The 72,089-nt window shown below is 33.6% G+C and overlaps 5 protein-coding genes and 1 non-coding gene across 7 annotated transcripts; 4 read left to right on the forward strand and 2 right to left on the reverse strand.

Annotated features, from left to right (window-relative positions):
• Positions 1 to 4,692: 4,692 nt before the first annotated feature.
• LOC146903734 (S-adenosyl-L-methionine-dependent methyltransferases superfamily protein) lies at positions 4,693 to 9,129 on the reverse strand. The gene is made up of 6 exons (XM_085725170.1): positions 8,531 to 9,129; positions 7,569 to 7,779; positions 6,721 to 7,018; positions 6,098 to 6,487; positions 5,266 to 5,343; positions 4,693 to 5,139 (listed from the first exon to the last, which is right to left on the reverse strand). Exons 1-6 carry the CDS (start codon positions 9,065 to 9,067, stop codon positions 4,929 to 4,931), a joined length of 1,725 nt encoding a protein of 574 aa, XP_085581296.1. The 5' UTR covers positions 9,068 to 9,129; the 3' UTR covers positions 4,693 to 4,928.
• Positions 9,130 to 14,764: 5,635 nt separating this feature from the next.
• On the forward strand, positions 14,765 to 19,568 carry LOC146903735 (uncharacterized). Its single transcript, XM_085724700.1, has 11 exons — positions 14,765 to 15,149; positions 15,348 to 15,442; positions 16,185 to 16,242; positions 16,621 to 16,815; positions 17,003 to 17,079; positions 17,643 to 17,725; positions 17,815 to 17,866; positions 18,261 to 18,329; positions 18,460 to 18,546; positions 18,658 to 18,719; positions 19,136 to 19,568. Exons 1-11 carry the CDS (start codon positions 15,035 to 15,037, stop codon positions 19,269 to 19,271), a joined length of 1,029 nt encoding a protein of 342 aa, XP_085580826.1. The 5' UTR covers positions 14,765 to 15,034; the 3' UTR covers positions 19,272 to 19,568.
• A 5,161-nt stretch (positions 19,569 to 24,729) lies between these two features.
• Positions 24,730 to 27,938, forward strand: LOC146903736 (uncharacterized). The gene is made up of 4 exons (XM_085724701.1): positions 24,730 to 25,129; positions 26,333 to 26,614; positions 27,062 to 27,184; positions 27,596 to 27,938. Exons 1-4 carry the CDS (start codon positions 24,776 to 24,778, stop codon positions 27,737 to 27,739), a joined length of 903 nt encoding a protein of 300 aa, XP_085580827.1. The 5' UTR covers positions 24,730 to 24,775; the 3' UTR covers positions 27,740 to 27,938.
• A 4,844-nt stretch (positions 27,939 to 32,782) lies between these two features.
• LOC146903737 (small nucleolar RNA R71) lies at positions 32,783 to 32,889 on the reverse strand. Its single transcript, XR_015020763.1, has one exon. It is a non-coding gene; the product is annotated as a small nucleolar RNA R71 (small nucleolar RNA).
• A 27,756-nt stretch (positions 32,890 to 60,645) lies between these two features.
• LOC146903738 (uncharacterized) lies at positions 60,646 to 63,899 on the forward strand. Its single transcript, XM_085722960.1, has 5 exons — positions 60,646 to 60,807; positions 61,504 to 61,588; positions 61,671 to 61,725; positions 62,954 to 63,092; positions 63,294 to 63,899. Exons 1-5 carry the CDS (start codon positions 60,646 to 60,648, stop codon positions 63,387 to 63,389), a joined length of 537 nt encoding a protein of 178 aa, XP_085579086.1. The 3' UTR covers positions 63,390 to 63,899.
• Positions 63,900 to 64,988: 1,089 nt separating this feature from the next.
• LOC146903739 (Phosphoenolpyruvate carboxylase family protein) lies at positions 64,989 to 70,916 on the forward strand. Of its 2 annotated transcripts, none has more exons than XM_085722961.1 (8): positions 64,989 to 65,535; positions 66,878 to 67,159; positions 67,246 to 67,368; positions 68,163 to 68,313; positions 68,828 to 69,048; positions 69,516 to 69,552; positions 69,640 to 69,782; positions 70,461 to 70,916. In XM_085722961.1, exons 1-7 carry the CDS (start codon positions 65,038 to 65,040, stop codon positions 69,753 to 69,755), a joined length of 1,428 nt encoding a protein of 475 aa, XP_085579087.1. In that variant the 5' UTR covers positions 64,989 to 65,037; the 3' UTR covers positions 69,756 to 69,782; positions 70,461 to 70,916. The 2 variants fall into 2 exon arrangements, with proteins under 2 accessions (XP_085579087.1, XP_085579088.1); XM_085722962.1 differs by having other exon boundaries at positions 68,951 to 69,048.
• Positions 70,917 to 72,089: the final 1,173 nt, after the last annotated feature.

A 72,089-nucleotide genomic window follows, 5' to 3' on the forward strand; every position in this document is an offset into this window, starting at 1 on the left:
ATGTTTTTGTTGAATTTGCCAATGTCTTGTGTAGAAATTGTGAGTCAAGACTTTGTGGTGCATTGTGGTCTCAACCTGCACACTAGTTATCATACCATAATTTCAAATTCTAAGTTGATGTATTGGGAAATCTCCGGTGGACATAGTGTTGAGTTTTACATGGTGTTTTTAAAAATAAATGAAGTGTTTTTGAAGTATTATATAATCATTTATCATGTTGTTAATTCAATTTTCTAAAAATTATTTTATGATGTCCGTAATTTAAAAAAGAAAAACAAACCCTCCCCTTCCTTCCCCTCCTAAACCCTCAATCCAAACACACCATTATAGACCCAACTCTATTCGAGCAGGGCTCAAAAAAGTTTAAATTTTTTGTCCAAACATGATTTTTTTTCTTTGGATTTTAAAAATTATTTTTTCAACCCATTGTATCTCTAAAATTATTTCTACAAATCTAAATCTTGTATATCTTTTACATACTCTTATTATACAAGATTTAATTCTCTTATCTATAAGAGTATATAAAAGATATACAAGATTTCTTTTCAGTTGAATTTTCATTATTTCAGTTATACCTTTAAATAAATTAATATTGTTAAAAAAAAATCAGATTTTTGTATTATATTTGTTATATTGTTGATAAATAATAAGCGAGTTAACAACCTAAAAAAAATACTAAAATATAGACATAACTTTCTATATGCGTTAACACACTAAAAAAGATAAGATAAGCAGAATGTTAAATAGTGCCCTCATGACATTGGTTAAACAACCAAAATATATAATTTTTATAAAAAAGTGATGTAATTATTACTTAACCAAAAATCAAGATTTATAATTTCATTAATCATTGCCCCGAGGGGCACTGGTTCAACAAAAATTGAACTGCATTTGAGAGAGCAGATCTTTATTATTAATAGAACAGTCAACTCCCAAATATTATAGGTGGCCCATAAAGTGAGTTATTCTCTCCCAACCTAATTTTCTCCATAACCCCAGCATCAATTTAAGGTGTCTTAACTCGACCATGGTTTGGACTTGGAATTGAGCTAAAAGTTTGTTTTAATAACCCCTTTGATATATTAAGAATTAATCTGGAGAGTGTGAATACTTATCATGAGACTCCAAAGTTTGAAAACAACCATTTGCATTTGCACCTATATGCAAAAGTTTAGAAGATTGTTAACAAACATTGGGAATCTCATAAATGAACTCACACCAAGCTTATACTGAAGCTAAGTTATGCTGGCAACTGCGCTCTTTATTTATATAGTTAAACTTTTACTCATTTTTCTTCAAACTTCTGATGTGGGACATAATAACAATGAGAAAATAGACTAAACTTTCTCTCTAAGTGTTGAACCCCTTTAACAACATTTGTTGGAAGCAAAAAGTTGCATCTCATTGAAAACATAATAATTAAACTAGAGAGGGAGCAAATCTTCTTCGTATACAAGGCAACAAACGATATCTTCTTCGTTACAAGGACGTGAAGCACTACCTCATCGCTTTCATGGTTGAGATTCATATCTCGTTTACATTCATTTTTTCCTATGATACTATAATCCCCTCAACGACAACTTCCTTCCCACACTCTCATTCTTAATGCTCATGGATACCTTCCTTTTATATGACGACACTTCTCGTCCCCTGTCTCAAGATCTTGGAAAAGAAGGAAATTGCTGAGAAAGCCAACCCCCGTCGCTGCCGCTGTTCAACATCGTTTAACCCCTTCACCCATGGCATTGTTAACTTTCTCTCTCTCACTCTCTCTCTCTTCTATCTGTGTCATTAGCCTTTTGTCTTGTTGGAGGAGGAGGAGGAGGAGGAGGAGGACGAGGAGGAGGACGAAGAAGAAGAAGAAGAAGAAGAAGAAGAAGAAGAAGAAGAAGAAGAAGAAGAAGAAGAAGAAGAAGAAGAAGAAGAAGAAGAAGAAGAAGAAGAAGAAGAAGAAGAAGAAGAAGAAGAAGAAGAAGAAGAAGAAGAAGAAGAAGAAGAAGAAGAGGAAGAAGAAGAAGAAGAAGAAGAAGAAGAAGAAGTTGTTTCAACATCAATTTACATATGTTTTTCAGGATAACAATTGCGATAAAAAAAAGTGCTTGTTAGAGAATTTTACAACTACGGATGTGTAGAAACTTTAACAAAATATAAAATAGAAAAAGTGACAAGATGAAAATAAAACTTCAAATGTGCAATTAAATGCTAGTAATGGTATGAACTGGAGTTAGTAATTACCGTGCATTCAAGCTGAAGTTTGCCAACTCTCCGAGTAGCGCCTTGTTTGTGCATAGAGAAGATTCAAGTACTTCCCAAGGTTTGGCAGCGTCATTGATTTTTTCTCACCAGACAAAACAATACAGAAGAGAAACCATCTCCTCCACCTTTATGTCCCTGAAGACCCATTGAACATGAGGTATGTTAATGTCAATTCAACTGCACCACTAATTCCACACGAAACCATCCTTTTCAAGTCCACCACATTGTGACTTGTAGCATATCTGCATACGAAGATATCACATTGTCACATGATGGAAAAAAGCATGTATAAAACCATAAAAAAATTCATACATCCATAAATTGGATTTGGACATAAATAAATTAGCGATAGGAGATTAAGATCTATTGGATAGTTTGAAGTACAACATAAGAGTATTCTCCCCCAAAATACATATGGAAACTTTTAGATCTAAAGATCACTTGGTTTCTTAATGCTCTGGAAGCAAGAGAAAACAATAACAAACGCGTAAAAAGACTGAACACGCAAATCATTATGTACGGTACGGTGAAGATTAAAGCAGTAGGCATTCTGCTGCATTTCTTCATAAAGCAAACAATAGAAAGAAAGGTAATACAACAAGAGAAGACACTGAAATTACAAAAGAAGGTAAAAAAGAAGTCATTATATTGCATTTATGTATAATCAGGAGGTATTATTATTTCATGGAAGCACTTAATTCCATTCAGGACTAGGCAAATATAAACATTTTAGTATAAAGAAGCACATAACTATCTTGAACAAATACTTCATGCCAAAACTTCAAGGTCTTGCATAAAAATTAAATATGAAAGGAATAAGGAAAATAACAAAAATACTTCACAATTTTCATTACCCTAGCCTCCAAAGAACCCTCTTTCTTGCAATTTCATGCTTTCAATTCAAATAGGCTCTTCTATTCTACGACATGCTTTTTTGTACTAGCTACTTCTAAAATGAAGTGTAAACTACAGTTATGGGGTTAGAAATTAATTATAAAGATGAGGGTTTTCTAAACTACAGGAGAAAAGGAAGAACATGGTCAGTAATACAATATACAAGGACCACTTCCTCTTTCAGAGCCAGATGCTCCTTCTGAAACAACTTATAGACATGTCATATGTTGTTTCGATAAGCTCTCTGAAAGATAATCAAAAGTGTTTATGCCACTAAATAAACTCATCCAAAGTTGTCTTATAGCATCATTTATTATGTCACAACTCACCAGTCTAGATATTGATCCCAGTGCCATAATTTAAGAACAAAATTACTGAGCAAAAAAAAGAGAAGCCTAAAAATACAAAGAGGAAAAGAAAGGCTGTATTCATGCTGCAAGAGGAAGACTCTCCTTTTCCCATGCGCTGAGGTGACCAAAATTAGTTGTGGTCTTAAAAGCTCAAAGTGACAAGTTTCAAATACAAAATTAATGGGCTCAAATCAAATCAATGGGTTGTGTAAATCCAAAATCCCAACCCTTTGTTCTTTTTTTATTATTTTAAGAAACGAACTCGAGCAAATTACCTACTAGTATAAGAAAGAAGTGCCATGGAAACTCACTTAAAGTTTACAGGAACACAACAAAAGACCACGCTAACAAAAACTAGAAAATTACACAATGTAGTTAAACCCTGTATAACAACTGTTGTTATGCACTAAATTGTAGGGATAATATATATAGTGGAAGGATGCATGAGATATATGAAAGAATGGTCTTGAGTAGGGAGCACAACAAGCAGCAAGTCAATATAATTGTAGGTTATGGAAGCAGTTTCAGTAGTAGATTGAACAAATCATTCATGCACTAAATTTATTTGATGCATTATAATTAAATCCTAAAGTTGATGAGGTGCAGTGGTGACTGTGGCATGAATTATTGCAATAGAGTATGTGGTTGGGACATTTTATGCATGAGTCACTGTTGGTTGATGTTTGGAGGTTGATTTGTAAGGTGCATTATAATGTCTTGGCTTTTTTTAATTAATATATAATTTACTTGAACTCCCAAAATGCTATCCAAATTGGAAACTGTGGATAGGCGTGTTAAGGTGCATATTTATGAGGACAACATGCACTTAGTAAATAAAGCTAACAAATCAACATGTACTTGAGAGTTTTACATGTACTAGTTAATTATATGAAGTATATCTTATGTTTCCTGTGTGTAATCAAATTCATGCTTATTAAAAAAAAAAAAAAAAAATCATGTTTGATTGGAGCTAGATTTCTTTTCTGATAACTTCATACTGCCTCTCATTGTCTCCAAACAAACCATTATCTATTTGTTAAATGCTTAACTTCAAAAGTCTATTATCTATTTGTTATCAAGTAAAATTAACACAAATTTTAGATAATAAAAATAGAACATGTTTTCACAAAATAAATGTGCCCTAAAATTTACAATATTTATTTCAAAAATACTCTTATTATATGCCAAAATCTTCTTGCAAGTTATTTTGATTTATATATTAAGAACAAAACAAATATCTATTTTCTCCATACAAAAATGTTCCATTGAACAATTAGACATCATATTGCCAACGCCATGGGCTTTCAAATAACAGCATCTTAATGCATTGCAATGCAAACAACACTGATTCTCAAATCTAATCTGTAATGAATTGAATTATATATGACCAAGCATGTTGTCGTACAAAGATTAAGCAAAATCAATTTACTACTTTGTATTATTGTTGAGAACCATAATCATTTCTGGGTGAGAAGATTCATTATGATCATCAGCAACTACTACTATTCCTCCTTCCCATCTCATTCTATCTGTTATTTCTTTTACTTTCAAAATTACATCTCTACTGTCTCTAATAATAACAGTTCCTTCTGGACGAAGAATCCGATGCATCTCAATAACAATATCAGTAATGTCACACCTGCAACAAACATTCATATTGTTGTTACATCATCAAAAGTAAATTTTTATTGTTATTGAGTGACAGATATGTTACCATTATTGGTAATATTAGTAAACATGGTCAAATCATATGTTATATGCTTACTTGTCAATATACATACTGAATAGGCCATAAGCATGTATCAAGTCATATGTTCTTGGGTAAGTTGAAAAGGGCTCACACCTGCAAACAAAACAATGTTGTTTCCTTCGTTATTTCGACTTCAAAGGGTCATACTAGGGTGTAGAGAGTGAGTTAAAAATGAAGCATGTATCAAGATGTCCAAAATAGGAGAAATTAAAGGACTCAAAAGAAAATACAAGATACTTTTTGATTGAGAAAAACAGGACAAAGGATAATAAGAAGAAAGAAAAAAAACAGAACAGAAAAAAGCATATAGTATTAAGAAAGTAATTAAAAAAAAACAAGAATCTCTAGAAAATTAGTAATTTTTTTATTTAAAAATCATTTGATTGATCTTAAATAAACAGACCCTTAATTTATTTTTTTTAAGACCCTTAATCTGATGTGTCAGAATTCTACTATTAAGTAACGTGCCATTGTCATTTGTGAATGAATGGTAAATTATGTTTTAATGATACTGATTCAATTAATGCACTATAAGGCTAAGTACATGTGCAAGTTTGTATGACATCCAAGTTCCAACAGCAACATATATTTGATATAGATTTTGAAGCCAAGCATAAGAAAAAATATTTTATAACCAAGTTTGAAGTTAAACAAAAACTCACTGCAAAATGATAAGTGCAGCACATGTAGTGATTCTTTGAAGTTAAATAGACACAATTTACTTCCAAAATGCTAAATTATTTGCTCGCAACAGAAACTTTAATGTTAAACACATGTCACAAGTCAGAACCTTAAGAAAGGAGCTTAAAAAGTCAACAAGGTTGTAAAGATGAAAAGTTGTAAATACCAATCCATGTAAGTTCCTATGAGGCCTCTTTCATAAATAATGCCAAGATTGTTGCTTTTTGAATCAAACGGAACAACATTCATAACCCAAACTGGATATTCCACCATTGCAGCTGCAAATCCACCAAAGCCAGCATTCATATCCATAACATTTCTATATTTACCAGATGAGAGTGATTTGAGCATGACTTCATAGTAAGATACTCTCTTTTTCCATATCCTATTATCTTCACTATAGGTTTTAAGTGTGAAACCATCATCATTCTCTTTTCTCAACCTTGGTGGTGAATCATTCAATCTTATAGGCCATTTCTCAAGAACACCGCCGGCGATTTCATCGATGTCTTTCACTTCTGGAAGAGGAAAAATGCATGCAGTCATTTTTGTATACCTGTTCAATGGTTCATATATAGCTTTGAAGTTTGAATATAAAACATTGGAAAATGATGATCTAGAAAATAAACTAAACTAATAAAAATTATGTTAACAAAAACCATAGCAGAACAGAAAAATGCATGCAGTCATACAAGTTTTTTGAGAACATAAATAATAGTAAAATACAGGTTTAAGATTTACATCTAGATCTAGTGTCACTAAACAATATCAATTAAAAAATAAGCTTACCATCCAGCATCAGAATCAGATGAATTGCAAAACTTTGGAGAACTCAAAGTATTCAATTTTTGCATGCATTTTATATGATTTATTGGTTTTTGCCATATAGCAATTTGTCCTCCCTCAGCAACTTTTTTCCAACACATTTGCATTGCAAGTTCCTCTAAACTGTTCTGTTCCTTTTCCAACACTGTTGGCTCTGTTTGCCATGCTTTATAGTTAACCCTCCAGTTTATAGGTGGTCCAGAAAGTACCCAAAATCCACCAGGACGCAATATCCTGTCAATCTCTTTTAGGTATAGTCCATCTTTGACAAATTAAAATGAAGAATATCAGATAGTAGCATCATAAATTGAAAAACCAAATTCTCTATATTAAATATGATATATAAATTTAAGAATTGCTTCTCAATTTCTCATATGAAATGTGAACATTTTTCATTTGAAAACTTGATTCTAGATGGCTAGTAATATGTAGCATCTACACCGTGGTACAAATACCAGACACGATATATCGACAATGGTAATAATTTGAGAAAATAGAACAATTGAATGCAACATGTGTCAATGTCGAACAATGACATATTTCCGACTTCGGACATTCCTTCAATATGACGTATCTGGAGGTGCCAATGCTTCAAGTTGAAGGTGTGTCTGGTATCCGACACATGTTGGTATTCGACACCAAACACCGACACATGTTGAAGGTGTGTCGGTATGTCAATATCAGTGTTGCGTCTGTGTTAGTGGTTGTTAACTACGAAACAGAAACATTAAAAGACATTTTTGTACAATAATAATGAATAAGATATATAAAAGTTAAGTGTTATCTAAGTAACAAAAAGATTGAAAAATTACCATTAGCAGTCCAAGGGACAAGGCATCTAGAGCAATGAGCCATATCAAATGATTTTGAAGGGAATGTTAGCCTATGAGTGCTGAATACTCCAAGCATAGCAGGAAGTCCTCTTTCAAGTGCAAACATCACTTGAGCATCATGTTCATCACTTGGTGCTATTGACATTGTCAATATATCATAGTCCATCATAGCTGATCCAAAGCTTGCTACCTTCAATTATACACATTCAAAACACAGATTCTTTATAGGTTATCAAAAAACCAACAAATATCAAATTCAAACTCATTTAAAAAATTAGAAGCATAAGATATATCATATGGTTTAAAAATGTATGCTGCCTCAAGGTATATATCTCTGCTACAGTGATTGAGGCTGCATCCATGATTCTTATGTGTAGCGCAGTCGCGGCTACAATTAGACCTTGAATCTTAATATCACAGCAAAATACGGATAAATGAGACTGATGCGGTTACTATTGCAGATTGGTGGTTGCGGAGACATCTAAAACAATGTTTTGAAAACTAGACAAAATCGATCCGGTAAAAACTTTTGATCATGGTTCAATTGGTTCAACCATTGTAGAACAAAATGACAAATAAATAACTAAAAATATATTTAAAAAGTAAATATAAAACTACAAAAAATAAGCATGTGTTGAACCAACTCTGGCTCAATCCCGGTTCAACTAAAACTATACTAAGGTACAACCGGAAACAAACCAATCAGTGAATTAGTCGTTTCTTGTTCAACAGGTTAAATGGCCGGTTCGGTCCAGTTTTAATAGCATTATCTAAAACCTTTATATTTGCAACATCGACGTTGCAGACCACGACCACAATTTAGAACTATAGCCGCATCAATCACTGTCACATCAGACTACAATTCTCTTTGATATCAAAACTCGCGGCGCGAGCACAGTTCAAAATTCAATAACATAATTAAACTAAACATATAAACTTACCCCACATCCAACATCAAGAACAGTTCTAATCCTCCCAGACTCCAAATTCACAGGAAGAAGCTTCTTTAAATCATCAACATAACCCTTTACACCATCAGGAAAAGAAGTACCACCACCAGGAAACACAAAACGGTCACCAACCAACCTTATCCAATTCTGTGACTTTTTATATTCCACAAGCTTAGTAAAAGGAACATTACTAAACCATGCATTGTCCTTACTCTTAGGCCAAGGAAAAGGCTTCTTGTACCCTATTGGTTTAGGAATAAGACATGTTAATCTTTCATTGTTTCGCGGACAGTGACGTTCTTTGCGAAAATAGTTTTTTTTTGGAAATTTTTTCTGTCTTTTGGGGTCTTCACATGGACAATAGTTTGTGTAGTTAGTTGAACAAAATTCAAAGTGGGATTGTTTTGTTGTTGTTGGAGAATTTTGTTGATGAAGGGTAAGTGGTGAAGTGAAAAAAGAGGAAGTGGCTATGTATAAGAAAATGAAGAGAGTAGTGATGAAGAAGATGTTGAGATATTTTGAGAACATGTTGAAGTGAAGTGATAATGTAACAGTATCAACCTCTTTTTCTGTTTTTGTTGTGTTGTGTTGTGTTAGTGAAGAGTCTTAGTAGTGTTTTTTAATGTTAAAAAATTTGGATGAGACAGAGAGATGGAGGAAAAAAGAAAGAGAGAAAGTGAATTATTGGTTGGATTAAGGGTAAATAAAATATGTGGTTGGCATTTGATTATGTAATGTCAGATACCAATAAGGGCATTATTTTTGGTAGAATACCAATAGGGGCATTTGATTATTGGAATTTAGAATTCATTTATTTTTTGTTACAAATTAATGGAATTCTTATTCAAAAAAATATTGAATTCTTTTTCCTGCAAAAAAATTGCAAGTATATCAAATATCTATATTTTTGTGCTAATAGTATATCAAATACATCTACTCCCTCCCGTCATATTTACAACAAACAATTAACTTTTTAAATTCATTAAAAAATTGATGTATTTGGTCTATATTCTAGGCCGAGTACATAAATTATTCAATGAATCTAAAAAAAATCAATTGTTTCTTGTAAATAGGACCGGGTGCAGTATTTAATTGTAGTATCTCGTGTATTTTAGTGTCACAATTATTTATTCAAATTAAATTACTCACTCCGTCCCTATATCTAACCACCCATTTTACTTTATTTTTGTCCCTATATCTAAACCCCTTTTCAAATTACTAGATGCATTTATTATTTTTTTCCTAAACATACCCCTAATTAATACTACTAACTTATCTTGAAATTTAAAAAGTCAAATTTAATACATATACAAACAAAGGACAATATAGTAATATTAACACACAAAACAGACATAATAATTACACTGACAACTTTTCTTAAGAAATGTGAAAAAAGCAAAGGGAGGTTACATTAAGGGACGGAGGGAGTACTACATAAGGAAACCGTGAATGAATGAATGAATGGGAATAATAAATACAGTCCTCTCTCAAATAAAATTCTTCTTGAGTCCAAAGTAAAGTATTGATATATGGAAAATGTTAGTCTTATCCACAATGGTATTAACTAATAATGATTATTTTAATGGGTCTCACTTGTACATGTTATTTATTTATATTTTTTAAAGTATTTATTAAAGACTCAATGACACCAATAGTACTGTACTAAAAAACAGTTCTTAAATAGGTCAACTAATAAGTATTTTACCATGTGCATTTAAAAAAATTGAAAAGAGAAAAAATCATGTGAATGTGTGATGTGAGACCAATTTTTATATACTTGATTTTCTATTTTAATCGTAGAATCCTTTAGTTGCTCAAAAGAAAGAGACTCATTATATAGTTGTCGGTAACTAATATATACTCACTTTTATTCTTCCTTCAATAGGGATCTTTAATAGGTTGAGATTTTTATTAAATAAATGACTCTTCATTTGAGATGCTCTTAGAATTCAATAGGGATCTTTAATAGGTTGAGATTTTTATTAAATAAATGACTCTTCATTTGAGATGCTCTTAGAATATTGTTTAAGAACATGAATATAATAGAAATTTTGTGTTGAAAGTTGATGTTGAACTTACTAGAAGTCAAATATTATTGTTTTCGATGCAAGATTTCAACTTTTGACTTTTATGTGTACTAAGAGTACTTTATTTTTTTTGACTTAATGTACTAAGAGTACTTGTTAACCAACCTTTGATATATTTATGATTATCGTACATAAAAAGTGAAAAATATTTCAAAAGTGATAAACATGGTATTTATTAGATAACACAAGTTTTTTTTAATAAGTAAAAAAAAAAAAAGTTTAGTTGTAAGACCATTTTGATTAAATTGAGGAAATTAAGAAAATTAGTACTGGTATTAAAAAAAACATAAATTTTGATTAATTGTATCCTTCAAGAGAGAATAAATATAAGACCATTTTGTAAACTTCTTAATTTCCTCTCTTAATTTAGAGACTATATAGTTACAACTAAACTTCTTAATTTCCTCTCTTGAAGGATACAATTATTATCAAGTTTTTTTTACAAGTCATTTTATAAAACTATTCTTAATTAATGGTATAGAAAACATAAATTAAATATTAAAAGAAGAGAGAATAATAAATAGTTGAAGATATAATTGGAAAAAATAGCATTTAATGATACATTCGTATTGTAAAACAACTTATAGTTTGAAACAAAAAATTTCTCCAAAACGACTTGTAACAAAATATTTCTCCAAAACGACTTGTAATTTAGAACCGAGGAAGTATTCACTATTTCCAACACACTTTTTTCCCTCTCTCATTTCTCTATAGGAAATCCTTCGTAAGAGTTCTTAGAGTTATTCGATTGTGTAGACCCCGAGTGTATATACATTCCCTTGTGATTCTTAGAACTAGTAATTAGAAGGTTGATTAGTCCCTAAGTGCCTTAATCTTAAGAAAATCTCATTTTCTGCTTATGTCATGGGAGCGACTTGTGCATTCACATGCACATATTCTTTTTGTCTCCCCTTGCGTAGTAACAAGTTTTACTTTTTGAATTTTGTGAAGGCGCAATTAGCGTGTTTTGATATCTTGTGTTAAGTTGCTTCGCGCATGCGAAATCAAAAACTTGCATACGCGGAACAATGAAACCTCATAATTAGTTGGGACATATTATTTTATATCTTCATTCTTCCCATTTTCTAAATGAAATCTCTCCTCAAAACCTTAGCATTTTACTCTCCCATATGTGAGGTTTGTGAAACTCATCATTTGTATTTAAGTTCACCTGCAAAAAATTAACCTCGAAAAACCCTAACACTAATTACCTATCTCTCATAGAATTCGCCATTGATGCTCATCAAACCCTTGATCATGAACAACTCCCTAATGATCAAGAACATTGTCACAACCTCGACACACTTAAGATAACCTTAAAAAACTTGAGTTAAATAGCTCTCACAAAATCATAGCAAAGAACCACGAAATGTACTTAATATATCATTTCATTTCCAACCAATTAAGTGTTTAGCTCATGACGAGGTTCAACAAAAATATGGTAAGATGAAAGAATAGTAAGAACAAATCCATATTACAAATCAAAGAAGAAAATTATATCAAATTTGAGAGCATAAAATGTTACAAAACAAATTTAGGCTGATTTCCTGGGTCTCACAATTTGACACTGATCTGATGCCTTCGAGGTTGCTAACAGTCCATGCAGCAACTATGTCAGATTTTTTAATTCAGTTCAATACCTGCACAAATTCAACATAACCCACAAAAGAATGTCAAACTTAAATAGGCAAAAATTCAAGCTTGCTTGGGATTAACAATAACTGTTTTGGAGAGTTGTCTTGAGTGTATTATAATTATCAAGTTGTGAATTACTTATGTGTTGCCTTTTACTCGACTCTAACATGACATCCTATCCACATTATCTAGTCCCACCACTTATTATATGATACATCGTTGTTTAAACTCTCTTATTATTAATGAAATGTTATAAACATACTTTTTAGAAGGAAAAAAATGATATCCTATGCCTACCTATTAATACGTCTCTCATGTATTTATATCTTATAAATTGATTCATTCTTAAAAAAAAAAAAAAAAAATCGTATAAATTGATTCATGTCCATATGTTTTATATGTTAACATGTCTTTAGATATTCTCTATAGTCATATTTGTAGTTATATATATTTTCGGTTTTATGTTGTTAACATGAATGTGGTGAGTTTGTTCCCAAACTCATCACTGTTTTTTAGCAACTTTGAATTTGTATTATATTAATGCACTATATCACTTTAAATGAATGAATATCATTTATTTATTTTTAAAAAAATTGTCTTTTCAATATTTTCATGTGCTTCCTACTTTCCTCACATGCTAATTTCCTAAGTGCCAACATGTACTAACATGCTTCTAAATCTCATATTAGGACGAGTCGTTAATATGTAATTATGCATCAACATGTCTCTAAGTCTCTAACGGTTCCATGTCATCAATGTTTCACATGTATATCATGATAAACATGTATCTCCATTACTAAATTATTTCACACAATTCATTTGAGTCGAATTTCCTTAGAATGTATGTTAAGAGTTCAACGATGCATCCAGTATACGATCAAGTAACTCTGTTATAGGTCCATAGATCCTTAGATAACGACTTTCACTAAATAGTTCTTTAGCAATTTAATCCACTAAAGCTCGATATTGTTTTAATAATGTAAATTACCTTTCGTGTTTTATGTAAAAGTGTAAAATGTGTTGTGTCTAAGCTTTACATTTGAAATACGGTTAAATCATTTTCTATTCACCTTGAATTTCAAAAGTGTATTTATACTTAAAAATCTTGTATTTTAGTAGTATGTGTTTTGAATTGGAGTTTGGAGTGTCACACTCTTTCTTAGATGGTTACTTAAAATGTGTATGACGAAATGCCTCTTTTCTTCCCTCAACTAAATGCTTTACATCTTGGCGACACGTTTTTCTCTACTTTTTTTTGTCCTCTTTCTAATTTTAGATAGGAACTTTATATAAAAAAGCACTTAGAGGAAAAGGCATGCAACAAATCCGGATATAAAAGACTTTATATTACACGTTATTCGAATAATTTTTTTAAGGACGTTATTCGAATATTTTTATGAGTTGTTTGTTTCTCTACTCATATTATTATTCGTTTATATTAATAGGATTATTTTTCCATTTCTTTTTTAAAAAAAAGTATTATTTTTCCTTTAAAAGGTAATTATTTTTTAAATGTATGCTTAGTGACTGAGTGAGAATGTTTTTGTTTTACTAAGCCTTCTATACTCACAAGTCACAACCTTAAAGTTAAAAATATTTGAATACACACATGACCAAATGAGAATGTTTTTTACCAACTAATTGATTAAAAAAAATTGAGTGGCAGGGCGGGGAACGAGGAAATACACCCCGCATCAGCCCATGTCCATTGACATCTCTAACGACACTCCATGATTTTCTATATTGAACTTGAAACCAATTAAGTTCCAACTTTTATTGACGCATTTATGACTAGTTTGGGGACCTGGCAGTTGAGAAAGATTCGACTATGCTGACTTTGGTAGTCTTTTTTTTTTTTTTGAACATCTGACTTTGGTTGTCTTTAAATTAGGTCTTAAGTGTTCAAGTGCCTTGATTGTAGGATGCATAAAATAGTTTTTGGTGTAAACAAATGTCATATGCATCACTTTAACAATTCATTTATTAGAGAATTTATACTTTTTAATTTCAAGCAAATTTGATGAATTAAATATTGTTCGACAAAAATGTGAATTTAATTTGTATACATCGATATTGGATAAAAAAAATTTTACACATATATCCAATTAAAATCACTTCATAATAAACAAAAAAAAAAAAATAAACTCTTCATAATACTACTTTACGGTAGGGCTAGTTTCTTTTGTTGGTCAATTAGCCTAGTAGTCGAAGTTCACACATTTTAAATGTGGAGAAGTGGGATGTATAAGGTTCAAACTCTCTTGCTTATATTATACATTTATTCTTACTAACCGAGTTAAGCTCACAAGAACGGTAGAGCTAGTTCTACAATATCTGGACGGTAAAGAAAAATAAAATGAAAAACACATGTTAAATAAATGAATATTGGAAAGAAAATAAGGATTAAAGGAGTTGAAAATCGTCCGTCCCAGCTGGCAATGCGAAAAAAAGTTTTGACCAAATCACTAAAGTTATGATGATGATTACGATTATGAAATAATAATAATAATTGACGGCCGAAATAAAGTGTTGTGACAAACACAACTATCCAATATGCTGATTCTGTTTCGGCTCAAAGTTCCTTTCGTTTCACTTTCTCTTCTCAGACACACTTTCTTCAAATTCACTTACATTTCAATCACTTGTCTCTGTCACTTCCCTCTCTTCTCAGAAAAACAACCTCATTAATTATTGATTACACTCATTAATTGATTAATAATAATAATTCTGATTTCGTGTGTGTCTCTGGGAAGTGAGAAGAACAACAAGGGTGATGGATATTAAGAAATATTGGACGAAGAACACGTTAATTGGTCTTGGTTTAGGTCAATTTCTTTCTCTTCTCATCACTGCTACTGGTTTCGCTTCTTCTGATTTAGCTAAAAAAGGTCTTAATTCTCTCTCTCTCTCTCTCTCTCTTTCACTTCCTTTTAATTACTTTGGTCATGACATTAAAGTGAATTTTTGTTTTGTTTTGTTTTGTTTTGATTTTAAACTAAAAATTTTCATTAAAAAATAAAATAAAATTTCTATGCTTATTTGTTTTTAATAGCTAATACAATATTATTTTTTTTGTCTTATGGTAGGAATTAATGCTCCAACATCACAGTCCTTTCTAAATTATGTGTTTTTGATGATTGTCTATGGAACTATTCTACTCTACAGAAGAAAGCCTCTAAAGGTGCTTGCTTATTCTTATGTACTCTGTTTGGAAAAACAGCTTAATTTGCTGCTTATGTATAAGCCATTTCTATTCTAAAAAAGTTAAATTATTTTTGTACAAGCTATAATCTGTTTTCATAGAGCTTGCGAAACTAAGCTGAAAACAGCTTATGAACATGTCGTATGTTTTCTTCATAAGTTCTCTCAAGTAGCCGCAAAAATGTTTATGCTAGCAGTAGATAAGCTCAAATAAGTCAATCCAAACGGACCCTTAATTAAGTGCTTATGCCATACAGCACAAACACTTCTGTATAAACTATTTTTGTAACAGTACGTAAAATTAAGTCAAACTGTTTTTTATAAGCTATCCAGGAGAGGTAATGAAAATAAGTTGTTACCAAAAGCTTTGCCAATTAGTCTCAACTGCTTATGTTAATATATAAGCTCAAATAAGTCACTCCTAACAGACCCTAATTCTGAATGGGGTTTTATTATTTGCTAAAGAGGCCAATGTTGAGATGCTAGTTTTTACAATATTTATTGCAAGTGTATGTAGCAAACCCTTCAATCATGGGCCATTTTCTTTATGGGAACTGCTTATGGGAAGTATAAGAGATGGTTTTCTTTTATATCTGCAATGAAAATTGTTTGGAGTTCTGTCTTTCAAAATGATCAACCGTTATGTTATTTCTGCCCTTTTTTCCTCTCACTGTCAACCGTTTAAAGACATTTTTGTTAACTTCATATTGTTTCTAATACAGGCGAAATGGTACTATTATATACTTCTTGGATTGGTTGATGTGGAAGCAAATTTTCTTGGTAAGTATCTTTGATGGTAGCGATATGATCGATATTTAGAAAGCATTGGTCATATCGATACATTTATATTTGTAGTCTGCTTAAACAATACCCCACTAGTTTGGATTATCTTCCAGATTATGGGATCTTCTCAGTTGAAATAAGTCTTTAGGTTCTAATTTATGAGGACAAAAAACCTAATAAGTTTATAGGTGTTTATGGAAAAGTTGAAGTGCATAAGTTGTTTTCAACTACTGAGAGACGCATTCAGTTATAACACTCAAAATCATTTGAAATTGTCAAAAAGTTTAACCAAACTAGCTTTATGTTGACTTTTTTTTTTTTTTTTTTGTCTTAGTTTCAATGACACTAACAGAACAATTTTCACCTTATGAACAGTTGTGAAGGCATATCAATACACCTCACTAACAAGTGTGATGCTACTTGACTGCTGGTCCATTCCATGCGTCATGCTGCTTACATGGATTTTCTTGAAAACAAAATATAGATTCAAGAAGATAACTGGTGTAATTGTTTGCATAGCCGGCCTTGTCCTAGTTGTATTTTCGGATGTTCATGCTGGTGACCGTGCAGGTAGGTGGCTTTATATCTTATGACTATACCTAAAAACTTATGCACACACGTCTGCTCAACTGCATTCTCCATATATTTTTTCTTGGAAGTCATGCAGTGAGTAAAATTTGATCCTATCTTTTATTATGATCAGTAGCATGCATCATTCCATTTATCATGTTTGTCTGATGATATTATCATATCATAGGTGGAAGTAATCCTCGTTTAGGAGACGTTCTTGTTATCGCTGGCGCTACCTTGTATGCATTCAGTAATGTCAGTGAGGTAAGCTGATTGCACTTGTGCTTTTATGCATTTTGCAACACTTTGGCAATCAACAATGCAGAAAAACAACACAATAAATACATATACTCACTAGTTATTAGTATTGAAAAGGTTGGTTACTAAAAAAAGATTGCACTTTTCTGTCATCTTAATGTTCGTTTTCATTAGGCGGTATGTTTTGAAACGTCGTTTAAACTCACTGCAAGTGTTTCAGGAGCCATCTTTTTATGTATCAGGGCACTTAGTTCAACCATGCTCATTATTATATTCAGAATAAACTTTTTAATTATTAAAATGTTAGTAGTAATAGAAAATTTGATTAATCTAAAACAACACACATGTCTTTCCATGATTGCCTGTGGCCTACTTATGGGCTTGCATTTACTGTCCATAGTTTCTTGTCAAACTGAATTTCATTCAAACGGAAAAAATTGTTATGTTGAATTTGGGGAAAATATTTAAGTTCTTTCACATCACACCTTTTATGCACTTGCGTCACTTCATATTATTGTTTCATTGTGTATAATCTCTCCCGTGTTATTGTTATTTTGTTTCCATTGCAGGAGTTTTTAGTAAAAAATGCTGATAGAGAAGAGCTCATGGCAATGTTAGGTCTCTTTGGTGGCATCATCAGTGCCATTCAAATGTATCCTTGAAAGTTGATTATATATTGAGGACTATTGGCGCTTTTTGTTACTTTTGTTTTCATTTTGAAGCCTTAATGGTCATTTACAGAGCTATACTTGAGCGCAATGAGCTTAAATCTATTCACTGGTCGGCTGGGGCAGTAAGCGCTCTCTCTCTCTCTCTCTCTCTCTCTCTCTCTCTCTCTCTCTCTCTATATATATATATATATATATATATATATATATATATGAATTCAAAAGTTTATGATTTTATAACAAAAGATGAGAAGAAGCTAAGGAAGTTTAAACTCAGGATAAGCCTCTTGGATTGATGAAGAGTAAACATCAACAAATTATAGCGGAAATAGTTTAGAGGATTCTGTTTATCTTCATTTCATGTTTATTTTCTCTAACCTAAAGTTTTTTATGTGAGACCTTTTATTACTCTATATTCATAATATGAAGTTGCATTTTTTGTCACAATATGCCAATTAGTTTGATATATGAACTGTAAGTATTGTTATTTATGTTAATATCTTCCAATGTTTGTTACAGGCATTTCCTTTTTTTGGATTTTCTGTGGCTATGTTTTTGTTTTACTCTCTAGTCCCTGTTCTGCTTAAGGTACGAATTTAAACATAAGGATTCTAAAGATTTTGGTTTAGCTTAGAAAAAATATTGTCTCTGTTATAAATATTGAGCTTTTTACGGGAAACTTATATTTTTAAATGTGCTCTGTTATTTCGTCTCACAGCTCAACGGTTCTACTATGCTAAATCTGTCTCTTCTGACCTCAGACATGTGGTCTGTCTTAATTCGCATCTTCGCTTACCATGAGAAGGTCTGTCAGTAACCTTACTTCCTTTTTATCTATCTCACAGAAAAATTCCTACTAATTATGAGTCACAAATTTTAGTTTGCTAACATCTCTAGAACTAATTATGCTTTCCAGGTTGATTGGATGTACTACTTGGCGTTTGGTGCTGTTGTCATTGGCATTGTTATCTACTCTATGTACGTATTGTTGCACTTTCATTTCTTGTTCTGTTGGGATTCTTTTTTTCTGGTATTTTTTCAAAATGAATGATTTCAAAACTGATTTAGCTAGTTCTTCAATGTTATTACAAAACTGATTTAGCTAGTTCTTCAATGTTATTATGTAAGTTAATGTCTGCAATAAATAACAATGATCAACTAAAAGCACAGTCTCAGCATTGTCAATCGTGTTGGGGATTTATGTTTATTATCAAAGTGTGGCTTTTGCTAAAATCACGGTGGTCTCACTGTGATTCCACCAAACTCATCGTCTATTCAGACATGCATGAAACTTATTTAGGGAATTAGAGACGTGTGTGTGTGTGTGTGAGAGATATCCTTTGGTCTGTAATGGACCAAATATTTTTTTCTTATGATGTTTCGTCGTATTGCAGAGGTTTTGGAGACGAGGATCAACACCCTGCTAATCCTGTTGAAGAACCTGTTGCAATCAGACAGGATGAGGAAGCCAGTTCAGCAACTCATATCAAAGGAAATGTGTCTGGGAGCTCAAAAACCTGGGTAGCTTAAGAAAGTATAAACCTGGAGATCCATGCAAGGAAAAACCATGAAGAAGAGCCTCTTTCAGAAATGGGCTATTCTAAATTTGTATTCAATGCTCCTCCAAGAGTGCAATGCAAGAAGCACTCATTTTGCTTAGAGAAGTGTTAGCAATATATTATTTTTTTAGTATAGTTCTTATTATTTGTTGAAATTTAGGTTGGTCTCGTCATTCTGAAAATAAGTCCCACCAAATAGAATACGAAATCTATTTGATTTAGCGAGACTCACGTGAGTTTCAGCAATAATAGTGTGTTATTGGCATTACTCTTTTGAATATGCTTATTTAGTTAGATGTTGTATGTGTTTGTATGTGCAGTGAGGCAGTGTTAAACGCACATTCAGTTTAACGCTACAATTTGTAGCTTCGGTAAACGCACGATAAAAAGACATTGGGATGCGATAAATCAAAGGCAAACGCAGATCCAATCATAGCAGTTATCTTGTTTGCATGTCTTATCATTTGAAGGCTCGGTATTTTCTCTCGATGGAATTTGTCATGTGGAAATCAGTGATAAACTTTTTTGTGATGTTACTAATTATCTAAAGGAGAATGTTAACCGGTGCCCCAAGGGCACGGGTTAAGCATATAAAACAAGGGTCTTGCTAACAAGTGCCCTAAGGGCATTGTTTAAGGAACCCACAAAAAGAAACTATGTCTTGAAAATACAAGTCCAACACATGTTAAAGTCATAACCGTACAATTTTCAATGCAAAAGTTGCTACTTTTAGATGCTTAAACAATGCCCTTAGGGCACTTGTTAGCATTTTCCATAAAACAAGTAAGTTTTTATGATAAAGTTGTGTAATTATTACTTTATCAAAAGTAGCATTTTATATTTTCAAAACAAAATTTTTATTTATAGATTGCTTAAACATTGCTCTGAGGGCACTGGTTAACAAGACCATTGTCTAAATTTCGTTGAACTATAGTATTTTTCTTTTCTTAAATTATGTTTAGTTTCTTAAAGAAGAGTCTTTTTTTTTTATGTTACTCTTAAAGAAGAGTCTAAGACTATCTATATCCTACAATTATGGAAACAAAACAATACCACAGTTATAGGCAAATTCTTGATCTATTCCCAAATATCAGATTTAGAACCTTGAGTGTAATCATAAAACAAAATCCCTTTTACCTTTGAAATAAAAAATCATCACAATAGAATAGTTTGTACAAGGATTGTTGTAAAATATCTATAAAAGTATATTTTCTAACCAAATTACATATTAAGTGTTAATGTGCATGTTAGGAGAATATCTTCAAGAAAAGTCACAAACCCTATCACAAACATTATGTCATTGGGATAGGGTCCTCAATCACTATCACAGTAGGTCTTCAAGTCAATTACGTTATTGAAGGGGTAAAATATTCCATGGGTTAGATCATCACTCAAATATTTAACCACCGCTCAATTTATTTCCTTGTTCATGAATCCTCACAGCATCTCCAAGGCTAGTCTCGTAAGTGGTTCCCATATGCTCTATCTCATTTTAGCAATACTTGATTAATTTACTCAAATGATTGATTCCTTGAAATGAATCTTAAGTGACTTCACATGTCACACTTTTTCCGACTAGTTGTCTAAAGACGAAATTCATCATCTAAGATGAATAGGTAAGGAATTTTGAGTTTAAATTTGAGCCCCTATATATTGCAACGTTGCTGCAATTGATATATGTTTATACTGACTCACATGTCACACTTTAATATTTTAATATTCACACTTAGATTTATTATTTTTTACGATAAAATATAAAAAAATTAATATAATTCTTTTTTTATAGCAAAAATATGACTCTTATAAACAATGGAATAGTCGTTTTTTTTTATAAAATGATATTTTTTTAAAATATAAAAATCAACAAGTAACTCTTAATTTCATAAAAATAAGTGTTAATTGATTGATTTAAGAAGCAAGTGTCATTTGAACTTAATTTCATAAAAATAATTGTAGAATCTCCCGTGTTTCTGTTTGTGATAATGTTTTTCTCTTATGTCATTTGAACTTGCACATGTCATTAAAATATATTTTACCATTCACATATTACAATGACACGACTGATCGTGTTAGAGAGTGTGTTGTAAACATTTCTCTTTCAATATGATTGCTTAAATATGATCATCTTGTGCAGTTTACACATTTGACAGGTGGTGGTAAAGCTAAAACTTCGTTCATGCAGCTTATTTGGCTTTTGTGTTCTTGGGTAGTGTAGACTGAACGTAATAATCGGTTGTTCAATAATATTGTTACTATAATTCATCGCCTGTTAGATAAGGTAAAATTGTTATCTTTAGGGTGGCTGAAAGCTAAAAAAGTTGTGTTTGTCTATGGTACACAGAGGTGGTGGTCAAGTCCTTTAGAATGTCTGGGTATTGGCTAACTTCTGTAATCTATGACCTTTGTGATTCTGAACTCTTGTAATTCTTAGTGGTTTCTTAGGCACGTCGTGTGCTTAGGATCTGCTATTTGGTGTGTTATATAATTCCATTTTGATTTCTTCAAAAAAATATGATTGCTTAAAAGTCATTAAATTCGTTTTTTTAAAAGAAGTCATTAAGTTCGTTAAAATCATATAAATCCATGAAGTCCTTTTAAATCCTTTAAAATTCCAAGATATAAATTCTTTGAAATGTAAATTACAAATATTAATAATTTTTTATAAATTCTTCTGCATCATTAGAGATTTTTTTTCTTTTACAAAGTTATCATTAGAGTTGCTCCAATACTATTATATCCCTCTTTGTCACTTCACTTTCATCGTACTGTTTATATAATTTTTTACTTTATCATCTTTGTATCAAGTATCAACAATGTAACGTCTCACTCAATCTCTCCGTAACTCATCTCTCTCACTTCACTTTCAACGTACTCTTATAGTACCAATAATTATGATGATCGGAGAGTGGTGGCGTACAATGATCATGTCGAAATCCAATAATCTTGGTAGAAGGAGTCCAAAATTTTGGAACTGCCTTTTAAAAAACATGTTTCTTTATGATTCAAAAAACAAATTTCATCTGAGTTTATGTTTTGGTTCTACGACTACAATAATTGTTTTTTTACTGAATTGATTAATTAAAAAGTGAGTTGAAAATAAGATGATTAAGTTTGGATGAAAGATAAAAATGAGTTAAACTATAAATTTATGTATAAAAATCAATTTTAGAATAAAAACATTCAAATTTTAGTTGGAAGTATAATCAAATATGAACACAAAATCAATTCTGATAGAAAACAACCAAGGATCAATTCTATACTTCCATAATCAATTTTGCCACCTCTAGATATAGAGTCAAATATACACTAATTTACTTCTACGCAAATCATATCAATATGTGAATGGTGGCCACCCTTTTTCAAGGACACAAAGTATGTTTGGTTATGCGATGATAAAAATTATTTTCTACTTTAAAGTGAGTTGAAATGTAAAGTTTAATAATGTTTGAATATATTCAGGTAAAAGTGAGTTGAATAATAAATTTGAGTGTAAAAATTGAATTTACCTCCAACATTGATTCAATTTGAGTTTTTTATTCTAAAAGTGAGTTTTTTGTTCCCTGGTAAATTAATTTTTTTTTTGACAAAAGGTAAATTAATTTTTATTATGGTAAAATTGATGTGATAGGTCAAATATTCAATTAATGTGGTAAATTACAGTCTTTATGGTTAAAGTTTATCGAGGAATAATTTTGACCGACATTTAACAATTGAGGATGTACTTGTCAACGAGTTAAGATCATCTCCATTTATTATTCTCTCTATTTCATCCATTTGGAGAGATATTTTTTTCCAAAAACTTAAAAGTAATTAATGATGGTGGGACCCACTTAATAGTAGGACCCACTATCTATTTTATGTGTATATCTCTCTCCAAATTGCATACTCCGTTTATTATACCAAATGGAGAGGATCTTTACAAATGATCAATTTGTTTGTTCACTCCTTCTTTCTCTAAATCAAACATTTATATTCCTGTACATCAATGTCGACATATAAACTATCGATCATCGTTATAAAAAAGGCAGAATGTCATTTTCATCTTTGAATGTGTAACAGGTAGTATAAACTATCGATCATCGTTATAAAAAAGGCAAATTGTCATTTTCATCTTTGAACGTGCAACGAGTAGTTTTATTAGTCTCTTGATATATCGAAACTCCAAAATAGTCTATGACATTAAAATGTTGTGTTAATACTCTCGCATCAGTCCTTCAATATACTTAATAATTGTCATATCAGTTCATATAAGTACAAACTATCATAGTAATCCTTATAAAAAAAGAGAGTTTTGACAGCACTAAGAGACTATTTTAACATCAAAGACTATTTTGACTAATGAATCATACAATCAAATACTAATTTGAAATTTCTATACGTTGATAGACTATTATGACTATTCGTTACCTGTTCAAAAACGAAAATGACTAATTTCCCTTCCTTCATACAAACTAGCACATACGACTCATGTATTAGTGACTTAACTACAAATGCAATTACTACATCGAATGCAATGCAACCTAACATCAATTATCCCAACTCATGAATCCAAATAACTTCATGTTGCCTAGCAAGCTAGTAAAGGTAACTGAATAGACCACAAACAATTTCCGTTAAGACAATATCACTCTCTTACTTGATATGATTCGATATATTTGGCAAAATTGTTCATCAGAATCATCACTTTTCTTTTGGCACATGTTTTCATTTTATTGTTAACCTATACATTCCGTTTTTTAAGAGTAAATAATCATTTTCGTTTGAATGTGTAACGATTAATCACAATAGTCTTTTAATACATCAAAATTTAAAAATAGTCCTTAATCATGCACTCTATTAATCAAAATAGTCTCTGACGTTAAACTAATCTTATAATTAGTCTTTTTTTGCAATGTCCTTATAATTAGTCTTATGATAAGTACTCCCTCCGTTTCAAAATGAGTGTCGCTTTAGCAAAAAAAAAATTTCAAAATGAGTGTCGCTTTCAGTTTCCAATGCAATAATAACTTTTTCTTTTCAATTGTACCCTCCAATTAATATTCTGCACACTACTTCCAAAGTATTACTTTTAAAACTAACCAATAGTTAATAAGGATAATTTGGTAAAATAATCATTCTCTTTCTCTTAATCATTGCATTTCTTAATATGTGTGTAAACACCTAAAACGACACTCATTTTGAAACGGAAGGAGTAGATGATTTTATATTTTTCAAACACTTTTTTGATAAATATCCATATAATTATTTTGAGGGAAAGACACTGGTGAAGAGAACTAATATAAAAATTTTGTATTAAAAAATGTGAAAAAGTTATCCACTCAACTTTTAAAAATCAAGAATGTACTGTTTCCAATAAAAAAAAAAAAATCTGTTTTTAACATCGTTTACTCACATGTATAAAGTAGGAGTGGGTAAGACCCACTCTCAGAAGCCACATAAAGTTATCAAACCAAAACCAAAAAGATTGATTCATCAATGGCGAACCCAAGAGAGTCACCAGCAACCGTACTTCGCAGAATCATATCCACACCAGGCTGCCATCAAGGTCCCGCCTGTTTCGACGCACTCAGTGCCAAACTCATCGAATCAGCTGGATTCTCTTACTGCATTACAAGCGGATTCTCAATCTCAGCCACTCGCTTGGGTCTTCCTGATGCCGGTTTCATTTCTTATGGTGAAATCATCGATCAAGGTCGTCTTGTTACTCAAGCTGTCAAAATTCCTGTTATTGGTGATGCTGATAATGGTTATGGTAACGCCATGAATGTTAAGAGAACTGTTAAGGGTTTTATTGATGCTGGTTTTGCTGGAATCCTTCTTGAAGATCAGGTAATTCAGTGATTATTTAGTTGATTAACGATGTTAGATAGACTCTGTAACAACGAATAACTGATAAGCTAGCTTATAGCATATATAAGCAAAACCAAAACCAGTTGACAATTCAATTTAGGATCAAATACATGTTAACCATAGTTTCACAATTTTTAAAGCTGTCTAAATTAACTATATATTTCATTGAGTTAACCACAATTTTGCATCTGATTAACCAGATGTGACCGATGTAGACAAATATTAGGTGTCTATGAAACATTTGTAATTAAGAATGTAGTAGTTAGTTGGTAGCTATGAAGCACGGATACTCCTTGGATTAGGTGTGTCTCAGTGTTGGACACGTGTCGTGTCTGACACCGACACTTGTAATTACACTGAATTATGTCATTTTTTTCAAATTATTAGTTGTGTCGACGTGTCAGGGTTTGTATCCGTGCTTCATAGGTTGGTAGTTTCGTTCATTTTGTTTTCACTTTTTTCGTTTTTGTAGGGATTATCTTCGTAGAAATGTTAGGATTGTAGAGAGAGGGGTTTTATTTCTTGAGGGAATAGGTAAACTGTAGCATTGGACAAAATAGTGTTTTAATTTTGCGAATTGGCAAATACATCCCCAAAATTGTAAAATGGCAGTTGTTCAATATAGTATTAACTTCTGCCAGCGTATATGACATGACGCAACTAGACGATCCTACGTCAATGTCAGCTCAATAGGGACTAATTTGTCTTCTGCCAGCATATATTTCCTTTATTAGTAATTACAATTGTGCATGGACTAGTTACCAGCAACTTAGTCATAAGAAACCTAAATTTCATAGACAAATTAGTCTTTAATATGGTGACATTTATATGAGATCAACATTGAGAGGCCACATATTCAACTAACACGCGACATCTTAGTTCCTAATATATTTTACAAAGGGACTGTTTTGACCTGTACTTTACAACCTTTTTCAATTCGTAAAACTCAGAAACTATTTTGGTCTAATGCTAACAATTTTGAGAATCAATTTGTCTATTCACTCTTTCTTTCTCTAAATTAAACTTTTTATGTTCCTTTGCACCATATAACGGTTGAAGAGGATTTTGATTAAGAATGTCGCTCCTCCAAAGTACTCACTTTGAAGAAGCCAAATTCGTTGATCACTATTGTGTAATGTATTGTTAATATATATTTATACATATGTATATGATGGGATGTAGATGTCACCGAAAGCGTGTGGGCACACACGCGGGAGGAAAGTGGTTTCGAGAGAGGAGGCAGTTATGAGGATTAAAGCGGCAGTTGATGCTAGAACTGAAAGTGGATCTGATATTGTGATTGTGGCTCGCAGCGATGCACGCCAAGGTGTGTCTCTTGAAGAGGCACTGGTGAGGACAAAACTTTTTGCGGATGCTGGAGCTGATGTTTGTTTTATAGATGCACTTGGTTCTGTTGAAGAGATGAAAGCTTTTTGTCAAGTTGCTCCTCATGTTCCTAAACTGGTGTGTTTGTGTGTATTGTGTAATCATGTTAGTGTATAAATTAATAAATGAGTAAATACTAATGTTAGAAATTGTAGGACTGTATCAACTTAGTCTTTCATATTATCAATATTTTGAAATGATTGTTGAAATTGCAAATTACTAATCAGGTTAGTTCCTCTGTTGGTATTTGCAAAAACTATAATGACATTAAGTTGGTAATGTCGATGATGAATTTGAAACTAAGTGAATAATGCCAGAGATGCAAATGATAATAGTTTCCGACATGTAGACGAACTGATCATCAATTTGCAATTCCATAGATCATTTTAGAATATTGAAAAATCTAGAAAACTATGTTGAAAAGGTCCTTCAATTTCAAGACTAACTTGAGTATTTACTGTTAAATAAATATACATCTTGTTTGACTTGTTGTGTTGTACTCTTCGTCTTTATGAATGTTTGCAGGCAAATATGCTTGAAGGAGGAGGGAAAACACCGATTCTTAATCCTCAGGAACTTGACCAAGTTGGTTATAAACTTGCCGTTTATCCACTTTCTTTGATGGGTGTTTCTATACGAGCAATGCAGGTAACAATTCACATGTCTTTCTATACTTTCTCTTTAATGTTCCCTTTGATAATAGTATAGGACATGCTAAGAGAGATAGTAATATACAACTGTCTGTGCGAATAGCTGTTTTACACGAGTTACATCTTTACCTTTCTTGCAAAACACCATTTTAAGCGCGACACCAGGGTTGTGTTGAACTCTTGTGAATTGCTGTTTTACTCAAGTTACAGCACCTACACTTTGGATCAAAGACATTTTTGGTGTAGTTGACTGGAGATTAGTGGCTATTTTTTAAGTATTTTTTTCTGCTTGCAAAAAATTAGCATTGTTGATTCTTAAATCCCATCTCAACCTATTTTTGAATATTTTTAATTAAAGTATCACTTGGATTTTATAATTAACATATTGCTGCTATGACTGAATTTGCAGGGTGCACTGACTGCCATTAAGGGAGGTGGTGTTCCTCCTCCTGAAAGTATACCTTCTTTTGAAGAAATTAAGGATATTGTTGGTTTCAACGACTATTATAAGGAGGAGGAGCGTTATGCTACAAAAACCGATCACCAGCTTTAAGTCTTTCCCAGAGAGTGAACAAAACCCTTGTATTGTAGTCTTGTCTTCTCAGAGTTGTATTGTTTGTAATCTAGACATGATTTTATCTCTTAAACTTTGTGTATCTGGTTCAGCATATTAAGGCTAATATCTGATCCGTATCTTATCAAAATAAATAAAATCCATCTAATAAATCCTGCATAGTCTTTTGGCAGAATGAGTCAAATGTTTTGAATTTTTCTGTTTCATCACTAGGAGGAATCAAAGACTGATCCATTGCTGCAAACTATCTAAGTTCGTGGTACGTTCTAATATTTTATTCGGTACGCTGATATTAAAAAGAAATAATTCCAACAACTAGCAATAATAATAAGATAAGTCCATTTTAAAAAAAAAAAAAAAAATTAAGATGAAAATAGTCCATGATTACAGAACTAACAATAATCACCTCTTGATTACATTTACATCAATGTCTTCTTTGAAAAAAATGAAGTGAAATTTGTAACAAAAAAAAAAAAAAAATCAATATATCCTAACTAAATCCTGCAATAATTAGGAATTGACAATAACTTGAGCTTCTTGGTCATTGGAATCTGATATCCGAGAAATTTTCTTGTGTTGGTGCTTTGAAAGCCAAGAGAAACACCCACTTGATTTTTTGTCCATAGAACCTGTTTTGATTGTATCAATCTTCTTCACATCTTCTTTTTCGATTTTCTTCATTTTTTCCCTGTTCATCTTCTGCATCACGTATACTTCAGCGAATCCATACCCCACCGTAGCCATGCCCTAGTTACTTTGTTTGATATCTATCAATGATAATCAAAAGTGTCTTGGAAGAAAGATGGAGTCAATTTGTATATATATACCAATTTGATTTGATATAGTCTTGGAGAACAAGAAAAGGAATTTGTCTCAAAACGTCTAGTTTGACCCATTAACAAACAGTTTTTCATGTGTTTCAAGTTTGGATCGCTATGTGGGTTTAAGAAGTCCACAAAACCCGACACATTTATACAGCCTTTTAAATTTTCTAGATCTTTTAGATGTTAATTTTGAGTATTTAATTCGCTAAAAAAGCTAAGTATTAGTAGGTTTGAAAAAGAAATTATATATTAAGTGAATACTATTTTCGTTAGTTTTATTTACTTACTTGAGCTAATTATATTCAAATTGTGTGAGACAATAAATTTATATATCACTTTCAACCGTTGATTTAAACATTTATTTTTCTTCTTGTGATGGTCTAATATATATTTTTTATAATATAAATTAATTATTTATGGATTGAAGTTTTTTTAGGGATCATGTATTGAAGAATTTCTTATCTAAAATTGTATAAATAGTGCATAGTTTGAGTGCTTTGCTTGTTGTCATTGTGTTTGGAGTGACATTTTTTTATGGTCAAGGTATATGTTCTTCTATTAGTTTGAGCTAAGAGTTTCGAAGTTGGAGGTCATAGATTAAACTTGATCAGAAGAGTAAATATTAATCTAACAACTAATTAATAATATTTATAATTAAAAAAACAATTTATGATCAAAATTGTGATTAGTTCAACCACAAATTCATAATTTTTAAAGTGATTTAAATAAAAAAAATATTTAACTAAATTAGCCATACTTTTGCATTTGATTATCCAAGTGTGTCAACAAGTGTAGATAAAATTGGGTTTATGAAACATTTTGCATTGGAAAATGTTGTATACACCCTATGTGAGTGTATAAAACAAAGGAAAAAAGAGAAGAAAAAAAAAAGAGTGATATAATTGATGTGATAGTTTAAAGGTGTAATAAGAATTAAGAAATAAAGATAGAGAAAAAAAAATGAAATATTGAATAAATGTATAAAATATAAAAATGTCTATTACGGCTGTTGTTTTGAATTAATTTAGTTACGTTCATTTTTTCACTTTTTCATTTTTGTAGGGTCCCCTACTAGAAATGTTAGGATCTAGAGAGAAGTTATTTTTCTCTTGTGAATAGGTAAATTGAAAATTGGTTAAAATAGTCTCTCAATTAACTTATGCCCGTTAATTGGGAACTAATTTGACCCATCTAAAGGGTTAGAATTGATTTTAAAAATGTATGATTAATTCTGACGTGTTTGGTTGTTTTCGAGACTTGAGAATAGATTTTCAATTTGATTCTAAAATTTATAACTTTTGAATCTAAAATTTATTTTTAGACACAAACGTAAATCACTCAAATTCAACTCACTTTTAAAATTAATTCACTTAAAATCAATATTTGATAGCACAGAACCAAACATACACGAAAGTGGGACCAAAAGTGGATGGGATCATAAGTGTTCATTATTTATGGATGTTAGTCTTTAATGGAAAAGCTAGATAGATGTTAACCATCAACCATAGATGATTAGATTTACAAATCTCAATTTGTATGATCATGCAAAACTACTCTTAACAGAGTCCACTTGAAGAATCATTTTATATGAGGTTATAATCAATTTACTTTGAAATATACAATAGGTAATATCATCTATTTCTGGTTTGCTTAATGTTGTGATTTACACTCTTGATTTGCAAAAGTGAAATGTGAAAAATAATAGATTTGATGAGCTTGTTGTTTATGATGAGTTATATGATAGATTGAAGAATGAAAGCACTGAAGAGGAAACAATTATTTGTGAATTGATAGAATTACTGAGAAGCAGAACAATTATTTGTCTCATTATATATGAAATAACATAACCACTCAAAAACATAAGGCTTAATTGCATGTTTGGTCCCTTATGTTTATTTTAGTTTTCAAGTTGGTCCCTTACGTTTTGAAAGTTTCAAGTTGGTCCCTTACGTTTTAAAAGTTTCAAGTTAGTCCCTTCGGATGTGGCTCAGCTTTGGTGTTGGGTGTTTTCTTTGGGGGTGAGTAGTGACGACGGGTGGTGTTGGATATCGTTTATACAGTGGTTGTTCTCTTGTAGGAGTCAGTTTTAGGTGGTGACGTGTATTTTTGTGGGTGTTATCCTCAGGGGTGTTTTTTATGGTGTTTATTTTCGGGTGTTCCGCTTATATACGGCGCCTTTTGTTTGTATTCTACTTTCACCGTCTTTGTTCGTCTTGAGCAGAGATTTGGTTGTTTAATAAAATTTGCTGTTTCAAAAAAAAAAAAGTTAGTCCCTTATGTTTATTTTAGTTTTCAAGTTGGTCCCTTATGTTTATTTTAGTTTTCAAGTTGGTCCCTTATGTTTTGGACCGACTTGAAAACTAAAATAAACATAAGGGACTAATGATGAGTCATAGATAGTATTATTTATTGCCTTATTTAGTTTAGTTTTATTTTAGATTTGATTTTATTTTATTGCATTTTATTTTAGTTTAGAATATTTTACTTCAAATTGTGTTTTATTTTATTTTAGGAATAAATATATGGTGGAAGGTGTCTTGGAGCAAAAGAAAGAGGACTGGAGCAAATACAGCGCAAGAATACGAAGATACGGGACAAAAATATGTTCCCACCAAGTCAGAAGCTTGGCACGGCCAGTGCCAACATGTGGCACGGCCGTGCCACCCTCCAGAGCCACTTTTGCTGCTTTTTCTTCAAGGCCAAGTTACCCTGTTGCAGCTTTACTGTTTTACCCTTTTAGTTGCTTAGTTTCTAAGTCGATTGTAAAGCTATAAATAGAGTAGCTCTCCACCATGAACAATCATCCTTTACTTTGTTTATTTCAAGTATTATTTTAATAAAAGTCTTTTATTTCTCTTTTACTTTCTTTGCAATTTATTTTACCGTACTTCTCTCTTCTTCCTCCATGTCTACGATGAACATGAGTGAGTAGACTTCTTAGTCTTAGGATTATTGGGGAGTCTAATGACTCAATCCTAAACAAAACAAGCTTAAACCCTAATTTCCATGTAACCCTAATTTCTAATCTAGATTCACCGTCTTAACGTGGATTAACAATTATCAAACTGTGGAAGCGAAAGCGGAGGGTTTGATAATCGTTAATCCATCATCCCAAACATCAATTCATAAAGCGAGAGCGGAGCTTTGATGTTGGAACAAGTGAATCTAGACAATAGTTGCAAAACAGTGAAATAGTCTTTGCAACTATTGAGACAAAGAGTAGTTTCAATCCTCTATGCATCTTCTAGTAATCATGTCAGTGAAATAGGCTTGGTTGCTAGAAGTAAACTCTCACCGGACTTTCATCGGAAAGGTGAGGGGCTAAGGGAAACCGGTCTTTAGAAATTAGTGTGTAAACCATGAAATTAGAAGTTTAGGTTTTGTCTAGTGAAGGATTAGTTATTAAGATGAACCAATGATCCTAAGGCCCTTTTATTATTATTGTTTTTACCTTCAGCAATCAAACTCTTTCTAATCAACTTTCTCTCCTCTAATCATTCATTAAAAGTTAATTGAATTGACCAACTCCCTAGCGGAACGATACTCTACTTACTACTATTACTTCGATAGGCCGTGCGCTTGCGGTTTGGCTCTATCAAGTTTTTGGCGCCGCTGCCGGGGAGTTAACTAATTTAATTAGCTTTTTCTTAGTGATTAGAATTCTCTCTTCTTCTTTCTCTTTTTCTTTTTATTTTTAATTTTTTATTTTTCTGTTATCGTTAACTTCTTGGGTTCTCAACCTTGTATGCGAAGAACTAGAAATCAAGCGGTATTCATACCCGAGATCGAAAGGTTCTTACATAGAAGGAGGAGAGCAGCACAAAATAACACCGCCATGGCCAATCGCACTCTCAAAGAGTATGCAACGCCGTCTACGGCTGAGCCACAAGCTGTTATTGTGTACCCAACGGTTGAGGATGACAACTTTGAAATCAAGCCTGCCCTACTTAACTTGGTGCAGCAAAACCAATTCTCGGGATCCCCCACAGAGGATCCCAATCTTCACATCTCTGTTTTCCTACGAATTAGTGGAACCATGAAGGAGAACCAAGAAGCCGTAAGACTTCATCTCTTTCCCTTTTCCTTAAGGGATAGAGCTAGCGCTTGGTTCCATTCCCTCGAAGTCGGTTCCATTACTTCATGGGATCAGATGAGGCAAGCATTCCTTGCCCGTTTCTTTCCACCATCTAAAACCGCCAAACTTAGAGACCAAATCACACGGTTCAATCAAAAAGATGGGGAATCTCTCTATGAGGCGTGGGAGCGTTTCAAAGAAATGCTAAGACTTTGTCCCCACCATGGCCTAGAGAAGTGGCTTATAGTCCACACTTTTTATAATGGCTTGTCTTATACCACTAAGATGTCTGTTGATGCAGCTGCAGGTGGAGCACTTATGAACAAGAATTACACGGAGGCGTATGCCTTGATTGAAGACATGGCTCAAAATCATTACAAATGGACCGACGAGAGAGCCATCTCTAGTTCTTCACCCTCCAAAAAGGAGGCAGGTATACACGAAGTCTCTAACTATGATCACCTTGCTTCTAAAATTGATACACTAACTGAAAAACTTGAAAAATTCAATGTTAGTGCTATCAATTCTGCATCTACTCCTTCTTGTGAAATATGTGGTATAGCTGGTCATGCTGGTGTTGATTGCCAACTAGGTAGTGCTATTAATGGTGTTGAGCAAATGAATTATGCTCAATACAACCAAGGGATGCGACAAAATCAAAATTTTTATAAAAATCAAAATCCCTATGGACAACAAGTAGCACCACCCGGTTATGCAAACAACCAAAGATTCACTCAAAAATCCAATTTGGAAATTTTGTTGGAAAATTCTATTGCCAACCAAAACAAACAACTTCAAGAACTTAAAAACCAAACTGGATTTCTGAATGATTCTCTTTCCAAGCTCAATACCAAGGTTGATTCTATTGCTACTCACTCTAAAATGCTTGAAACTCAAATCGCTCAAATAGCCCAACAAGTGGCTACATCTTCCCAAACACCGGGAGTCTTTCCTGGTCAAACCGAAGCCAACCCCAAAGCCCAAGTTAATGTCATATCTTTTAGGGGTAGTAAGTTAGGCGAAACTTTTGCTAAGGTTAAAAACATTGGGAAAGAAAATGTCAAGCCCTTAGGTGATAAAGTTGTGATAGAAGAAGCTAAACCACTTGAAGAAAACAAAACTCCATCCCCCTTAAATCCCGAAAAGCTTAAATTAGAGGGTAAATTTGAAAAATTTGTTAACATACTTAGGAAGATTTGCATTAAACTTCCCTTTGCTGAAGCTTTGTCTAGGATGCCTCTATATGCCAAGTTTTTAAAGGAAATTTTTTCAAAGAAAAGGGCTATAGAGCATAATGAGACAATAGCCTTGGCTAAGGAAACTAGTGCAATCATCCAAGAAGCACCCCCTAAGCTTAGAGATCCAGGTAGCTTTGCCATACCATGTGAAATTGGGAATGAAACCATAAACAAAGCCTTATGTGACTTAGGAGCTAGTGTTAGTTTGCTGCCTTTGTCTCTTCTTAAAAGGATAGGGATAGGAGAATTGAAACCTACCGAAATGGAACTAAAGATAGCTGATCGTTCTACCATGAAACTTGTAGGATTTGTCGAGGACATACCTATTAAGATAGAGGGGATATACATCCCCACTGATTTTGTAGTCGTTGACATTGAAGAGGACGACGACCCTATAATCCTAGGTAGACCTTTCCTCGCAACTGCGGGAGCTCTCATTGATGTGAAACTTGGTAGGATAGTCTTTCAAGTGAGTGATAAAATGGTAGGATACGAGTTGGAAAATGTTATGAAGGGTCCCGCTCTTTACTCTTGTTGAATGCTTAACGATCATGTTGTGAAAGAACGTTTTATAGCGTCATCTACACAATATGATATCTTTGATCCATTCTAAGGACTCTTTCTAACCGTCAAGCTAATGACATTAAAAGAGCGCTTCGTGGGAGGCAACCCACGCATTTAATCGCTTTTGTTTTGTTTTTCTTTGTTTCAAGTTGTTTTGTAGGTAATTGTCCAAGTGTGATTCGAAAAAAATCAAGAAATTGAAAAATTCTGAAGCCCCCAGGTCCAGAAAGGTGGCACGGCCCGTGCTAGGTATGGCACGGCCGTGCCAAGTTTTTAACAAAAAATGGCCATTCAAAGTCAGAATGATGGCACGGCCCGTGCCAATAGGTGGCACGGCCGTGCCCGACCTCTACACCCTATATCACAAATTTTTTCTCTTCTTCTCCCTCATTCTCAAACCACAAACCTCTCTCTACCTTCAAACTTCTCTCTAAACCTCCATAACCTTCAAACCTTAAAACCACCATATCTCCCTCAATTCTTAACCAAATCACTCCATTCTTTCACCAATCAACCACAAACTTCACCCAAAACAAAAACCACCAATCAAAAACATCTTTCATCCATCCAAACCCACAATTCACCAAAACCCTAATCCTTCAAAACCTAACCCAAACACCACAAAACCTTAACCAATCTCCATATCCAAACCAACAAAACTTCCTTAAACATCAACCCCAACCCTAAACCAATCCTTTCCACCAAAAATTTTCCCAAACCCTAAACCTTCAAAACAAATCCTACCAAAGGTCAATGGCTTCAAGAAGAAGTGGTAAAGAACCAGCAAGCTCTCAAGGAGGACCTCCCCCAAAGAAGCAAGCCCAAATGAAGAATCATGGGATCCAGTTCAAAAACAACAAGCAAAGGGACAGGTATAAAAATCTTATCTCTAAACATCTGCACCCTTCTCGTTATCCTGATTCCCATACTTTAGATATGCTAGAGCTGCTTGATGATGTTTCTAGGTTGATAGGAAAGTTAGGTTGGACTGAATTGCTGAAACCTATGAGGGGTTATGAAAATTTCACTTATGAATTCTTGAGCTCAATAGATTTTACTAAAGATAAGATGAATTTTGATAACCCTAACCATAGAGTTGTTTTCCGGTTAATGAATATTGATTATGACATGTCCCTTCAGCACTTTTGTGATGCCTTAGGCTTTGCAAATGAGGGATATATTCATGATCATTGGGATCCCAGCCTTAAACCGGATAACTATGACCCAGCTGCCTTTTGGAAACAAATCACCGGTCTTAACAAATACGTCCCTAGGGCGAACAAAGCTAGCAATATTCACAACCCTGTACTTAGGTACCTTCAGAGGGTAATGGCTTGCACTATTTGGGGTAGAACCGAGCTAGGAAACACTAGAACCGATGAATTGTTCATGCTTTGGGCAATGCTCCACAACCACCCCGTCAATACCTGTTTTTATTTGATTGATCACCTAGACTTTGTCGGTACTAGACCGGCCGGTAGAGGAGACATAGTGGTGGGTGGCATCATTACATACATAGCTAGGTGTTTTGGTGTGAGTGAGGATGAGGGGATCAAACCAATTGAGGGAAACAATAAGCTTAACCAGGAAGCCCTCATTGCTATGAATTTCTTTAAACATCGTCCACCACTCCATTACCAACTTAAGCTTAATGTGCCAATCATGTTTTTATTGCCTAACCCACCTCGGACTACTACCGAGGTGGAAGAAAATTGGTTGTATGTTGATGATGTGCAGGTTCTTGATGAGCAAGATGATGATGAGGGAGAAGGTGCTAACTTGCACCATGATGAAGGAGAAGGTGCTAACTTGCACCATGAGGAGGAGCACCATGACCATAATGCCGGAGAACTTACTAATGATGAAAGATGGGCATGGATGCAAACTGAGGTGGAGAGGATAAGCACCGAGCAACAAAGGCAAGGTGTGGAACTTTTGGGGCTGAGAAATGATGTCCAAAGGGGCAACCGCTTGACGGAAGAAAACAATGAAATGCTCCGAAGGATGATGCACCAATTCAACCTCCAAGGTCCTCCTTACAGACCTCAATAAAATGTGAGCTTTCCTCTTCCCTCTCTTCTTTTCTCTTCACTCTTTCTCCCCTTCTTCTTCTACCTCTTCTACTCCATCTTCTTCTTACTTCTTCTCCTTCTTTTTAATTACTTTTTCTTTTGAATCATTGAGGACAATGCTTCTCCTAAGTGTGGGGGGGCCTAATAAAGTGTCTAGAGTCGTAGTGTTCCCAAACTCCCTTGAACTTTATTCTTTTGTTTTGTTTTTATAGCAAGAGGCATGACTAAGTAGCTTGTTTTTAATGTAAGTATGGCATGAAAATTTTTGTTTTGTCTCTTCTTTAGGTCGCCTCTTGTACATGAAAATAGTTTCTTGTGTTTCTTATGTTCTTGCTATACCCATGTCTTGTTTCAATGTGAAAATTCTCCAATGAGAAAAGCACCCGGTTGCAATCCTTGAGTAAATGTATGAATAGGTATTTTAAGGAACACGTTCTATCTTTAGTGTTAACTTAGACCCTTTAAAGTCTTAAGAGTAAAAGTAGTATAAGTTTGTGTGGGAAAATTAATCAAATTGTTCTTAATTGTTATATTCTTATTAATTTGTTAATGTTAAATGGGGCGGGAGAATGGCACCAACATGTGGGGGAAAGGACAATCCCTAACTTCCTAATTGTGGTGGTGACTCCCTAATTTGAACCTAAAGTGAAACAAATTCATCAATGCTAGGGGGAAAGGACAATTACATCCAAAAAGACTTCCTACGCGGAGATGAAACAAACAATAAATTTGCAGCACTACTTAGGGTGATTTTGAATCTAGGGGGAAAGGACAATTACATCCGAGAAGACTCCCTACGAGGATAGATAGCCCCTAAGCATCTGCAGCCCCTTGTGCTTAATTGTTATATCTAATTTAATGTTTAACTCAAATTCCCATCACTCTTATATGAAATGAAGAAAGGACTTTTCTCGGTTACTTTAGCACTAAGGATAGAACCTATTCCTCATAATATCTGTCTTATACAGGAGCAAGAAAAGGGTTGGACTGCACACACACACTCACTTGAGACTTGATGTTGGGTAGAATAGGTTCATGAGAAGTATTTGAAATTGTAATTAGTGTACTTGAGGCAAGGCCTTTCTCTAGAGACATTTGTTCTTAATATTGCCATAATCAAATCCTTTGTTGCTGCTATGTTTGCTGCCTTTTGCTTGAGGACAAGCAAAGATTCAAGTGTGGGGGAGTTTGATGAGTCATAGATAGTATTATTTATTGCCTTATTTAGTTTAGTTTTATTTTAGATTTGATTTTATTTTATTGCATTTTATTTTAGTTTAGAATATTTTACTTCAAATTGTGTTTTATTTTATTTTAGGAATAAATATATGGTGGAAGGTGTCTTGGAGCAAAAGAAAGAGGACTGGAGCAAATACAGCGCAAGAATACGAAGATACGGGACAAAAATATGTTCCCACCAAGTCAGAAGCTTGGCACGGCCAGTGCCAACATGTGGCACGGCCGTGCCACCCTCCAGAGCCACTTTTGCTGCTTTTTCTTCAAGGCCAAGTTACCCTGTTGCAGCTTTACTGTTTTACCCTTTTAGTTGCTTAGTTTCTAAGTCGATTGTAAAGCTATAAATAGAGTAGCTCTCCACCATGAACAATCATCCTTTACTTTGTTTATTTCAAGTATTATTTTAATAAAAGTCTTTTATTTCTCTTTTACTTTCTTTGCAATTTATTTTACCGTACTTCTCTCTTCTTCCTCCATGTCTACGATGAACATGAGTGAGTAGACTTCTTAGTCTTAGGATTATTGGGGAGTCTAATGACTCAATCCTAAACAAAACAAGCTTAAACCCTAATTTCCATGTAACCCTAATTTCTAATCTAGATTCACCGTCTTAACGTGGATTAACAATTATCAAACTGTGGAAGCGAAAGCGGAGGGTTTGATAATCGTTAATCCATCATCCCAAACATCAATTCATAAAGCGAGAGCGGAGCTTTGATGTTGGAACAAGTGAATCTAGACAATAGTTGCAAAACAGTGAAATAGTCTTTGCAACTATTGAGACAAAGAGTAGTTTCAATCCTCTATGCATCTTCTAGTAATCATGTCAGTGAAATAGGCTTGGTTGCTAGAAGTAAACTCTCACCGGACTTTCATCGGAAAGGTGAGGGGCTAAGGGAAACCGGTCTTTAGAAATTAGTGTGTAAACCATGAAATTAGAAGTTTAGGTTTTGTCTAGTGAAGGATTAGTTATTAAGATGAACCAATGATCCTAAGGCCCTTTTATTATTATTGTTTTTACCTTCAGCAATCAAACTCTTTCTAATCAACTTTCTCTCCTCTAATCATTCATTAAAAGTTAATTGAATTGACCAACTCCCTAGCGGAACGATACTCTACTTACTACTATTACTTCGATAGGCCGTGCGCTTGCGGTTTGGCTCTATCAACTAACTTGAAACTTTCAAAACGTAAGGGACCAACTTGAAAACTTTTAAAACGTAAGGGACCAACTTGAAAACTAAAATAAACATAAGGGACCAAACATGCAATTAAGCCAAAACATAATATCCTAATTAAGAGAAGTCCGTTTTAAAGGTCCCACATCGGGCGCTTTTAAACAATAGAGAGGAATTTTATATATAAAATGATAGCTCCACATTCATTAATTTAAGCAATTGCTATACTGGTACTCCCTCCGTTTCAAAATGAGTGTCGCTTTAGCTTAAAAAAAATTTGTTTCAAAATGAATGTCGCTTTACATTTCCAATGCAACTTTAATTTTTTTCTTCCAACTTTACCCTCAATAAATACTCCAACTTTTATCTCTCACACAATTTTCAATGCAACTTTAAGTTTGTCTTTTTTTTATAAAGTAAGATATTGCTATGACATTTGATTACTTTATTCCATTCCTTAATCTGTGTGCAATTGGCTAAAACGACACTCATTTTGAAACAGAGGGAGTATAACATAAGATTGTTATGATTCAAGCTTTCAAATTGAATATTTAGTGTCCTATTTTTTGAAAATGGGATCGTTTAGCGTTGTACTTTTTTAAAAAATAGAACGTTAATTATTCTATTGAAAAGTTGATTAATTAGTTAAATATTTATAATGTATCACCTTAAAAGAGAATATTGTTAAGCCTTTTGAGGACAGTTGAGTGAACTTTTTGGTAAAATATCAACAAAACTAATTAGTAACCATTAAAGACACATTTCTTCGAATTTGGATCATGTTTGGACCTATCCTCACTGGATATATGCACATAACTTGGACACCCAAAAATCCTTAGATTAGCGAGATCAATGGGATTTGTCCAAACCTCCTATGCACAATGTAGAGGTTATAGAGGTTCGTCGATTAAGAATATTGTTCCTCTAGAGTACTCACTTTAGATGAGCCAAATTGATCGATCAATAGCGCCTAATGTGTTGTTAATATGTATATAATGGAATTTAGATGTCTCCGAAAGTCTGGGCACACGCACGGGAGGAAAGTGGTGTCAGTAGAGGAGGCAGTTATAACGATCAAAGCGACAGTTGATGGTAGAAGTGAGAGTGGATTTGATATTGTGATTGTGGCTCGTAGCGATGGACGCCAAGGTGTGTCTCTTGAAGAGGCACTGTTGAGGACAAAGCATTTAAGGGAGACTGCGAGCAATGCAGGTCACAATTCACATATCATCCTATGCTTTGGCTTTCACTCTCTCTTTGATAATAGTTTAATATAAGACATGATAATTGATAAGAGAGAGTGATATACAACTATCTCTGATGGAATTTCCGTTTTACACGATTTGTGTCTTTACTGTTTTTTAGAAGCGGCTTTCTAACAATAACACCGCTTTTGTCTTGAACCCTTGATTCTTATCTACGTTGCACTGACACTTTGGAATAAAGGCGTGCCTGGCACCACCAACACATATAGTTACATTTCGTTAAAGTATCACTTGGATTTTATAATTAACATATTGATCATATGATTGAATTTGCAGGGTGCACTGAGTGCTATTAAGGGAGGTGGTATTCCATCTTTTGAAGAAATTAAGGATATTGTTGATTTCAACGACTATTATCCTTAACGGAGAGTGAACAAAATCGAGTAAGCAAAAACCCTCGACAGAGACATTGTAGTAAATTCTTTAGAATCTCATTTGAATTATTGGAAAGAGAAATTCTAACAATACATGCATTTCCAAAGTGTTATTATTTGATTATGTTCATGAATTTTTTTCTATATAAAAAACTGCAATTCGGTCAATCAACTTGTAAGGGCGTGTCAAGTTAGTGACTCATATTAACATAACTAAATGGAAATGAGCCATACGAGGCGATTAAACTCAAGTTTTCAAACTTAATAAAACAATTAAATTACAACAAAATCATGCGCGAATCAACGACTTACTGGTTGATCAGACAGTCCGGCTCTGACACATTTTGTCCATGGTGGTGAGATATTGAACTGAGGTGAGCATTCATGAAATCTATTAAAAGTTACAGACATGAATCAGTCACACAAAGGACTAATTCAAACCATTACCATGTACTCATTTAGAGTGTTTGTGAGTACTGCAGTTACACCTTGTAAATTTCTGAGGGTTATTCTTCATTTGTCTACTGTGTTCCTTGGCACGAATTTCTTGAGGAATTGTGTCTTTAGTGATATCACCAAAATACTCACCAAGGAATCTAAAATATTTTGCACATTAAAGTTGAGCTCTTGATTGTTAACATCTAAATTGAAGTTAAGAGGTTGAATAGTAGGAAGTTTGTGTTCACTATGTGATGAGGTAGGTATTGCAACCATACCATGTTCAGCCATGTCAGCATCAGCTTTCGAATGCAGTTCCTGATTATTGACATCATGTGAAAAATTATGCTTTCGGCCATCATGAACAAAGTCTTGATCAACTCTTGTAGTAGAAGCAAGAGAGTCTGATAGAGGTGTGACATCCTAAATCCCAAGAATAATTATTGCTATTATTTAATTAAAAATAGAGTTTGATTCGCAGCGGAAAGTGTCAAATAAAAACTTCTCTAATGATATAGGAATTCTTCCACAAAATTTAGGATATCACATTGACTCATAACAAACATAATTTATATTTCACTTCATTAAAAATTATAGTAATAATAACATCGAATCTTTTTCTTTTGAAAATATTTCATTTTACATCATAGACAATGATTTTCTTGCACAAAATTAAATAAGTAAGCATATCCCTTTTCCCGTGTCACTATCAGAGCGGTGCTTTTCCCCAAAATAACCGACGACACAAGACAAGTCATCACGAAAGGCATGCACTTGACTCCAAGACTCATAACCTATATAACTACGGTTTCGCAACCGCAGGGCCAAGCCAGCAAACACAAACAACGAAGGGGTGAGTTCCGAATAGTATAAAAAAAATGAGAAGAACACGTAAGCAATTAAGTCAAAGTCGTTTCACATCACAAACATAATATTCAGAACCTTGAAGAATATACTATACCATCTCAATCTATATTAGTAGAAAATATCATTACAACTTAAGAACCAAAAAAAAACTTCACAAACACAATGTCACAATTCAATTCCAACTAGTCACGACACATGTAGTCACCACTAACCATCTTCATAAGAACATCAACAAATAATCACCTTCATCGTCTCACACAATTACATTAATAGACATCACAAAGTAATTCGTTAAAACATCACAACTTAACAACTTGACTCGACAACACGACTCAACTTGACAATGCACTATTAACAACTTAACAACTTAAACCATCGTGAAACTTCTTGATATGCAAATGCATGTGGTACCATTCAACAACATAAATGAGCGTAATTAGGCTCTTCAACATGTGAGCATAAAGCTGCCGGGCTTAAAGCCCCCAACGTAGTTTGAGCACAAAGGCTGCCGGGACTAAAGCCCCCAACGTAGTTTGAGCACAAAGGCTGCCGGGCCTAAAACCCCCAACTTTAATGAGCACAAGGCTGCCGGGCCTAAAGCCCCCAACTTTAATGAGTATGCAATGGACTCAATCTCTCCTACAACTTAGACGACAACGTGAACATCTTATACAATTCCATAATCATGGACAACTTCTTAATTCTTGCAACTTAGACCGACTCATGCAACTTCAAACTTTTAAATGATCAACAACATTAAACATCACATATTAATTCATAGCATATCAACATCATAATATAACAGTATCAAATGATAATCAATCAACATTTAAGAATATCAAAAAGACATTTAGCAAAATACATATCATTCACACATGACCATTTAGAAGCACATCACTGAATATCACATCTTTAAATCACACATAATCATATTCCAATAGTTATCATATACATGTGGCATACCAATAATTACATTCAAATACATAACATCACGTCTATATCAATCATTAAATAAGTCATCAATCTAAATAGTTGCAGCAAATCAAGCATAAGCACCCACAAATTTATCCATGACTTCAAATACCACATATTCACATAATTTAAATCAAACAACACCTTAATAATGTTTCTAATTCTTCTTTTAACCTCCCACATCTAAATTTGCACATTAATTAATTATTCCCTCAAAGGGCTACAACCGTCGCGGTGAGCCCGAATGAACTTTGGGAAATACGGCTTTCCCGTTCATCCCAATTAATTTACACTCATGATCTCGAACTCTTCTCTCTCACCCCATACCTGGATTAAAGGTTTCAGAAGACGTAATGAACTCAATGATAGCAACGGATTCAAACAATTCCATATGGTTGCGTCTCTTTTTCACCAGCGTAGCGACAAATAACTCAAACGCTAAATAAACAAACATAACAGTATAAATGAACTATTAAATATAAATATATATACTTTTTTATACTTAATAAAGAAAATTTGTTAAGAACATTAATGTCCTTCTCAGCGGGTGAACAAACTCATATTAATTTGACTTCACGATTAAATTAATTAATAGCCTCTCTAGTTTTTCATAATTTATATTACTTACTTGTTTGAGATTGGCCTACACATCATATTTGTACATGATAGATCAGTTTTGTAGTCTATCTACTTTCTATCAAGTTTTAGTGTTTAATCAAGTAATAAGTTTAGGCTTCTGGTCACACTAGGGGAGGGGAGTCAACATATTAGCCTAAAGCAATAGCAATTCGGGATTAATTTATAAGAAGGTAAAACCCCTTTAGAACTATAGACATTACAATTGTGTAATGCAAATGTTTCTAAATTAATGGCAGTTGAAGTTCTATTTTACTGAAATTCTAGAAATAAAGGAAAGTGGACAGAAAAATGGAATTGAAATTCTTTAATGATTCATAGCCTTAAATCGTGTATATCAATTTCATGGAAAATCATCAAATCAATTAATATAACATCAGGATTAAACCAAGCACCCTTATCTCAAAAGGGTATCACGGAAGTCTCAAATATAAAGTAAAAGAGAAAGTGAATTCGACTCACCTAATCGAAACAAATAGCTACCTTGTTTCCCATAACAGCTTTACTTCTCCTTCTCTCGCTCTTAGGTTACTAGGGTTTTAAGTCTCTTAATCTAAATATATTGCATATGGATCAATCCATTCTAACACTCGTTGGTTCATATCTTCTCGGGTATTAATTAGGCCCACTCGACTATATACACCCACTCATTTATTCTATTCATCCACTCATAATATAAGCTAATTTTATTTTACTCATTCATAACTAATATTTTCCCAAAAATACTATCATTTTTCTATAATGATTAGAATAATAAATCGATAAATAAAATATCTTAAATAGCTTTACTATCATCAAACTTCAGTAATTTATTATGCAAACACACAAACCAAACAAGTAGAAAATTATCACATCATATCAAAGATATACATTATAATGATAATCAATCACAATATTTTTTTTTTGACACAAATATTATTCATTTTTAAGTATAAGAAAATTGGGGTGTTACAGGAGGCACCTGAGAAATATGTCAATTCATATGTTTGCATAGAATATAAGCTTCTTCTAAATCATTCCGGCCATCTACAATAAAAACTTTACGAGTGTCTTTTTGAATTTGAGTCTCAGGTGTTTTTGAAGCATCACCCATGATATTTTGAACAAGATTTGTGTATTTTTGTGGTAGGCCCATCAAGCGGATCCAAACGTGTGACGCGTCCGTTTCTGTGTATATGGACAGAAATCAGCTGACCATTTGATAAGCCTCAAGACCCCAGGTTTGAGGTAGAAGGTTCCAATCGCCCAAATCTTTCTCATGTCTTGTATGGAGGAAAACTGAAACTCGTAAATCCCTTTTCCCAATGAAACTAGTTTCCAAAAGCACCAATTTCTCTCCAAAGAGAAGAAAGTTTCTTGGCAACTTCCAAACCTTTTACGTACTCTTTGTGGTTGATTTTGATGGAAGTTGTCTAGTATGTATGTATGTCACAAGTGTTAGAAACTGATTATGCAAAGGTTTTTTTTGCCGTGATTTCTGTTCCGGTACCACCGGAGATGGTGGTGTCAGGAGCTTCAAGAGCAGATAATCTTAGACAAGACAGTGATGATGATGAACATAATTGATGATGAAGCAAGGTTGGTGTGAACCTTGATTCAACATTGGAGCTTTTTTGAATTAAATCATAGTCATATACTCACATTGAATGTTGAGAAGCGTGTAACATCATCATGTAGTTTAAGCTCTTGTTTGTACTATTGTGAAAATAGTCCCACATCGGAAGCCTTTAAACAATAGATAGGAAAATTGTTATTTTTTTGTTAGGGGTTCAATGTTGCGATATCAATGTTGAGGGGTCACATTTTCAATTAATGAGTGCGAAAGAAATTTTTGTGAAATTGTATATAATGGAACTTAGATGTCTCCAAAAGTGGTGTTGAGAGAGGAGGCATTTATGAGGATTAAAGCGGCGGTCGATGCTAGAAGTGAAAATCGATCTGATATTGTGATCTGGCCAAGAATATTGCATAGATGCCAGTATTCTTGTGGTAAGTCCATCAAGCGGATCCAAACTTGTGCATGTGTCCGTTTCAGTGAATATGGACCCAAATCAGCTGACCATTTGATAAGCCTCAAGACCCCGGGTTTGAGGTTGAAGGTTCCAATCCCCCAAATAATTTGTTTCCAACCACCAATTTCTCTCCAAAGAGAGGAAAGTTTCTTGTATAATTCACACGCAGTAACCGGTGCATCCATCGTTTGCCACAAAAGACGGCCATGAAGATGTTTTTTGGCCTCTTCCAAACCACTTTCGTACTCTTCCTGGTCAACTTTGATGCAGATAGCACCACCTTTGATGGATCTTGATGGAAGTCGGCTAGTATGTATGTCACAAGTGTTAGAAACTGCTGGTGCAAAGGCTTTAGAAGGCTGCGATTTCTGTTTCGGCACCACAGGAGATGGTGGTTCCAGGAACTTCCAAGGGCAGATCATCTAGACAAGACAGTGATGATGATGAAGCAAGGTCAGGGATGAATATTGGTCTGAGCCTTGATCCAATCTTGCAACTTTTTTTAGTTAAACCATAGTAATCTGCTCACAATTCACTGTAGTACGTGGTACGGATTCTGATACGCGATACAATATACATAATTGGTTCACTATCTAGGTTCGTGGTACATCCTAATATTTTATTTGGTACGGCTAACATTAATTAATTTTTTTATCATGCCTAGTTAAAAATAATAATTCTAACAGCTTACAATGATAAGATAAGAGAAGTCCATTATTAAAAAAAAAAAAGCAGTAATCATGTTTCTCCTCATGTTCCTAAACTGATAAGGTGTGTGTGTGTTGTGTAATCATGTTGGCTTATAAATAAATACATGATTAAATACTAATGTGTAATCATGAAGTTATTATTTTTAAAGTTTATAAAGATTTGTTGAATTTGACAGTTTTATTATTAGATTAAAATTAGAAACAAAATCCCAAGGAAAAAAAATCCTTCATTAGAAGAAAGGGTTTATAAGATACTAACAGAAAATGGATTTGGTATGATGAGTTGGTTGTTTTTGTTAATTATGTTAGTCATTAATGGAAAAGCTAGATGGATGATGTTAATTATCAAGCATAGATGATTAGATTCTCAATTTGTATGATCATGCAAAACTACTGTTGATGCCTCCTCCACTTGAAGTTATCATTAACTTACTTTGAAGCTATATATTACAGATTTGGTTAGCTTAATGTTGTGACTTAGAGTGTGATTTACTCTCTTGATTTGTGAAAGTACAAATGTGAAAAATAAATAGTTTTGATGAGCTGCTGTTGAATGTATGGATCAAAGGTTGAGATCAAATGTGAAATTTGTCCCACATCGGGAGCTTTCAAATAATAGAGAGAAAGGTTGTATATAAAATGATAGCTCCATTTCATCATATACCTCAAAATTCAAGCAAGCGATCCACCAGTGTAAACAAAAAATGAGAATTGTGAAAGTGAATTGATTGGTGAAAAATTGATTTTAACCATCTTTCATCAATCAATTCACTTTCACAATTCTTATTTTTTGTAAGAAAAAGACAGTTGTGATTGTGAAATTGTTTGATGAAAAGATGGCTAAAACTGGAATTAATTAGTTAAAAACTTATCATTTCAAAAGGCTTGATTTTTGTTCAAATGTGTCATTAGGAAGAGAAACCACTTCCTTTTGTTTCCAATGTGAATATGGTGTAAGTCACATGAAGAATGCATTAGTTGGCTTAAGATACCTTTTTTATTCGAGGTGTTCTGTTTTTTATTTTTCTGAATTTATTTCTTTATTTGGGTTTAAATATGTCCAACACAACTATAATTTTTTGTTGTTGTTGAGGTGAACATAGCTTTAGTTATTACCTATGAAACACGGATACGGACACCGGATACGACATGGACAATGATACACCGAAACAGTTGATAATTTGAAAAAATTCATATAATTAAGTGTAATTACAAGTGTTGGTGTCGTGTCGAACACGATACGTGTCCCACACATCTAAGTTTTATTGATGGGCGATGACTTGTTAGAATTTACAATAGAATTCTTCTTATCTTATTCTGACTGCTCCTAAGGTTGTTGGTTTCAACGACTATTTTATAAGGAAGAGCGTTATGCTACAAATATCGATCACCGGCTTTAAGCCTTTAAGAAAAGAGAGAACAAAATTCAGTGAACAAAATCCATATCATATCAAAATAAATAAAATCTATCTAATAAATTCTGCATAGTCTTTTGACAGAAATAAATTGATTGGAAAGATAATCTAAAGAGAGAAATGTATGGACATAGGTTTGTTATTCTTAGTATATTCTTTGGAAGCCCCTTTGAGTTATTGCAATAGCACTTACCTAATATTATTGAAAGAAATAATAGTTTGGTAATCCAAAACTATCTCTAAGAAATCAATCCTAAAAAGAACCATAAGGCCACCTAGTTAGAACATGACAGAATGGTTAAAACAGTAAGTATCCCTTCTCTAAAAGGATAGAAAATGCAGGAAATGCTCGAGCCATAATCTGCCACAAAGGTTATATGGTGCCTAAGCATTCCTGAATTTGAGGCTCAGGTGTCTTTAAAGCATCATCTCTTGCAGTAGAAGTAATAGAGTCTGAAAGAGGCACCTGACCTGAGGAATAAGTAAATTCATATGTTGCGTAGAAGTTTCTTCGAAATCCTTCTGGCCATCTACAATCAAAACATTATTGGTGTCTTTAAAGCATCATCATGAGGTGAAGGTGAATTCCACTTTATATGTTTATCCTATTTAGATGTTTCCATCATCTTATGTTCAGAATTAACATCCTTGGAGGATTGGCCCCGAAAATCATGATCAAGAACCTCATCAGTAACATTATGAAGAGCATAGTGATAATACGAACTGGACAATACGAATGCATCTTTGCAAGAGTGATTAGATTCTCAATTTTCAATTTGAAATACACGATAAGTAATATCATCTATTTATGGGTATAACTCATATACGAATGATTTGGTTAGCTTAATGTTGCGTTTTAGAGTGTGATTTACTCTCTTGATATGCAAAATTACAAATGTTAAAAATAATAGTTTTAATGAACTATTGTTGTTTATGACAGGGCCGGCCTAAGGGCCAAGCCACCAAAGCGAGGGCTTTAGGCCTCACGATTTTAGGTTAAAAAAAGGCCTCAAAATAAGTCAATTTAGTTCTAAATATATAATATGACATCTTATGGATGTTAGTCTTTATATGGATGTTAATTATCAATCATAGATGATTAGATTCTCAATTTGCCTGATCATACAAAGTTACTCTAACCAAGCTATAGTTAGTATGCAGGTAAAATTATAATGCTTCCTCCACTTGAAAGATCATATGAAGTTATCATCAACTTACATTGAATGTTAAGAGCGTGTAACATAATCCGTGTGGTTTATCAGCTCTTGTGCCCTAATGTGAAAAAAGGCTCAGACACACAATTTCCAAACTCTAGAAATTGTAGCTTCGCCTATTTATGTTGGCAAAATAATTTAAACCACACAGACAATCGTACACCGATCCTCATTGTCACTTGGTCAAGACCTATGTAACTAGACTTAAGGACTCTTGGTCCTTGATCTTTATCGCCACATTGTGAGTACCATTAACAAGAATTCATTCACCGCGAACATTGTACTGTGAGATATTGAACTGAGGTGAGCATTCATGAAATCAGTCACACAAAGTTACAAACATGAATCAGTCACACAAAGGACTAATTCAAACCATTGCCATGTACTCGTTTAGAGTGTTTGTGAGTACTGCAGTTACACCTTGTAAATTTCTGATGGTTATTACTCTTTTGTCTACTGTGTTCTTTGGCAGGAATTTCTTGAGGAATTGTGTCTTTAGTGATATCACCAAAATACTCACCAAGGAATCTAAAATATTTTGCACATTAGAGTTGAGCTCTTGATTGTTAATATCTAAATTGAAGTTAAGTGGTTGAATAGTTGGCTGTATAACTTCTTAACTTATTATTGATATCAATATCATGTGAAAAATTATGCTCTCGGCTATCATGAACAAAGTCTTGATCAACTCTTGTAGTAGAAGCAACAGAGTCTGATAGAGAGGCACCTAAGAAATATGTCAATTCATATGTTGCATAGAAGCTTCTTCTAAATCCTTCTGGCCATTTACAATAAAAACTTTACGAGTGTCTTTTTGAATTTGAGTCTCAGGTGTCTTTAAAGCATCGCCCATGATATTTTGAACAAGATTTGTGTATTCTTGTGGTAAGCCCATCAAGTGGATCCAAACGTGTGCACGCGTCCGTTTCTGTGTATATGGACAGAAATCAGCTGACCATTTGATAAGCCTCAAGACCCCAGGTTTGAGGTAGAAGGTTCCAATGGCCCAAATCTTTCTCATTGTCTTATATGGAGGAAAACTGAAACTCGTAAATCCCTTTTCCCAATGAAACTAGTTTCCAAGCACCAATTTCTCTCCAAAGAGAAGAAAGTTTCTTGGCATCTTCCAAACCTTTTACGTACTCTTCGTGGTTGATTTTGATGGAAGTTGTCTAGTATGTATGTATGTCACAAGTGTTAGAAACTGATTATGCAAAGGTTTTTTTTGCCGTGATTTCTGTTCCGGTACCATTGGAGATGGTGATAATCTAGACAAGACAGTGATGATGATGAACATAATTGATGATGAAGCAAAGTCAGGGATGAAGATTGGTGTGAACCTTGATTCAACATTGGAGCTTTTTTGAATTAAATCATAGTCATCTACTCACATTGAATGTTGAGAAAAAAGTCCCACATCGGAAGCCTTTAAAGAATAGAGAGGAAGTTTATTTATATATAAAAGGTAGCGTTTCTCTCTTCTTCTTCAAATTCATTATGTCAGAATTAAGCAACTGGTTATAAATCATCCTTTCTCCCCGGGTGAAATTTTTCTCGCAATTCTTATATTTAGTGAGAAATTTTACTTGGGTGAAAAGTTGCTTAAAACCATAATTAGTTCAAAATTTGTCATCTTACTAAAAATCTTCGAATTTGTAATAGAGTGTGTGTATTTGTCATTATTTATGTTATTAGTAAAATAGATTTTAGTCATTTTTTTAAAATTGTTTGAATCATTTAATGCTACTGTTTCTAATATATACCCTTTGGTCATTAATATAAGCAAAAATCCATTTTTTATATACATTTAATTAATGATGTATGTGACATATAATAAAGACTACATACATCATTAATTGAATGTATCTAAAAAGTGGATTTTTGCTTATATTAGTGACCGGATGGTGTACTATTCACTTAATTTTAAAATAAAAGGTTTTGCTAACGAGTGCTCTTAGGACAATGGTTAAGGAAACTAAAAGTAGTATATTTACATTAAATTCAACAATGTTTTGACTTTTAAAAAGTTAAATTCTTCACTTTTCACCATTTTCCAATACAATGTTTCCCATTGCCCCAATGACACTCTTTAGCATTTTCCTAAAATATAGTAAAATGGATGGTTGAATGAGTTTTTTCATGAAGTACTCCCTCCCTAATCATCTTTGACTAGTTTCACATGTATTATGAAATTGGATCAATGTCACATGTATTAAGAAAAGTTAATAATTAGTATAGTTAATGTATTTATTTTAGGTGCAATTTTTTTTAAAGTATATTCTATGTAGTCATTATTTTAAGCAAAGAAATATTTTTTAGGGTTCATTGAATAAGTTGTAGTTTTGGCCCCCTGTTTTGGGAACACGACGTTTTCTCAAATGTTTTGCGACGTTTTGTAAAATTAAAGAGCAAAATTGTTATTTTTTTGTTAGGGGTTCAAAATCGCAACTTTTAAAAGCTAAGGAGTCAAAAATGCCTTCGAGGTTTGATTTTATTTTGTCAAAGCCAATTTTTCTGCTAACAACTATTTAAGCAAGTTAGCATGAACATGTAAGATCAATACATATAATATAGCTAGACATGTTTTTCAAATATATGGTTTTTCATATATTTAGTCATTGGCATGTGAAATTGTTGTGATATCAATGTTGAGGGGTCTTGTAACCAAAAAAAAATGTTGAGGGGTCACATATTCAATGTTGAGGGGCCATGACGCAGTCGGAAGTTAATGGATGTTAATTATCAATTTTCAATATGTATGAACATGCAAAACAACTCTAACAGATCAGTCAAAAAAGCTATAGTTAGAATGCAGGTAAAATTATGATGCCTCCTTCACTTGGAGAATCATTAATATATATGACTGATTTGATTTGTTTATAATGGGTTGTATGATACATTGTAATTGCGCTTTATATCTTTTGAATGTATGGATCAATGAACTGATTTTTGAGGTTTTGAAAGCATTGAAGAGGTGCAAAACATAAGATTATGAACTGATATTGTGAAAAAAGTCCCATATTGGGAGGTTTTGAACAATAGAGGGAAGTTTATATATAAATAGGTAGCGTTTATCACTTCCAACACAAATGATTCAAGCAAGCAAGTGTTCCACATGTATGATGGAATATGGTTATAAATCAATGTTTTGTTTAAATCCTTTTGATGATCCTATATTTGTTAAAGTTTAACACCTCATCACAAAATTATTTAAACGAAAAGTTGAATAAAACTTAAATTAGTTTAAAGTTTAACACCCCACTTTTGTCACTGTTTTAATTAGTGAAACAAATTTTTAAACTAAAAGATTTAAACATCCAAATCCATCTTAAGAAATCCTATTTTTTTCTACATAAAAAACTGCAATTTTTGGCTATTAAGTTAGTGACTCTTATTACCATAACTAGATGGAATTGATTCATAACATGCGATTAAACTCGTTTTTGCAAACTTAATAAAAACAATTAAAACACAGCAAAAGCATGCGCAAACTCAATGACTCATTGGTCGATGACACATTTTGTCCATGGTAACGGAATCAACATCAAAGAGTAGGAAAATTCGCGAGTTTATAACACTTGATTAATTAAAAGCAAGTCTTAACAAAATATGTCTTAACAAAGAACATCATTTAATGATACATTCAATTAATTACAAAATAATTATGATCCCCATTGTCACTTGGTCCTTGATCATCATTTCCACTTGTAGATTTCTGAGGGTTATTCTTCTTTTGTCTATTGTATTCAATTGAAAGCGTTTCTTGAGGAATTTGTCTCTAGTGATATAACCAAAATACTCACCAACGGCTCTCAAATCATTTTGAACATTAGAGTTATGCCCTTCATTGTAAACATATAAATTGAGGTTGGATTAGAATTGCAACCATATCATGTGCAGCCGTGTCAGCATCAATTTTAGAATGCAGTTCCTTATTATCAGGGGTGGATCTGAACTCAAAATATTGGTGAGGGACAATTTTTTCGCGGTCAAATAATTAAATAAAACATACACATAAGTACCGAGCGTGACTTAATTGCCATTTGTAGCGAGTGACAATTAACTTACATTGGGGTTATAAGGATAAATTTTGGGTGTAAATGAGCAATTTTAAAAGTGAAAAGATTAATTTTAAATAACATATGCAAATATAAGGCCCAAGCCCATAACAATCAACACACATAACCCTAAATTTTTGGAGATTTACTTTTCCCACCCTGTCTTTCCTCGCGCGCCCTATTTTTTCCCAAAATACCCCTAGTCCGGATTATATAATCCTAACCCATTCCGGAATATTAAATCCAGATTTATTCGTATATTTTGCCACTTCATCCACTCTGATGGATGATGATGCCAGTTATGAAAATATTGTTCAGGATTATATAATCCGAAAAAGTTAGATAGCTTCCGGATTATATAATCTGAAACGTGTAAATCACACCGTTGAAAGTCAACAAAAAGGAGTGGTGAACGATGGTTCCGGATTATATAATTCGGAATGTGCTAAACCTGTCCGGATTATATAATCCGGACTGCATCAGTACGGAGGCAGAGGCCATCTGTTTTGGCCGAGCCTCTGTTTTGGCGCATTTTGATTGCTTCCAAACAGACATATCATGCCGGTGACATGTTCTAACAGTAAATCGAAATTATAACATAAAAATCATCAACACAACATAATTTTCGAACAAAACATTAATCAAATAACATTAAAAATTATCCAAGATTACATAACATTAAAAATTATCCAAGTGTTACATAATTCAAAAGCATTCAAAATGTTCAAACATAAACATAAAATACAATACTATCAGCCCCTAATAACTACACCCGTACCACCGCCACCTCTGCCACCACCTCTGCCACCTCTGGCACCCCTGCCACCCTCAGTAGCTCCCCGACGGCGGTAAACTTTCCCATCATGCACCTCTCTCAACGCATCCTCCAAATGCTGCCATTCCTCAGTCCCTTTCGGCACCAGACTGCTTCTCATCACAGCATAGATGTGGTCTCTGATGCGAGTCATCCTTCCGCTAAGCTGTAAGTACACAAGGTCTCCATCATCTTGAGCAGCTCGTGCATCAAGGACCTCACGCTCTGGTGGCCTCGGCACCGGTACCGGCATGTTTGGAAGAATCATGCGTGGATGAGACACCTGATAAAACCACTCGATGTATCCATCTGCTATCTCCACACCATGAACTGCAATCTCTCCCAACTCCTGATGTGTCAGCGTATAATCAAGTGCACGCTGAAAGCGGTTTGTGATCTCTGCCAAGTTAACATCAACAGGTGCACTCTGAACGGGATGTCTCGGTATGATCTGAACCCACCCAAACTGGCGAAGCACCCTCTCCGGCAGATATCTCACCATGCGCTCCCCCCTTCTCAGCCATCCAGAGTAAAGGCTGACCCGTTCAAACTGACGTGCCTGACGGTGCACAACATATGGGGCCATGAAAACCCTCGTTAAATCCAGCGTATCTAGATAGTTTTTGTAGTTGTCCACTATGCCTAAACCCTGCAGTGGTAAAAAAAAAGCATCGCGTGTGGATACCTATTCTCTACATATTCTTCCCAGACATCCTTGCTTCCCATACCTGGGAAGTGATGAAACACCCAAGCCTGCACCAAAGACAACCACATATAAATATACAAACCATATACATTTACATTTTAAAAAATAAAACATAGTTCTTAATTTATACCTGCAACAAACTCAGGTACCCTGCCACCTGACTGGTGTTCCAACGTGCAACATTGTTGAGCTCCTTATACAAGTGAGCTAGTGTCGCAGCTCCCCATGAATAATCAGCACAAAGATCAAGGTCTCTGAAGTACTTCAGGTAGACAACATCCATAGCCCATTGGCTTTTGTCACTGAAGATCGTGATCCCCACCAAGTATAGCAAATATATGCGGACAGCCTGGTCCCGCAACCTCTGCACCTCCTCAGTCACACCATACTCGGCCGCCAAATCCCTCTGCTCCTTCAAACGCTCCTTGAATATCGTCTCCAAGTAGCTAAATCTGCAATGCGCACCTTTGGTCTTGTCGACCTCTTTAAGAGCATCACTCGTACTAGACCCCAAGTACTCCTCCATCCATTCCACCGCCTCGTCCCGTGATATGGACCCGTGGGACAGGAGCATGCCGTCAATGGGGATATGCAGCAAAGAGGCCACATCATCAAGTGTGACTGTCATCTACCCAAACAGAAGGTGGAAGCTGGAAGTCTCCTCGTGCCACCTCTCCACGAACGTACAAATCAGCCCATGGTCAATAATGTTGTAGCTGGTATCCTGGAGCCAACCAAGGCCTGTGCCATGCAATCTGTTCTCCCACCACCGTGCAGCCATGATAGGTCTGGTGTCATCATCATGCATCGCTTCTATCTTCTTTCCGTTGTTGATGCATTTTAATTTTCCACGCTACTGCAAATAATTAAAATTAATAAAGTGAGTTTAAACTCATGGATTCACAAACATATTTAACAATAAATAAACAGACAGATTTAACAATACATAAACATGTAATTTCAGATATAAAGTTAACATTAATAAATACCACGCCATCAGCCGCCTTCCTGGCCACGTGCACATGGTACCTCCACAGCAGGCCAGTCTCGTGTGGGCCACTGGGATAGTCATCTAGTGGCTCAGGGTCCACCACCTTCTTCTTTCGCCTTCGTCGTGGCTCGGCATCTTCCATTTCCTCGTCCATACCCTGCAGCTCCTCCTCATGCTCTTGCTCCTCCATATTCTGCAATTCCACATCAGCTTGCTCCTGCTCCATGTCCATATACTGTTGCTGCTCCGGCTGATGCTCGACATCAGGCTCTACATCAGCACAACGTCCTCTACCACCCCGACGCCTCGGAGAAACACCACCTTCAGCCTCCAGCTGTTGCCTACGCACTCTCCTACGGGAAGCATGCCCTGCCTCCCTTACGCGTTGAGTACTAGATGTTGAACCTTCTGTAACATTCAAATAAGAGTAATCAAACATCACAATCAAACATCACAAAACAGAAGCAAAAAAAACATTCTGGGTTTGTCCGGATTTCATAATCCGGATTAGCAACAACCTAGTCCGGAAAACAAAATCCGGATTGCATGCGACCAGAATTCCAAAAAAAATCGACCAAATTAACTGTGCATGTGTACAGAAATCGAACTTACCTTCCATGATGTTTGACAAGGATTGAAATGCGGTGCTTTTGAGCAACAAAACTCTAAATTTGGACAAGATTTGTGGTGTTCGGAATTTGGGATAATGTAGAGAGAGAGAGAGAATGTTGAAAGTGAAACTGTAAAACTGTAAAAATGGGGGGTGAAGTTCCTTTTATACTTCGCAAATGGGGGATTGCATAGGGCGTGCGAGAAGGCCATAGGGTGGGAAAAGTAAATCTCAAATATTTGATACTCATAGTCACATTAACACAGCCGCTGCACTACTTTTCTTTTCTGCTTCTTTCTTCTTACGGTTCCATGGTTTCTTCATCTTTTTCCTTTCTTACCATGGTTTCTACATATGATTTCTTCTTCTTTTCTACTGGAACTCCGCTTGTGATTGATGGGTTTACTTTAAGTTTATTATTTCAGTTCATTTTCTTCATATATTGAGAAAAAAATTAGAAAAAATCTTCATATATGGATAAAAAAATCAGCTTGGGCTGGTGTGGCACTTGCCACACTAGGACCTGTTCAGGTCCGCCCCTGCTTATTATTGACATCATGTGAAAAATTATGCTCTCGGCTATCATGAAAAAATTCTTGATCAACTATTGTAGTAGAAGGAAGATACTTGATAGAGGCACCTGAGAAATGTGTCAATTCATATGTTGCATAGAAGCCTCTTCTAAATCCATCTGGCCAAGAATTTCATCAGTAAAATTATGAAGTGCATTATGATAATATGAACTGGCCTTATTAGTATCAATAGTTTCTTTAATAACCACCGGTTTATTGTGCAACCTTTCAAGTCAATTCTTACCTCTTGTTTTTCCTGTCATGTTTTCTTTTGAATATCCTAAAGCTTCTTTCCCTTGACACCCTTCAACTGTTCTGAGGATTTTTCCACCTGTTGGTTTGGGTTCTTCTTGACATCTCTTATATATTCAATCACAGTAATACTTAAGTCATTGTAGATTTTGATACAATGATGTATCAAATGTCGAATTATTTTGCAGTTTGGACAATATGAGGGTATCTTCTCATAGACAACTTCAACATAGAAGGCAAAACTGTCGCGTTCAACCAAGATATCTTCATAGATTTTTTCGGATAAATCAATACCAGTGGTGTGCCTACAATTAATGCAATTTCAAACAAGATTATAGTACGCCAGTATTCTTGTGGTAAGTCCATCAAGCAGATCCAAACTTGTGCATGCGTACGTTTCTGTGAATATGGACCGAAATCAGCTGACCATTTGATAAGCCTCAAGACCCCAGGTTTGAGGTTGAAGGTTCCAATCCACCAAATCTTTCTTATGTCTTATATGGAGATAAACTGAAACTCGCAGAACCCATTTTTCAATGAAATTTGTTTCCAAGCACCAATTTCTCTCCAAAGAGAGGAAGGTTTCTTGTATAATTCACTTGCAGTCACCGGCGCATCCCCCTTTTGCCACAAAAGACGGCCATGAAGATGTTTTTTGGCCTCTTCCAAACCATTTTCGTACTCTTCCTGGTTGACTTTGATGCAGATAGCATCACCTTTGATGGATATTGATGGAAGTCAGCTAGTATGTATGTCACAAGTGTTAGAAACTGCTTGTGCAAAGGCTTTTTAGGCTGTGATTTCTGTTTCGGCACCACAGGAGATGGTGGTTCCAGGAACTTCCAAGGGCAGATCATATAGAAAAGACAGTGATGATGATGACCATAATTGACGATGCAGCAAGGTCAGGGATGAATATTGGTCTGAGCCTTGATCCAATCTTGCAGCTCTTTTGAGTTAAACCGTAATAATCTGCTCACAAGTCACTTTAGTACGTGGTACAGATTCCATTACGCGGTACAATATACGTAATTGGTTCACTATCTAGGTTCGTGGTACGTCCTAATATTGTATTTGGTACGGCTCTAACATTAATTTTTTATCATGCCTAGTTAAAAATAATAATTCTAACAGCTTACAATGATAAGATAAGAGAAGTCCATTTTTCAATAAAAATCAGTAATAATCATGTTGCTCCTCATGTTCCTAAACCAGTAAGATGTGTGTGTGTTGTGTAATCATGTTGGCTTATAAATAAATAAATGATTAAATACTAATGTGTAATCATGAAGTAATTATTTTTAAATTTTATAAGATTTGTTGAATTTGACAGTTTTACTAGTATTTTATTATGGTGATGATGAGTTGGTAAAAGCTCTTAAAATTAGAAGAAAGGGTTTATAAGATAGTAACAGAAAATGGATTTGGCATGATGAGTTGGTCATTTTTGTTAATTATCTTAACTGCATTTGGATACTTAATAGATTAAAATTGTTCATTATAGATGTTAGTCTTTAATGGAAAAGCTATAATGGATGTTCATGTTAATTATCAATTTTCAATTTGTATGAACATGCAAAACAACTCTAACAGATCAGTCAAAAAAGCTATAGTTAGCATTAGGGGTGTTCGCGGTTCAGTCTGGATCGGTTTTGAGGTAAAAATCAACCGATCCAAAATAAAAATCACGTGCGGTTCGGTTCGGTTTGGATGATTATGTTAAAAAAATCCGAACCGATCCGATCGAAATATATGCGGTTTAATTTGGATCGGTTTTTGGATATCCAAAGTGCAACATGTAATTTTTTTATTAATATTAATATTACTCATACATCGTAAAATAATAGGTTTGATACAAAATATGACATAAATTTATTAAAAAAAGTTAACATTACACAATGAAAATGATTGATTATATTTGAAATAGATGTAGTAATAATATAGATTAAATTAATGCAATATATAAGATTAAATACCAATAATAAATATATTAATGCATTATATAATACTAATAAAATAATAAATAAGTATAAAAATTTACTTTTGCGGTTCGGTTTGGTTCAGTTCGGTTTTGAAAAAGCAATCCGAAATCCGATCCGATCATAGCGGTTTTTCCAAAACAACATCCAAACACATCCAAAAATATTCGGTTTTTTGCGGTTTTCAATTTTTTTGGATCGGTTTGCGGTTTTATTTTGGATCGGTTTGGATTTGAACACCCCTAGTTAGCATGCAGGTAAAATTATGATGCCTCCTCCACTTGAAGAATCATTAATATGACTTATTTATATTTGCTTATAATGGGTTGTATGATACATTGTAATTGTGCTTTATATCTTTTGAATGTATGGATCAATGAACTGATTATTGAGGTTTTGATTTTCTTATTTTCACCTCAGCAGCAAGATCAAAGGTTGAGATCAAATGTGAAATTTGTCCCACATTGGAAGGTTTTAAACAATAGAGAGGAAGGAGGTTATATATAAAATGGTAGCTCCATTTCATCGTACCTCAAAATTCAAGCAAGTGATCCACTAGCAGAATAAAAGATGGTTAAAATCAATTTTTCAATCTGCAGAACAATTCTCATTTTTAGGAAGAAAAAATAGAATTGGGAATCAGCTTATTGAAAAGTTGGTTAAAACTAGAATTAATTAGTTAAAAATTTATCATTTTAATAAATGGTTTTTTTAAAACTAGAATTAATTAGTTAAAAATTTATCATTTTAATAAATGATTTTTTTGAAGGAAAAAAAATCATTTATTAAAATAATAAATTTTTAATTAATTAATAAATGGTTTAAAACCAACTTTTTGCTCTTCCATGACGCTACAATCCCTTTTTTTTTTTTATGAGAAGAATTGTGAATTGGCTTAACAAAAAGTTTGGTTAAAACTTAAATGGGTCTTGTTAACCAGTCGAGGCACTGGTTGCATTGGTTAAGGAACTTAAAAAATTAAGGAACCTAAAAAAGTAAATTTTAAAGTAAAAATAACATTTTTTATGCTTTTGATTCACGTTCAAATGTCCCCTTCAAAAAAATCATTTTCTTAATTTTCTTAAGTTTTTTGTGAATGGAAGTGGGTATTAACTATTGAGAAATAATAATATTTGTACAATAATTTTTTGACAACTTTTGAAACATCTTTCTCTCATACTCACATGTCTTTTCATTATCTCTCTTCTTCTTTCTCTTTCCATTGCTTTTGTCCAATTACAAAGGGAGAAAAGTGGTTGTCATCAACATGTATGTTAGAGCAATTTTCGAAATTCTATGGATATACATTGCTTTGGTTTCTGCCTATGTTCAATCATTAATGTGATATTTGTTTTAAATGGTTCATTTAAAACAAGTTAATCATATAAGATGTAACGACATGTGCGCATATTAAGAAAAAAATTCCTGAAGGCTGAATTGTATTAAGTTATTCGAAAGGTGCACCATATTAACTTGAATGAAACATAGCCAATGCAACACTATAGACCAAATGCGACCAAAGATATCACAACCCAAAAGAAGATGATATTAAAGACTTAAAATTAGGTTCCAAAAAGTAAGAAATAGAAAATGAAATGTTTTTCTTGGCTTTGCCGTGATAAAAATTGAATTTGAATGACTAATTTTGTAAAATGAATTATAGCTAAAGATTGGATAAAGGTCAAATGTTGATTCATTTCTATTGTTCAATGTTAATTTCTTTTTCTTGTTGTTGTTGAATGTTGAAATTGCTGTTAAGATACTGATAAAATAATTGAATTATTAAAGAATTGTTGAATTTGTGTAATTCAGGATGGTTAACACTCGATATAATTATGTGCATGATCAGAAATATCCATCTGAAGATGTTGACATACACCATATAGTTTTGAGGAGGAATGGTGGGAAATACTTTTTTGTGTATGCTTCAGCACTTCTTGTATTAGCGTGTGGCATCTATTTGTATCTTCTTGAGGTATGTATGTCTTCCAACAAATTCTATGTTTGGTTCTGTAGTGGTAAAAATTTATTTTTAGTGAATTGATTATGTAAAATTGATTCTGGCTAAAACTGAGTTGAAGGTAAAGTGGTTTATGTTTTGGATATTTTCATGTAAACAAACATAAATTCATTTTGTAGCTTCAAGTGGAATAAATTTTTAGTGTAAGAATCAATTCTAGCTAGAATCGGAAGCTACAATTTCTAGCTTCAAGTGGAATTCATTTTATATCCAAAATCAATTCTACTTTTAGAGGAACCAAACATGTGAAAATCAATTCTACACCTCTAGAATCAATTTTTGCCTTCTCCAAAAGTTGAACCAAACATACACAAAATTTCTTTGTCTGGTAAAGACTCGAGTTGGTCCTTGACAATTTTATGGTGACCCAATTTGGTCTTTGACAATAAATAATACCAAATTAGTCTATGACATTTTTTAAATTGGGGACAAATCAGTCTCTATGTTATTATGAGTCGGAACTAATTCTAATTTGTCCCGTGTAAAAACGCTAGAGACTAAATTGGGTATTATTTTTTGTTGCGAGAAAATTGTCAGGGACCAAATTGGGTCTTCACCCTTTCTGTTTCAATGACTTGAGGATTTTGATTTTTTTTTTTACTTTTTTCTCGCTTCTTTTTTGCTTGTTTATTATCTACCTTCTGTTGATAGGAGAAATCGATTAGCCTTGTGTATTACAGCTTGCTTTTTGACATATTTCTTGTCAAGTTGTTACTTCGCTCGCCAGTTAATAAAGGTGAGGAAAACAAATCTATAATGTATGTTTTATTTTTGAAACTTATTTGAGTCATTTTGACAATGTTGTCATTTTCATGCAGAGTCTGTTGTGATTATGCCAGCTTTTGGAGTACAGCTTGAGACTCACCATATGAGGTGATTTTTTTTGTTAATCGGTGTTTTAGTCAGTAATCAACACTATATTAAGATACATTGAAAGCTTAGTGTAGGATTATGTAACATGTTTTGTAAAGGATTGTGCACTTGGTAATTATTGTGTTTCGAAGAGAAGGTTGGGACATTTGAATGCTGATGCTAGTTTAGGGTTCTTTAGTCTGTTTGTGGGATGCGGATTCCTCGCAGTCAGGAAAATGCCATATTCACACAGTCAAGATATCGTCCACCATTTGATTCATCCAATGGTCCACGTTATTTATTTTTCTCTTCAGTCTTAAACCCCAAATGAGTCGCTTTTTGTTCATGTAAACACGTTTCCATCTCTCCGGACTTGGAGGTCACGTCGAGGCCACCTCTAGGATCATATAATGTTCAGTGACATCACAGTACCATCTTCTATGACAAAGAATATAGGAGGAACCTATGCTCCAGCATAAGGGACAAGTTTTGCCATTGTCCTTCCAGCATTCGTGATGGCAGCAAAGTACGTGCATGGACTCAAGTTGCTGCTAAGTACATTTGGAATGATTCTGGATTTTGTGCTTTGGGGTTTTAATAGAAACTTGTGCTTGGATAGTAAATTGTGCTGCAGAGAGAAATTGTGTTTTTGAGTTTCTGTGGGATTTTAGATTCAAGATCAAGGTTTCAGTGGAATAAATTGTGCTCTCTGATTTGGGGTTTCAGTGGATAAATTTTCCACCTGAAGCATTAGAATTAGAATCCCATTTTCACAGGGGAAAGGAACTACTATACCAACACTTTTAGCTCAAATTGTATCAGATTTGTGTCAGAAAATTGTATCAGATTTTTATTTTAACTTGTATCAATTTGTTCATTCCCAGTAATTGTACCAGATTTGTTGGTCAATCATGCCACTTCAGTAAATTTGACGGTGTTTTTTTGGCTCAAAACTGAAAACTAAAAAGGAGTTTATATGGGCCTTTGGATGAATCAAATGGTGGAAGAATATTTGACTGTGTGAATATGGTATTACCCTGACTGAAGGGAGTTTACTTCTTTATGTTTGTCATGAAAATATCTTCTAGGTTTTTCAGCTCATTTAACTAGTTATCTTGCTTGGCTTTCACAGTGACCACTCTAATTCCAGCAAGGCTTTCCCATATTCATTTCTATCATGTACTTATTTTGTTTTTTCCCATATTCATTTCTATCATGTACTTATTTGGTTTTTGATCCTTTCTTACAGTGGAAAAGTCACCAGACGCTTTGTTCCCATTGATAGGATTCTAAAACCTGTTTTACTAGAATGTGTGACTCCAGTGACTTGCTACTGGACTCTATCCTTGATTGTTTGTGAGGAATCAGAAATGGTGTTAGTTTACAAGGTAAAAATTATATTTTGTTCGCGCTATATTTAACTCTAAGCATCTTTTTACTTGGCACTGGAATACTATTGCTCCTTTCTGGAAGGCTAAACATACAAAGAGTCAATGGTCACCTAATAAGGCATGTAACTGGGATACCATTCAGACAGCTGTTTTATGTTTTTTACCTACTAATGATAAATCTCAAAATTTGTTTGCTAGAACTTGCGACCACCAGTTAAAATGCTAGTCCATGTCTGGAAGGCTTTGTGTGCTGCTACTGATAATAAAGATGAGACTTGTATACATGCCAAGTAGGAGTTCCTTATACTCTTGGATTCACAAGAAAAAACGACCGCTATGACTATACTGGTCCTGGACTCACTGAAATGATAGTTTGGAACGTAATGGCCGATTTACTATAGAACTGCTAGAGCAAGTGCTTTCTCATCGCTCAAGAAATTAATGCATAGGCTCTCAGTTTCAAGTTTCAAACTTTCGGATTCTCCAACTCAATCTCAACCTTCTCATCATGGGATCCAACCCATTAGGGTAAAACCCTGCACTGCTAGTCCAGGTATGATCATAGGTAATTACAGGTAAAGTTGAGCAGATATGAGTGTGGATGCCAGATATGGGTACTGTTGGAGTAGTATTCTCATAAGCTGGTTGTTGTATTCTATTTCTAAATTCAAATTATAAATCTTAATCTAAGATGTTTGTTGTAACGAACTCTAGATATTCTCTCAACTTTGTATTGTATCTATATATGATATGATATTGTACTCTGAACTTTCATTAATGAATTGAATCATAAATTCAAATTTATTTCTGTATAGGTACTTTAGTACACACACATATGTGTGTAATATAAGGGGAATGCTCAGGGAACATGTTAATGAACTCCATATAGTAATTTTGTCTCAAAACTTCAAAATTGTGTATTCAAATTCTTAAAAGTATTAAAAATTGTTTTTTCAATGTTAAATTACTAATTCTAAGTTCCTTAACACGTGCCCTTGGGGCACTTGTCCAGATGAAATATTAACTGTATTGTGAGTTAATATTATTCTTAACTAGGTGTATTTGATTCCTTAACAAGTGCTCATTCTTACCTTCATCAATCAAAATAACTATTTAATGGATACAAATTTGTTAAGAGGGTGAACTTAACCGGGTATTGTTATTTTTTGAAATTAGATAGACAATTTATTTTCTTCACATTTTGGAATCAGACTAGTATTCCAACCATCCTAAGCATAACCATTATTGCATATTTCACTTTCCATACAAATAGGTGTATTGTTTGAAAATAAGTTTAAGGTCTTGCCAATAGTGTTTTTATCGCACTTGTTAAGGATTTTAAAAATGGAAACAATTGATAAATTTTATGTAGAAAATGTTGTTTTTTGATGTTTCAATACGTGTAACATTTTCATTTTAAACTTCTTATCAAGTGTCGTTATTGCATTTCTCATAAGTTTATTGTAGGACAATTTGTTCAAAAAGTTTTTATATTTAGTATTAGTTTAATTATTATACATTGACGGTGTAGATTTATTTTATACATATATTTAATGATTTGTTGTCAAGTTAATAAATAAATATGACAAATCATGTGCTTTTATTTTTATTAATTGACTTGAAAATGCATTATTAAATATTTACGTGGAATAATTAGACATTGATTGAAATGATATTTTAGATACATCTATGAAAAACAGCTTTTGTTGGTGATGTTTTAGATACAAGTAGTTTAATAACCAAACAATTAAACTTAGTGGTTAATTTGATTTTTAAGTAAAATAATTTTTTTTGGTTAAATTTCATTTATCTTTGGGTCGAATTTCAAATTACGAATTTCATGACTGAGTCGATAATTCAAACAATAAAACAAACATGACAAGTAATTTAATCAAAACGGGGATTTAGCTAAAGTAAAACTGTCTGAAGCTACCATCATATCATGAGCTGCTCCGCCACAATTGGCCGCGCCGGCGCCACCCCTGGTGGCGGTTGCGTTCCTCATCTCCACCACTTCCGTACATCATTTTCTTCCCCTTTCCAGTTCCAATCTCGCCGGAACTCTAAACCAATACGCGCCACAATCACAATTTCATGTTCTTCAAACAAAGCGAAGCAACTTCGCGAAATTCTCGATTCACCAGGACTTCATCAAGGTCCAGCATGTTTCGACGCACTCAGTGCAAATCTCGTTCAATCCGCTGGATTTCCGTTATGTTTCACAAGCGGTTTTTCTATCTCTGCTTCTCGATTGGGATTGCCTGATACAGGCTATTTATCTTACGGCGAAATCGTCGAACAAGGTCGTCTTATTACTCAATCTGTTGGAATTCCTGTTATTGGTGATGCTGATAATGGTTATGGTAATGCTATGAATGTTAAGAGAACTGTTAAGGGTTATGTTAATGCTGGTTTTGCTGGTATCATTCTTGAGGATCAGGTTAGTTAAGGATTTTAGTTGTATACATTGTCAGTGTAAAACAACTTTTTTTTACAGATGCATCAAATCATATCACACTGTGTGTGTGGATATTTGTACAAGTGGTGTTTTAGGAACTTAGGCATTATCATGTGATTTGATTGAATGCATGTGTGAAAAAGTTTTACAGTGTCAGTGTATACTGTATAGAAATTAAACTTTTTTATTAAAATTCAATTCATTTATGTTAATGCTAGTTTTGCTTGTATCATTCTCGAAGATCAGGTTAGCTAAGGATTTAAGTTGTTTACATTGGTAGTGTAAAACTTTTTTACACATGCATCAAATCATGATGTGTGGATACTTGAGAAACTTACCAATAAAAATAGCATTATGATGTGATTTGATTGGATGGATGTGTGAAAAAACTTTACACTATTGGTGCATAGAAGTTAAACTCTTTTTTAAAATTCAATTCATTTAGGTGCTTGAAATTGTTGTGGAGTGTCAATTTAGTGTTAGACATTATTAATATTTGAAAATGATGTATGAAATTGTAAAATAATTAGGTTTGTTTTTCGGTTGGTATTTGTAGGGACTATATTGACGTTAAGTTTGTAATATCGGGGTGAATTTGAAACTGAGTGAATAATGTCGGGGATGTAAGTGATAATAGATCATTGAATGTGTGAGGTGGTGTTACTATAGTCTCTGGGTGTATCAAGGTTACTACAACATACTTGGTTGAGTATTATATTAGTCAGTTTGGCCCTTACATGTGTCTTTCGTTAGTTACTTTGATATTCATACGTGTCTTCCGTATGTAGGTTAGGTGATGAATTCGAAACTGAGTGAATAATGTCGGATGCAACTGATAATAGATCTTAACAGAAGGATGAACTTTATTAATACTTATCAGAGAAAGTAGTCATTTTAATCCTAGAATCTCTGGGTGTATCAAGTTTACAAAAACATACTTGTTTGTATATTTAATAATTCAGTTTGGTCTGTGCATGTGTCTTCGTTAGTTAGTTTGATACTCATATGTGTCTTCCGTTAGCCAGTTTGGTCCATAAATTACTAACAGAAGATACTCAGAGAAGTTTTTGTAATTTTAATACATTCATGGACTAAAGGGATCAAAACAATGGTTTACTTTATTTGGCAACTCATATCATTTTGAAATATTGACAATGTGGAGGACTAGGTTGATACGGTTCAACAGTTTCAGGGGCAACTTGAGTATTTACTCATTCATTCGCAAGCTTATTATTTCATATTTCAGCACCTTATTATAACTTGACACGTTGATATTTCTATCCAACTTTCTTTAAATTACTTCATTTTGCTGTTTCATTGCTAGGTATCTCCAAAAGCGTGTGGTCACACACAGGGGAGGAAAGTGGTATCGAGAGAAGAGGCAGTCATGCGAATCAAAGCTGCGGTTGATGCCAGAAATGAGAGTGGATCTGATATTGTGATTGTGGCTCGCACCGATGCGCGCCAAGCCCTGTCTCTTGATGAGGCACTCTATAGGTCAAGGGCATTTGCTGATGCTGGAGCTGATGTTGTTTTTATAGACGCACTTGCTTCCAGACAAGAGATGGAAGCTTTTTGTCAAGTTTCTCCTCTTGTTCCAAAAATGGTATGTTTCTATTATGTCTAAGTGATAATAGTAAAAGAAGAAAGGGAAATGATATGCTATACTAATATTTATGTATGGTTGTGTAGGCCAATATGCTTGAAGGAGGAGGCAAAACACCGATACTCACTCCTCTTGAACTTGAAGACATTGGTTATAAAATTGTTGCCTATCCCCTTTCCTTGATTGGAGTTTCTATACGAGCAATGCAGGTACATGGTCCTCCCTTTCTTTAACCTTGATAATCATTAATTAATTTTTTTTATGCTGATGATAAGTTCATGATTGAGATAATACATGCCAAGAGCCACTTTTCTGTAGTAGTCTGAGTATTGTTTGTTTTGTTTTTACATGTCATGATACCAATTCCAGCATAGGTGAAATGAACCAAAACACTGGTTAGCTTGATAAACCTAGCTATCGCAGTAATACATTTAGCAAAACAATATCCAAGAACTGGTTCTGTTTTCAAATTCATCAAATTTTCAGAAGAGTTTCTATTGTAATTATATTATCTCACAATTATAAACATGCTAAAGGACACACACACACACACGCACGCACACACACAATCCATGAGCAGTATAGGAAACAAAATATACCATCCAACCAGTGTCAGTCCACTTTTCCCCAGAATGAAATTTTTATTAGACTAGAATAGATGTGCCTAGGATGTTACTTCTGCTAATGACTATATGATTTTAACTTGGATTCCCCAAAATCATAAATCACAAAATCATACTTGGTTGTTTATGGCAGATCCATTTCAAATGGTTAACAATTTGTCACATCACATACATATTAAATTAATTTCATATCCGAATGTTAATGATCATATTCAAAATAATTACTCATCACAAATCCTTAATGGCAGGCCAATGTAAGAGTGTTGTAGTATTGAACATTTTTTATTTTATTTTTAAAATAAAAAAATCACTTTTTCTGATATTTCTTTGAAGTATTCTTTAGATTTTTAACATTTTAATGTCTATGATTTTCTGTATAGGATGCGCTGACTGCTATTAAAGGAGGTCGTATTCCTCCTCCAGGAAGCATGCCAACTTTTGAAGAAATTAAGGATACTTTAGGTTTCAACGCATATTATGAAGAAGAGAAGCGTTATGCTACAAGTACCGATCAGCTGCTTTCAAAGAGAGGTTGGAGAGACAAATCTTAAAAGAAAAATAAGTAAATAAGTAAACAGAGTCAAGTCAAATACACTCTGCATCTTTTCGGGTCAATTCATTATCTCATATAACAAATTATTTCTTTATAGTTGAGTTTGATACTTTACTACCATAAAGGCTTGTTGGACTTGGTGGGAGGGGGGGTCGGCTAATCATGAATTATGTGGAGGGAACCTTTTCAGTTTTCTCCAGAAAGGCCTGTTGGTTTGAACTAACTATATCTCTAGGATATGTTTAACACTGAATATCATTAATTATTAGCTTTGTATTTTATTGGCTTGAAAGTAGCCATCTACTTAATTATAGATAGTTAGTCGTGGTAAATTTAGACAGCTATCTTTTGTTAAGTGAATTTATATGTTTTACTTCTAAAGGAAAATCAAATACAGAAGAAAAGATCTCATGCTAATATTCACACGATAAATGTACATTGTACATTCTATTCTCGCATTTTCAATACAATTACTAATTAGTTATTTATCAGAGAGCAGTAGCGTATACAGTATACAACAGAGAGAGCAAGTTGATACAGAGCAGACAAGTCAAACTATCGAAGATCCCATTGTGGAAGTTATAACACCTGATGTGTACAATAAATATGGTGCAGATGGTTCAAGGGACCCTTTTACTGGAATCTGGTCCCGGACTCTGAGAATTAAAATAATTGGCAGAGATGGAGTCGAGAAACTTGATCTCCGTATTCCTGTAAGTGATCACACTCTCCAGCTGAACAAATTTAAGAGAAAATGATGGTTTATTCATGTTTACTGGTCAGAACTAAGTGCAGTCAACTGCTTTCACTTATGCCATGAATGATTTCATACTATGGTCAAGATGCTGTGAGCATTCTTTTATGGAGTTCTGAAACATCGTGGAGTCCAGTTACATGATTTGTTTTTATTCATAAGTCATAACCAATTTCTTTCATTTGTCAAAATCCGTATGTACTTACTTTATTTTTCACTTTAGTTGCTAGCCTCTTATGCATGCAATGTGGCGTATTGCCTTTCACCCCATGTTGCAGTTATGCATATTTCTACATGGTTATGATCAATCAGTTATTCATGATTATGTGTATGAATTTGGTATGAACAGATTATCTTGTTGAGTTTTGCTCCAAACATGATTTCCTATTCCATTTTCTCACAATACATATACTTTGCTATATACAGGCTGGATTTCTGGATGGAATCACAAACATAGTTCCTGGTACTCTTGCCATTTATAAATGCTTCTATAATTTATATTCACAATTAATTTTTTTTTTTTTTTTAATTTTGTTACAACTCTATGCAGCTTTGGGTGGGGTCAACCTCAAAAAACTATTGGATGATGCAACAGAGGAAACTGGGGGAAAACTGCTAGATTTTAATGACAGAATGGGTGACAGGATTCAAGTATTTCTGGAGTGATTCCACATTGCTTTCTCAACTCCAAGGGTAATTTTCTCTCAACTACTGTAGTTTAATTTAAGATAAAAGAAGCTATTCATTATGATAAAACAGATACTGTATATATAGAGATTGTTGTCCTCCTAAACAATATTAACAAGAGATCAAAAATATCAATCAAGCTTATGTGAGGTGGGGGGTGGAAAGGACTGTGAATGTTATACCAAATAGAAGGAAAATGCTTTAACTTATATCCCAAAGAATCTCAGAGCTCTCTTTAAAGATACAGCACATAGGTTCAGATTTTGGCTTTCCTTATTTGACGTTTATTCATGGCTACCTTACCCAACTTTTCATAACAGTCCAATCATTATTCTTTGTTCCCGTTTGGGGGTTGTGATATTTTGGCAGCTCTTTTCATAGTTTAGATATTTCGTCAGCCTTGAGGTGCTTAGTAGTTATGATAGATTTATATGAATGAAAAGCTATATGATGTCTCCCTTGGTGGAATTTATTACCAATCTCTCCTAAAGATCAGTTGTATGATAAACTTGTGGAGCAATTCAGCTTGTGTAACCACAATTTTGGACTAGTAACTACCGTAACACCATAGCCAAATTTGAAGGGAGATAGAGACCACCCATGCTAAGTAATGATGTGATGGTGAAACTTCCTATAGTATCATGTCAGGGAATTTTCTTATATTGGTTTATGATGCTGTTCCAGGAAATTTATAGCTCATGCTGATGAAGGTGATTGGTGGAAGCTATGGATTGAAGCCTAATCGTGGCACAACAGCATGGTTGTAGTGTAGTTTAAAATATTACATGGATTTATTATCCACATACCAAATAAAGAACCAGTTAAGTTAGGAACTACAAGCATAAATGGGAAATTTCTTCAAACAATATTTGATATCAGTGGGAATTTTGTCTCATTTTCTCTCAACATATTTTATATTTTCTTTGTTCCCATGGAGACACCCCTATATCCTTTCCATATGGTAGTTCTTGCGGCAACATATATGCTGGGCTTCTTATGACTCGAAAATTTCCTTTTTTTGCAATCCTTATTTTATTTTATTCTTGTTATTAATGTTGTTTGTTGTACTAACTAGTAAGATACTTGTACGTCTGTAAGGGCCATTTTTTATTTTGAATCACATACATACTATAACATAAATGTGTGCCTTCAGAGTTTTAAGCCAGAATATTAACAAAGAAATGTCTTTTTTTATCTTGCAATGTGCTATCTTATAAGCATATAAATTATGTAAAGAAATGATTTTCTAAGAGTGAAACCTTTGCGCGTCAAAAAAAAAAAATTAAACAGGTGCTGGTATGCATTAGCCAGAATAATAAGAACAATAGTAATAAAAGTAAGATAACATATCTTAAATTATAACTTATTGTAATTGAGATCTAAGAAATCCTTATTTTCCACTTCATCAGTGCTGACTTCCACTAACATGTAAAAATTTGTCTACATATTTTAAAGAACAATTTTTATTTTGAACCAATAAGGGTTTGGCTATTTGCAATCATCCAGATCACTTCGATCTACATTACTTTTAAGCGACTTTATGTATAAAAAGCATGAATTTTAAAACTCAATCACAAATTTGAAGCTAAAGTGATTTTAAAGAAAGTGATCAAAAGTAAAATTTTGTAAAAGGAAGACTTGAACACAAGATTTTTGTGTCAACCCGAAAAGCATAGTATCATATTATGGTAGCACCGCACACTCCAAACTATAGTGAATTGACAGATTAGCTATAAAAAATTATGAGCATTTTCAAAACAATTTCTGCATTTTACAAGTTGGTAAATATGTTCTTCAAAGTGTAACATTATTGGAGACTAATCTGCATCATGAGGTGGTAGTCTTAAAGTTGACATGAAATGCATGAGTTTAATGTATCAGTTTATTTTTTTGATTACATTAATGTATCAGTTTCTAGTGATGTGGATTTACATGGAAGTTCAATTGTTCATTCAATGTGTTATTTCAAAACATTTATCTGCAAAAATTAACCCATATGGGTCGTTTTGCCTAACACATCACAATTTTTTCAATAGATTTATAACTACACTAAACGAATTGTTATGTTGACAAAGAATGCGCGTTTTGTCTTCCTTACCCCGTTAGTGCTTTGATCCGGAGAGAATCCTCTCCATTTCTTAAAAGAAATGAACGTGTCTTTGGAGTATAAATATTTAATAAATGTGTGATATTAGGAAAGGGAGTGTTTACTGCAATATCTTCATTTTTTCCTTATTTTGACGAAATTTTGGTGATTTGGAAATGGATAATATATTTTCCCTATGTAGTTGTGCTTTCCTCTATAACCAATTA

The sequence above is a fragment of the Medicago sativa genome, chromosome 7 (assembly GCF_051527215.1).
Source record: "Medicago sativa cultivar Bolivia chromosome 7, Bolivia_mono, whole genome shotgun sequence".
NCBI lineage: Eukaryota > Viridiplantae > Streptophyta > Magnoliopsida > Fabales > Fabaceae > Medicago > Medicago sativa.

What these genes read in the sequence shown, in the direction of transcription:
- LOC146903739 (XM_085722961.1), top strand. Translation starts at nt 65,038, where the DNA reads ATGAGCTGCTCCGCCACAATTGGCCGCGCCGGCGCCACCCCTGGTGGC. An exon ending in AACTTGATCTCCGTATTCCT is followed by an intron (nt 69,049 to 69,515) that starts GTAAGTGATCAC and finishes TGCTATATACAG; the next exon opens with GCTGGATTTCTGGATGGAAT. An exon ending in AATCACAAACATAGTTCCTG is followed by an intron (nt 69,553 to 69,639) that starts GTACTCTTGCCA and finishes AACTCTATGCAG; the next exon opens with CTTTGGGTGGGGTCAACCTC.
- LOC146903738 (XM_085722960.1), top strand. Translation starts at nt 60,646, where the DNA reads ATGGTTAACACTCGATATAATTATGTGCATGATCAGAAATATCCATCT. An exon ending in TCTATTTGTATCTTCTTGAG is followed by an intron (nt 60,808 to 61,503) that starts GTATGTATGTCT and finishes TTCTGTTGATAG; the next exon opens with GAGAAATCGATTAGCCTTGT. An exon ending in CTTGAGACTCACCATATGAG is followed by an intron (nt 61,726 to 62,953) that starts GTGATTTTTTTT and finishes CCTTTCTTACAG; the next exon opens with TGGAAAAGTCACCAGACGCT.
- LOC146903735 (XM_085724700.1), top strand. Translation starts at nt 15,035, where the DNA reads ATGGATATTAAGAAATATTGGACGAAGAACACGTTAATTGGTCTTGGT. An exon ending in ACAGAAGAAAGCCTCTAAAG is followed by an intron (nt 15,443 to 16,184) that starts GTGCTTGCTTAT and finishes TTTCTAATACAG; the next exon opens with GCGAAATGGTACTATTATAT. An exon ending in TCTTCGCTTACCATGAGAAG is followed by an intron (nt 18,547 to 18,657) that starts GTCTGTCAGTAA and finishes TATGCTTTCCAG; the next exon opens with GTTGATTGGATGTACTACTT.
- LOC146903736 (XM_085724701.1), top strand. Translation starts at nt 24,776, where the DNA reads ATGGCGAACCCAAGAGAGTCACCAGCAACCGTACTTCGCAGAATCATA. An exon ending in GAATCCTTCTTGAAGATCAG is followed by an intron (nt 25,130 to 26,332) that starts GTAATTCAGTGA and finishes GATGGGATGTAG; the next exon opens with ATGTCACCGAAAGCGTGTGG. An exon ending in CTCCTCATGTTCCTAAACTG is followed by an intron (nt 26,615 to 27,061) that starts GTGTGTTTGTGT and finishes GAATGTTTGCAG; the next exon opens with GCAAATATGCTTGAAGGAGG.
- LOC146903734 (XM_085725170.1), bottom strand. Translation starts at nt 9,067, where the DNA reads ATGTTCTCAAAATATCTCAACATCTTCTTCATCACTACTCTCTTCATT. An exon ending in TTCTTGATGTTGGATGTGGG is followed by an intron (nt 7,780 to 8,530) that starts GTAAGTTTATAT and finishes GTATAATTGAAG; the next exon opens with GTAGCAAGCTTTGGATCAGC. An exon ending in TGTCCCTTGGACTGCTAATG is followed by an intron (nt 7,019 to 7,568) that starts GTAATTTTTCAA and finishes AATTTGTCAAAG; the next exon opens with ATGGACTATACCTAAAAGAG.